General features: G+C 35.4%; 3 protein-coding genes across 4 annotated transcripts in view; 2 read left to right on the forward strand and 1 right to left on the reverse strand.

Annotated features, from left to right (window-relative positions):
* Positions 1 to 10,512: 10,512 nt before the first annotated feature.
* LOC131146560 (presenilin-like protein At2g29900) lies at positions 10,513 to 12,028 on the reverse strand. The gene has a single exon (XM_058096229.1). It carries the CDS (start codon positions 12,004 to 12,006, stop codon positions 10,555 to 10,557), a length of 1,452 nt encoding a protein of 483 aa, XP_057952212.1. The 5' UTR covers positions 12,007 to 12,028; the 3' UTR covers positions 10,513 to 10,554.
* Positions 12,029 to 17,892: 5,864 nt separating this feature from the next.
* LOC131145515 (glycine-rich RNA-binding protein 3, mitochondrial-like) lies at positions 17,893 to 21,795 on the forward strand. Of its 2 annotated transcripts, none has more exons than XM_058094651.1 (5): positions 17,893 to 18,007; positions 19,212 to 19,356; positions 19,453 to 19,521; positions 20,002 to 20,108; positions 20,907 to 21,795. In XM_058094651.1, the coding sequence occupies exons 2-5, from the start codon at positions 19,221 to 19,223 to the stop codon at positions 21,465 to 21,467; spliced, it is 873 nt and encodes a 290-aa protein (XP_057950634.1). In that variant the 5' UTR covers positions 17,893 to 18,007; positions 19,212 to 19,220; the 3' UTR covers positions 21,468 to 21,795. The 2 variants fall into 2 exon arrangements, with proteins under 2 accessions (XP_057950634.1, XP_057950633.1); XM_058094650.1 differs by lacking the exon at positions 17,893 to 18,007 and adding an exon at positions 18,209 to 18,352.
* A 47,918-nt stretch (positions 21,796 to 69,713) lies between these two features.
* Positions 69,714 to 72,089, forward strand: part of LOC131145516 (PHD finger protein ING2) — a 13,716-nt gene continuing 11,340 nt past the window's right edge. The window contains exons 1-3 of the mRNA XM_058094653.1: positions 69,714 to 69,916; positions 70,023 to 70,094; positions 70,266 to 70,456. Coding sequence (XP_057950636.1) covers positions 69,871 to 69,916; positions 70,023 to 70,094; positions 70,266 to 70,456 — 309 coding nt within the window. The 5' untranslated portion in view covers positions 69,714 to 69,870. The remainder of the gene's footprint in view (positions 69,917 to 70,022; positions 70,095 to 70,265; positions 70,457 to 72,089) is intronic.

Here is a 72,089-nt window from a genome sequence, read left to right on the forward strand (position 1 = left end):
AGGGACGCCCATTCTTGCAGGTGTTGGAGTAATTTATAATATATAAAAAAATGGTGAAAATTTTAAGGATGTTACATATAGTGTCTTATGAATTGCATGCTAATAGATTAACTCTTTTGGTCTCTACTTTAAAATTCTAAACTTCATTCAGGGCCCAATGATCAATCATCTTGTGTTAATTTAATATTGCATTATTAGATGATCATCCATGAACTAAGGGAAATTGCATGGCATAGGGAAAATACTTTATCTCGCACACACTCATTCGAGTTGTGTCATTCTATTGTGAAACCCTACTGCATAATTTTTGCATAATCTTTGAAAATTGCCTTGATTGATTATCGCATGCTGAATTGAAATGCACCTATGCGTGCTTGAGAATATACAGGAGTGTTGAGCTCCATCGTTAGGAAAAAGTGCTTTTATGTAACATTCTTGTGAATTCATGTGCATCGGATCATCATTTGTTTTTGGCCTAAGGCTCTTGTGAAAACCATGAGCATCATATCCCGTTTTGTTTGAAATATAAGATGATATGGATTATTCTTGGGATTTATGATCTTTGCATGCCTTACATTGTGGTTTTCTTATGCACATGAGTTCTACAGGAATAAACTTGCTAGATGAATAAAAATGGCTTAATCTTATATCCATTAAAAGCATTTAAGAATTTAAGATTGTTTGCTTATACTATTTTGCACTTATCATCCTTAATTGGTATAAGCAATTGTTTGCATCCAAGCTTGCTTTCAAATTGAAAAGGGGAGCAACTTAAATTAGAATACTACAACTCTGAATATTTAAAAATATCTCACATTAATCATTGCTATAATTTATACTTTGTGAGAATATTTTTTATTATTCATTGTGCGCTGCATGATCATATTATTTTTTTGGATTCTAAAAGAAATGTTTATTAATCCATACTAGACTGTTTGAGTTGAGAAAATTACCGTAAATCATTTGTTTAACTCAATTAGGTCATTTTTATACAGATTCTTCTTGGGAAATGCTCCATTTTCAAACGGCATTCTACCGAAATTTTTAAAAACTTTCCCAAACTAAATCTTGTATCTAAAAGACTACTACCTTTTGCTTGTATGTTAGTTTCAATGTCTTGGCCCTTTTTTCTATTGCCAAAAGGGGGAGAAGTAGTACGAAATTTGGTACTTGGGTAATTATTTATTTTATATGTTTGAAATTCCTTTATGCATAGTTTCAGTGGGAGCATTTCTTAGTTGTACGCACTTTTGCATAAAGTATCTGTCATCATAAAAAAGAGGGAGATTATTGACCTTATGGGTCATATCCCATTTTGATTATAACAAATACTTTGATATTTAATCTTTGTCGAGTTTGTGTGCATGATCATATTGGCAAAGTTATATGAAAGCAAGTGGTGACTCGAAGAAAATGAAGACCCAACATATTTATTTGTTGTAATTTATATTTCATTCAATTTGGGTCTGTAATATCAATTTAAGCCACGGTCTGTAATAATTGATGCATATCATGCATATATCATAAGCTCAAAAAGTCCTTAGAAAGACCCTAGGTCCTTGCACAAGCACTTAGGAAAGTCCCCTTTATCATATATGCTATCAAGGGAAATCAAATTTCAAAAATAGGATTTAGGAGTTAAAATATTAAGGATTCGGGCGACCGAACCTTGATGTTGAAATCACCTCGATTCAGTCGACCGAACTAAAAAGAACTTAGTGTTCTCAATCGACCGAGCATTTAATCCTGATTTTTCCAACAACTCGAGCGCTCGAACTTCACGGTCATTTTGACCTCGGGCAACCAAAAGTGCAAGTTCGGCAAACCGAACTTGAGATCAGGTGACCGAACCTTGAGCAGGTTGGAAAATCGCCTTGGCTAGCAGACCAAACATGTTTTCAGGCACCTGAATATGGAGAACTTACTTTTTCTCTTGTGTCTGTTCAGGTGACTGAACCTATGGCTCGGTCAACCGAAACTCTCGGGTTAGCCAAATTTTACCAAGGGTTAATTAGGGTAAAACAGGGTTATTTTTATTAAACTCATTTAAAATAATTTTAATAAGTCCCCTAATGTCCCCAACGGTGAAAATTTTTGGCTTATCTATATATAGGTCCTCATTTGCAAAGATTAAGCACAGATTAGCATTTTGATTAAGAGAAAAATCTTCTGAAATTTTCTAAGCTTATTCTTCCAAAAACAAAACTTATACACTCACTCATTGTTATTCCTTTGTTAAATCTAGTTTGGTGAGAGTGCCTTGAGTGATTCTACATTGATTCTGCTTACTTAAACTCTCAGTGGTTTAATTGATTGATTGATTGATTTTCTATTGAGAGTTTTAGTCAAAGTTTTTCCTCCCGGTTTATTTAATAACTTCATTGTGTGGGGGAAAACTTTGAAGCTTGTGAGTCTAGGGATTTGTATTGTAAGACTCCGAGGCTTGTATTTTGATTGTGCTAAAATTATTTTTGACAAGCTTATACTTCAAATATCTCTTGAGCTAATATTTTGAGATAATTATTTTTGAGATATTTTGAATACACTTGGTGGAACTCTTTGAAACCCTAGTTGTGGTTGATTAATATTGATACATAGTTTCAAAGATAGATTGATTATACACTCTTGGACTTGATTGCATATTGACATTAGATTGAGTGACAACACACATTGCACTGAGCTTATAGTTCATATCTTGTATTGATATTGGTACAAATCTGCTTGTTGGAGAAGCACTCATTTTGTACACACTTTGTATTTTGAATTGGTTGTATTCTAGACGTGGCCTGAGGGGGTGTTGATCTAACCCGTAAAGATCGGTAGGGCTTTCTCCGCCCCGCAATGAGAGTTTGTAAAGGTTGAGGTCAGTTCTGAAAATTTGACCTGATTGTAACCGGTGCTGCTCCACCCGTTAAGTGAGCAATAGTGGTAATCTTCAGGCTTGCAAGTTGAGGCGGGGACGTAGGCACGTTTGTCGAACCTCAATAACATATTCTGTCTCTCCTTTACTTTTATTGCTTTATATTTTGCTTATTACTTAATTTAATTTCTTTGCTGAATATATTGCATATCTAATTGACATGTAATTGCAATTAGTTGAGCGATCCTAAAACTATGTTGGATGTGCTGAGTATTGATTAATTTATCTTTTCTACAACATCATACATATTTAGACTGCCCCTAAGTTGAGATTGTTGGGCTTTTGTGGAGCCTAATTGTGTTTTAAGTTGGATGACGATCTGACATCTATTTAATTAGAGATTTCTATCCTAAGGCTTAGTCCATGGAGTGAAGGCTTGGGCCGTGTCGTCATCCAACTTAAAACACAACTAGCTTAAGCGGCATGAGCCGTACTCGTGCCCCCGAGAAATTTTTTGGAGCCCATTCGGAACGGAACCCTAGGCGCAACATATAAAAAGGATTGCTTTCGGGTGATTAGGGTTGGCGTGGTTGTACCTGGGAGAGAGAGAGAGGGAGAGTATTGTATCGCTGCACTCTCTGTGTTTTCTTCCTGATAATATTGAAATCTCTACAACTTCGTGGACGTAAGCAAAATTGTCGAACCACGTAAATATTGTCTTGTGTGTGTGATTGATTTTTTTCTTTGGCGTTATTTTTCTTTCTATTTTGTTTCTCACAGGTTTCAGGAATTTGTTCTTTATTCCCAACAACGATATACTGAACTGTTGATCATTCTACCTAGGAAATTTTTAAATCTCCAATTCACCCCCCCCCCTCTTGGGATTGCACCAAAGTCAACATCATTTACAAAATATTTTTACTATATTTCAATTGCCATATACAATAAGATTATTTTTGTAAAGTAAATATTGAAATACAATAATTAAGTAAACTAATTATATTTCTTTACTATAATAATTTTAATTTATATTACTTTGTACTTTTATTATTTTAATCATATTTTGTAGTTATTGAATTCAAGGACAAAAACAAGCATTTGTTTAATCAATTTTTTTCTTTATTTTAATTCTAAAATTATTAACCAAACATAATGCTTGTTTTTATTTTTAGTTTCTATTTATGACTTTTAGTTTTTGTTTTTTATTTTTGATTTCAAAATTTTCTATAGTAATATTAAACAGCCCTTAATGCTTTTTTCCAATTGAAAAGTGGTAACTTTCAAGACTCAAACCTTAACTTAAAATTAAGAAAAATATTAAAATTTTTATTTGAGAAAATACATTGATATTTAAGTAGAGAAGGATAGAGCACGAATGCATTATTAAAAACAAAATCTATATAGCCATCCAATAATTGGGGGGCTTGGTTGACCACTTTTCCCCTCTTCTCATATAATTCAAATTGTTTTTGTCCCCTAAACCTCACATTAAACAAAGGAAAAAAAGACCTTGACCTTCTCTGAGGTTTGACAAAAAGATTGAAACCCCTGCTAAGGTTTCAAAATCCTATTAATCTCTCCAAAGGTTTCAAAAATGTCACAGACCTTTCTAAGATTTACCAAGACACAAACCTCCCCTAAAAGAACTAGTCTTTTTACATAAGACAAGAAGAAATTTGTTTTTTTTTTTTTTTTCTCACAAATCTCAGGAGGTCTTCAAATTCTTAAACTTTGATGGGAGGCCTTTGGAAATTTTCAAATTTCATGTCAAACTTTCCATTTGAAAGCTTTTCTTGCAGAATTCTAGAGAATCCACATTTCTTACAAATGTCAGGAAGTCTCGGCATTAGCTAAAAAAATTAGCTGACCTTTTACACTTTTTTTTCTCAACAAATTGAAAGATTACACTTCGTATGTGAAAATTTGTGATTTTAAAAAAAAAAATATTCTTTAGTTTAAATTTTTGGTAATGAGGATTAAGGTTTTCCTTGAAAATATGTGGTAGAGATGATTTTTGTCCAAGAAGGAAGGGCATTTCAATTCAGGTGGCCATAAAGTATAATCTGTTTAAGCAGTGTGTGAATCTGAAATTTACAATCTTAAACAATGAAAATTTTCATCTCCATAATGTACCCTAAAGTTGCATTTTGAAGCATAAATTTCGAGCCTTGAATTTTAATTTGGATGGATTTGGAGAAATTTTAATATAATTTTATATTGTATCCTATCCATATCCAATAGAAATCTAAATCCAAAGTCTCCAAACATAGGATTCTTTGGCACCGATAAGCATTCAAAAATTCTTTCATTCTGCTTTCAGTGATTGAGTTGGGGAAAACCCATTTCATGCCAAATGTATTACAAACTTACAATATTCCCAATCCACTGTACAAAAAACAAACAAGTTAATAGTGCAAAGATAAGTTGGTTTCAAATGCAAAAGCTTTCTTTGAGCAATATGTGATTCATTCACTCATCAATGAGATATTTGTCCAAACACCAACGTCCATTAAGTAATGCAAATTTTCAAGACCATGTGTACTACAGAAAATTCTATAGCTTCACTTCACATCCATGAATTGAAAAATATCCATTTCATGCCAAATATATTACGAGACTTTATGTATGCTATACAACAAGAAGCAATTAGAAGGCAACAATGCAGACATAAATAAGATTAGACCAGACCCTAAATAGTCTGCAAGTGATCCATTTGAGTTAAGTTGAGCGTAAGTTCATCTCTAAGTTCTCATTGAAGACTTCTTCATTACCTTAAGAATATTAACATTTGGGCTTCTTATCACTGTGTTTGCAGTTTGCTTGTATTTCTTCTAAGTTTCTGGGCTACTAAGTATCTATAGTACAATTATTCTTCTGGGTCTGTTGCTAAAATGAACAGTGCAGTCCATTTGGTCCCTAAACAACTAAATTGTACTACTAAGACAATCCATTTTGAGATTATTAATGTTTAAACATTTTTTATGAGGAAATAATCAAGCTCACTTTGCTCTTGCATTTTTCTTGTCCATGGATTTCTACTTTGTGCTCAGCGCTAAGTCTCTCAGTTCTTTCTCAATCTCTCCTCTCAATCCCTCTCTATTATTTTTCATCCTAACTCTTGTGCCGTATTTCTCTCTCTCTCTCTTCACACAATACCACAACACAGATAGCTCAACACACTATCTCTAGCAATGATGACTTGAATATAGCAATTGTGACAATGCAACCATCCCCCTCCCCCTCTCTGTCTGTTTTTCACAGAGAATTAATTGAGGGGCAGAGAAGGGTGCCATCCACACTAGAGCCTGGAAAATGGGCGGCTACAAGATGAGATCTTCCCAAGTTCTCTTTTTTTTTGGCAGATATTTCTATATGCCTTTTTCCTTCTGTAAATCTCAAGAATTCCTCCATTGCACTTCTGGTTTCATGTTTACATCCACTCGTACTGATTACAACTATCCATTTTTGCATTGTATGTTCTTCCTCCAAAATGGATCTATAGTGACAAATTTTTCATGTCATCCTATAGAAAGTTATACTGAGAGAAAGCCAAGTTATGATATTTCAGAACTAAATAAGCCATGTAACTTTTTTGATAGCAAAAGAAGATGACTTTATTAGGAGGAGGAGAATGTACAAGGAGAACAAGAACTCCTCCAAAACAGACGAAAATAATTTTTTTTTTTAAAAGTGAAATTAAAAATAAAACAAAACGCAAATGACAAAGACAAGGAAAAGAATATTATAATGCAAGCCTCACCCACCCAAAAGCCTTCCCAAAAACGAATACGTGAACCATTACCCAAGACAAACTTAGTGTGAAAAACAAAGAGGGGGTAGACCTGAGAAGTACACCTCCATTGGCTTTTCAAAAAACATCTAATTCCTAAATTAGCTTCCCAACCCTTCACACGCACCAAATTTACTTTTAACGACTCTACGCCTGAGAGATGACTCCTCTAACGGAAACCGCCATAACCATTTAGCCAAAAGAGCAGAGATTTTAGACACCAACTTACCAACCCAAAGCCCCTTCCAACCTAGACCCACAAACAATGTCCCAACTAACAAGGTCATCTCTCTTTGACCAAAGGAAATCCCGCATGATCTCAATTGTACTGGTTATCCTCACCAGAATCCTTAAAACAGATAAATAGTAAAGAGGTATACTAGCAAGACAAGCCTAAATAAGAGTGTTGTGACTCCCTAAAGAAAATAGCGCACCTTTCCACCCATCCAAATGCTAAGACTCTCTTCACCACCGAATCCCAAAAAACAACAAACCTAGGATTACCTTCCCAATGGGACACCTAGACAAGACAAGGGAAAACCCAAGAGAGACCACAACCTGCTAACAAAGCCAACTCCCTAGACCTACTAGAGGTCAAATTGATAGCTGCTATACCACTCTACCCCAAATTCATTTTAAGCCCAGCAATCCTCTCAAAATGTATGAAGAGTCAAAATATTCAAAAAAAAATCTATATAATCATGAAGGAAAAACAAAGCATACTCAGCAAACTGAACATGGGACAAAAAATTTCCTCTCTACCCACTTTTAGACCTTTAACCACCCTTATCAAGCACCCTCTCCACCATTCTACTCAAAACATCAACAACCAAAACAAACAGAAAAGGAATGGATCCCCTTGTCTAACACCTCTTGATGCTTTAAATCAAGATTTAAAGGTTCTCCATTAACAATAACTGAGTAAAAAGCATTAGACAAGCAACCCCTCAGCAAACCCTATCGTAAGATTTTTCAAAATCCAATTTGAAAAGAATGCCCTTCTCCTTCTTCCTACAAACCTCCTCTACAACCACATTAGCAACCAAAATAGCATCAACAATCTGCCTACCCCCAACAAAAACACTTTGCGCCTTAGAATTATCATCTAATACCACACTCAACCTATTAGCTAGTAATTTAGCAACGATATTTTACACACTAGTCACTAAACTAGTAGGCCTAAAATCAGCAACCTCTATAGATTTATTCCTCTAGGCACTGAAGTGATTAAAGTGGAATTAATACTCTTGCTTAGAATCCCATTAAAATAAAATTCATTCAAGAGCATAAACAAATGCACCTTAAACACGTTCATCCCAACACTCTTGAAAAAAAGCCACATTGAACCCATCTGGACCCAGAGCTTTATCCCTTTCCATCCCAAACACTGTTGCCTTAACTTCCACATCCTCAAAAGGTCTTTCCAACCAACCTACATGATCAGTGGAAATGGGATTCCAATCGAAACCCTCAATCATAGGCCTACAAAAATCCTCCTCTGAATAAAGATTGGAAAAGAAATTAGTAATCTCATTTGCAATCAAATAAGAATAAAAAATAACCTCATCTCCTTCCAAATCCAACTCCCTAATCATGAAAAAGGACAAATTGAGCCCATCTGGACCTAGAGTTTTATCCCTTTCCATCCCAAACACAAGTTGCCTTAACTTCTCCTCCTCAAAAGGCCTTTCCAGCCAACTCACATAATCCCTGGAAATGGGATTCCAATCGAAACCCACAATCATGGGACTACAAAAATCCTCCTCTAAATAAAGATTAGAAAAGAAATTAGTAATCTCATTTGCAATCAAACAAGAATAAAAAATAACCTCATCCCCGCCCAAATCCAATTCCCTAATCATGTTTCTCCTCATCTTCCCATTAGCCAACCTATGAAAAAATTTTGTGTTACAATCACCTTCTTTTGCCCACTAAAATTTAGTCTTTTGCCTCCAATTCCTCACTTCTTTAAAAATCAAATCCTCCACCTCTTTCTTCAAGGAACCCCTTTCATATGCTCACTATCCAATAAATTAACACCTTCCTCTTTTCTATCTAAAAAATCCAACTCACCCAAAATGACAACCTTCTTCATCCTAATATCCCCAAAAACCTCCCTAATCCATATCTTCAAAGTCTCCTTAAGATGCTTAAGCTTCCTCATGAACGTAAAATTTTCCCAACCCCTCTCCAAATCATCACACCAAGAATCTCTCACCAAAGAAGGGAAAGAATCATGATCAAGCCACATATTCTCAACCGAAAGGGAAAGGGACCGCACTTCACCTTCGAAGATTCCAAAAGAAAAGGAAAACGGTCAGATGCAGTTCTAGACAAAGCAGTTTAAGATAGGCTAGATAGCAAACTCATCCTCCCAATCACCACAAAATAAAAACCCATCTAATCAACTAGCAACATCCCACTCCCCACCCACAAACCAAGGAAAAAAAGCAGTATCCAGGGGCAAATCCCTCAAACCAGAGTCTCCCCAATAAACCTATCAAAATTCTGCATATCAAAGAAAACCTGCCTCTTCCTTTTTCTTCCCAGGAAACCTAACAACATTAAAGTCACCACCTACAATCCGTCTAGGGGAACAAAAACCAAAGACTGCATACCACTCATCCCAAAAGAAAGACCGAAAATTGGGTCTTGAAGGACCATAAACAGATGTAACCCACCAATAAATAATAGAAGCTGCCTATTCAAAGAAATGCAAAAAAAAAAAATTCAATTGAGAATTAATTACAAGATATAATTATTACAGTACTATTTTTTTTCTTTTTTCATTTTTTAGTGATTGTTGACGAACGAAATGCTTATCCTTTCTTTCTTGTATTGCTTTGCGTCTCCTCCTTATCAAGTTTACATTTTGGACTATAACATATAATCTTTTGTGCTGCAACATTATTATAGAAAAATATTCAGAATTAAAAATGTTGAATGTGGACAAGAAAATTCAATCCAAGTTACAAGAATCTGTTGATTGTTTTGATTTCTGTCTACTACAATTAGTAAGCATTTCCTATCTCACCAAGCACAACACATATTATGCTCAAATTTCATTTGAGTATGACAGTGATAACTTCAGATATGCATATGAGGCGGACTTCTAAAGCAATAACCTACCTGAAAAAGAAAAATACGTGTTTTAGGACATCAAGACTACTGCATATAAGTGACACCCAAAGGACTAAAAGTCAATAAACAACCGTTTCTTGGCCCTTTAGCATAGCACTATTCTGCCTAAGATAGCACATTGCTCCATCTGCATTGCTAGTTCCAATCTTTCATGGTCCCACACCTCATTTACAACAAATTACTTCCATAGGAAATCAACTCCCAAATTTCCCACTTCTAGAACTTGTGAGCTCTCCTCCGATAAGCCCACTTCTAAATTCCCATGTTCCATAATTATTATGTGAAATCTTGAGTAACGTAATAACATTTCTAATATTATCTATTGATTTTGAGAGAGCTCTTGGTTATGTTCTTATAGTGTTTGTCCAAACAAATAAACAGCAAGTCTATCACTTGTCCATCGCTCATGTTTTGTCTTCAAAATTACAGCTTCTAAAATTGACAACACTCAAGATATAAATAACCTGTTCTTCCAAGAAGACAACTGATCCTTTTTCTTCTTATTTATAGTCCTTGGCTAAGTTCTTGGATTAGTTTCAATCTAGAGAACCCATGAGTTGAGTATAAAGCCTCCAAGAAAAGATTTAAAGGCTCAAGCAATAACTTGTCAACTGAACTTATCTTGACAACTATTACTGTTTGGATTGGTTGCAAGAGAAAACACAAAAATGAAGATGACAGAAGGAAAATTTGAAGCAAAAAGAGAACATACAATCATAGATTCTGTCACCAAGTATCAAACTCCAATAAAATTAGTCATGCTTTAGAACAACAATAGGTTCATAGAACACTGTACAACAAAAACTTCAAGTAAGATCCGAGTCAAGAAATAGAACAACACACCTAGCATAACAGACACAGGAAGTGCTGGCAAAGCTTTCTGATAAAAAGCAAGTAGCAGCAGAGTAATACCAAGACCAGCTATAATTGCAAGGTAGCATGCATAAACTGTCATAAGATCATACATTGCTGCTCTACCAACTAGCACGCTGTAGAAAATAAAGTCTCCCAGCCCCAGCTTGATGGCACCAGAAGACCCCAATCCAATTCCCTCAAGAACCAAATTTTCACCAGAGACAGGTTCTTCTTGTCCATGTTGCACAACAATCATTCTGGAGTCCATCAGTGGCGCAGAAAGCTCAGAATCCCTCCCCGTAACTCGCCCCTCTTCAGCAATCAGCAATCCAGTGTCATGTTGCTCACTTCCAACAGAAATGGTCCCTGCAGTTGAATTTGAGGCCAAAACAGATCTAGCACCAGATTCTGAGTCAAACCCAGAATTTGAATCTACATTCTCACCCAAACCAGATTCAATACCCCTTCTTCTCCAAACCCTCCTCTGAACTACACGACCATTTGGGCCCGAACTGTGAGAAGTAAGTGGCCTAGCCTCGTAAACTAATGCGGGAATATCTTCATCCCTTGATATTGCAAGCTCAACCAAGAGTCTTAAAGGCCCTCCGGGCAGCAAAACTGCTGCAAGATCATACAATGCCATGGCAACCAAAAGCATCCAAGTAGTCCATTCAGGTAAAAGAGTAAACCAATAAGCAACCAACATCCCAATAACAACCAAATACGCTTGCGTCACAAAAATTGCCATTTTTGACATGAACACAGCCGCAACACCGACAGCCGCAAAATTATACAAAACCACAAAAAATGTGATGCAATCAAGGGGAAAATTGAAATCTCCGATAAGAAACAGGGCAATTTCACCGCCCATAAAGCCCAACACAACAAATGCGGAGAAACCCATATACAGTTTAAGAAATCTGGTGCATCTCAGATAAAATAAGAGCACCAGGATGAAGGTAACGACAGTGACAACAGCCACGAACACCAGAGAATTCAAAAAGGCGCCTGTGAATTTGTCCCAGGACGAGTCTGAGCTAGTTTCGGCGTAAGCCATGGTAGCTATGGTGCTGACGTATGGCGATGATGAGGATGAGGAAGAGTTGAGAACGCTTACCAGAAGGACCACCATGAACATGCAGGCGGAAACTGGTGCTATGATTCTGATGATTTCTTCACCAAGAGAGTCCAGGACGCCTGCGGATCTCGGGTTTTGATCCATGGAGGAGAAGGAGCGGGGGAGCGGGGGTTTCCCGGATTGGATCGATTTGGGTTTCTGGTGGAGAATGGTTGAACAACGAGCGTTAGATTTGCGAGTGTTTTGAACGGCAGACTGGCAGAGCAGGAAATACAAGGCCATTCGAGCTTGACCACCAGCAAAGTTAGATGAACTAAAACGACGTCAGACAACGGTTTTATGTTTAAATGAAAATCATTTTACTTCACGTCTTTTTAATTGGTGCAATTAACCATTCCTTCACTAATTTCACACAATTATATTTTCAGTGAAATTAGCTCCATGCCCTTAATAAAATTCTCGGGTTGTATAAAAAATATTGTTTGGGAAAAGAAAATAAATAAAAAATAAGAAGGAAAAATTTTTTTTGTTGTATTCTCTCTCCATCTATCTTAAAATGAAAATTTATTCTAATGCGATTAGAAACTAAGAAAAATCAATACTAATAACATGTAAAATTAAATTTTTTGTTTATTACTTTGATATTTTTTTACTTTTTTTTTCTCACTTTTCTTACTAACCAAACATGAAATAGTAGAGGTCTGTCTAGTTTTAGAAAATATATCTAAAGATTGTAACACATTAACTTAAGAGATTTAAATGTTGTGAAATAAACTGGGAGCTCAATTAATATTTTGAGAATTGATAAGGGGCGCAAAGTATACTATTTATATTTTTTTTTAATGAAAAATAGTATAAACACCAATTGATAACTAGATAAACTTTACAACTCAATTGAGTGACAAAGAAGAAAAATAGGATAATAATAATAATAATAATAATAATAATAATAGATACTATTCAATCTATGATATACTCAAAAAAAAAATTGCTTAATGATTTTTAGGTGGAAGTTGATGCTTGTGTTGTTTATGTTTTAAACAAATGTTTGCTAGAAGCACTTATCTAAAGACACTACAAGAAGTCTGACAGACCAAAACCCAAATACTACATATCTTAGGGTGTTTGGATGCATTGTTTATATTTATGTATTTGATACAATATAGAAAAATTAAAGAATAAAATAGAAAAATGTATATTCGTTGGCTATAGGCGTAAAACTAAAGAACACAAACAACTCGATTTAGTTACTAGGAAAATGAAAATTTGCCAAGATATCAATTTCGATAAGTAATGTGCTTGGAATTAATCTACTAAAGAGCCAAAATCACCATCAAAGCCTTTCAAATTTTTTATGAAAAAAAATTAAAAGTTTGGAGAGTCTTAGTTGATGGCTCATTTTTACAATTTTGCCTATTATTGTAGAGTCATTTAGTTATTATTGGTCAACAATGCCAATACTGCAATTTGTTAGCGAAATTATGTTATTGATAATGATGATAATTTAACTAATGAAGATGTTGTGAATTTCTTTTATTTGCATGTTGTTGTCCATCATCTTACGGAGAAGCTATCAAAAGATCGATGGATTCCATTTATAAATGAAAACATTTGCATGATTGAGAAAAATAATACTTGTGAACCACTACTCTTCTTCATAAGAAATGGGTGTTAAATAAATGCATGGGACTAAGTACAAGCCCAATAGAGAGTGTGAAATGGGAGCAGCCTAAATTGTGAAAATGGGGTTATAGGAGAGCAATCCAAGCATCGTGCTGCTAGGTGAAGTGGTGGAGTGTTGCACCCTAAATGGCGAGAGGCCAATAGCTGAAAGCATCACTAGCTTGCATTGTGACCCATATAGCATGGGACACGTGGAATCCCATGTGAAGACATTGAACATTAAGTATCCTTGTATTCAAGACTTAGTGCGTGAGAAAGAAATTATAATTGAATTTTATTTGATTGAATATCATGTTAGAAATATTTTACAAAACCACTCAAAGTGATTACTTTCATGAAACTCAAAGAATTGATGGACATGATTAGTTTTGAGTAACTTGGTCTAGAAAGGAGGGCATATGTAGAAAATAAACTAAGTTTCTCTTTGAGTTCCCATATTTAGTTTTAATTGTGTAGGAAATTTTAACTATCTAAAAAGTATTTTTATTTATTTGTATATGTTTTCATATTTAGTTTTATATTTATATGAAACCACGGGCGTATAAGGAGTCTAAACTATTTATTATATGAGTTTCCAAAATTAGTTTTTGTGTTTATAAGAAACCCTAAGTATATGGTTAAGGAGTCTTATGTGTATATTTTCATATGATTGTTGGTCAACAATCCTTGTATTGTGTAAAGGAACAAACAACAATGATATTGTTTTCAATATATATATATAGTTTTTTTACTGTTTTTTCTCTGTCTTCTTTGAAACCAAAAGTAAGCTAGAACATCCGAACTTCAAAACAAAAATAATCTAACAAAATATAAGATTGAAATATGACGTTATAAATGCATTTTGCCTAATGATGGTGAATAAAAATATTTATAATAAGAAAACAAAGGGGCATCTTGAGATGTAGCTCAAGGTATTAAGGCTGGGGGGCTACTTAGGGATTGTAACTCTTGAGTAAACAGGAGAATAAAGAAGTACAACTCCTGTAACTCTCTTTAAATTAAAGGCACTCATCGAAAAGGTCTTTTACTACTATAAAAGGGGACTCCTGGTGAATGTAAGACATTTCATGAACACTTCTTGCATTGTTGTCATATTGTCTTTTACTTTTTTTGTCCTAACTTAAACATAGAAAATCTCTCTTAGGATACACCCTAGGTCTTCCAACCTTTTTCTATTATCTCTTTTCAAGAAATTAAGTTTGCAATCATTCAAGTAAATGTCATCGACAAGAATTTGATGCCTATCATGGGTCAGAAGAAGTATAACTGACATAAGATCATTGTGACCTTGTATAATTCCAATTGTTATTTAAAGGGGAACAAACAATTCTCCCTTGTCTATCCAACTACCACAACTTGTCATTTCAATGCAAATGGGAATAATTCGAATGAAGTAATTTTTAGCTTTTCAAATGGGGGTGGCGACTATGCATTGGGAGATTTCGCAATAGAAAAAGGATTCCTTGGACCACATCACGAAAAGGAAAAGAAATTCAGGCACCATAGAAAAAAAAAAACTCAAAAATCACTTCAGAGTAGGCGAAAATGATAGCAACCTCAGATACTAACAAAATATGGATATCAACAAATATTTTTTATTGGCGTAAAAAGAAAAGCTCAAGAAGATTGATGATTGACTTGAGCAAATGATGGAGATTCCTTTACTTTCAAAGTCAATATGTCGAATTTCAATAAGTATGATGATACCCTGGATTTAGTGGATCATCTAGATACATTCAAAATGCTAATATGTTGCCTAAGCGAACAATGGGTGTTGTTATGTATAAAGCCTATGCAACAATTTTGAATCGGCATGCTTGGTCTTCATATTGAGCATCAAAAACAAGGTTGTTAAGGACTTTTGTTGACATGGAGCAGTAATTCATAAAACATTTCTTCACTAGTTGAACGAGAGCCAAGACTTCAGATTGCCTCGTGAGATTGGTACAAAATGAGAATGAGTCATTAAAGGAGTTTTTGTGTCAATCACTAGCACTAATTTAAATGTCAGGAATCTAAACCATGGATTAGGAGGGACAAATTTAATGATATCACTTCGTTATAGGGAGTTCTTGGCATCACTAGGTAAGAAACCTCGAAACAAATATAAGTGAATCGATGACTCAAGCACGAAAAATATATATCAACCTAGATGATGATGAAGATCAAGAAAAAGATCATGAAGAACAACGGAGAGGGGTAAGTTAATGAAATGAAAGCATCTTAAACTAAGGATTTGCGTGGAAAAAAATGTTGTTAGGAGTTAAGTCATATTGCACTGAGGTAAGAAGTATTTCCAATTAACATCCATCATTTGAAACACAAGTGTCTAATGGTTAAACGGACTTAAAAAATAATAAAAATAAAAAGTTAAAGCATGGGTAACTTATCAGCCCCCAAATAGGAGTATCTTGGCTCCAATTAAGGAAGTCAGATAATCAAGGGACCTCAAGCATGTTTTATGTGAATTAGGCTTCTAGTTGATGATGACAATTATTTATTTTGAGTACTTTGAATCACTCAATGAGTTTGAGTTCCCTTCCTAATTTATTTACTAGTAGCAAAGCATTTTGTAATTTTTTTTAAAAAATTCTAAATGATTCAGTTATAAAAATAATACTTTTCATTTAAACATGACAAACAAATAGGATAGCTCTAGTAATATGGTTAGATATAGAGAATATAGAAAAACCATTAATAAAAGCACATGGGGTAATTTGATTATAATGTGACAGGGTGTTCTCTTTTTAGTGATATCTGAATTTAGGAAAATATATTATAAAAAAATAGCCTTAAAAGCTTGCAATACTAGTTTAATAGGCCAACTAGGTTCGCATGATAAAATCATCGAAGTAGAGATGAGTTTTGCTTATAAATGGATGAGCTTAACTTTGTTACAAATACCACAACAATTAATACAGAAATCACAACAATTAAGATTTACATCTACAACTATATCTTTCCCAAATTAATTTCTCACAACTCATGTCAACAATCCCCCTCAAGTTGATGCACACAAGTCTCTCATGCACAACTTGTTGAGTGAGTTGTGAAACTCTTTACTTGATTCCACCTTTGTGAGTATGCTTGCTAGTTGGTGTTCAGACTTCAAAAATGGAAATCGAATTATTTTTGTTTCCAAGTTTTTCTTAATAAAATGTCGATCCACTTTCACATGTTTTGTGTGGTCATTTTGGATTGGATCGTGAGATATTGCAATGGTAGTTTTGTTGTCACAAAAGAGATCCATTTCTGAAGTAGAGGTGAACCTAGTTCAGTAAGGAGTCTCTTGATCCAGAGTAGTTCACAAAACCCTTTTGCCATTCCACGGAATTCTACGAAAGTGCTACCACCTTTTGCTTCTTGCTTCTCTATGTAACAAGATTCCCACCAACAAACAAAAAATAACCTAAAGTAGATTTTCTGTCTAAGATATTTCCAGCCCAGTCTGTATCTATATAGCCATTAATTCTTAAATAACTATTCTTTGAAAACATAAGTCCCTTCCCAGCCGAGGACTTCAAGTATCTCAGTATTTAGGTTACATCATCCATATGATCTTCACTAGGATTATGCATGAATTGGCTAACTATGCTTTCAACATATGCAATGTTCGAACAAGTATGTGAGAGGCATATAAGTTTGCCAACTAAGTTTTGGTACCTCCCTTTAGCCAACTAAGTTTTGGTACCTCCCTTTATCTTTTGGTACTTGATTTAAGTATTATCCAAGTCCATGGTTTTGAACAATTGGAGTATCCACTAGTTTGCTTTTCAACATTCCTACCTTAGTTAATACATCCAACACATACTTCCTTTGGAAAAGAAATATTTCTTGTCTAGACCTAGCAACTTCAATTCCCAGAAAGTATTTGTGTTTTTCCAAGTTCTTTCATCTCAAATTTAGTGGCCAACTCCTTCTGTGATCTAGATATTTCTCCTTTATCGTCTCTTGTGATAGTTATGTTATCCACATGGACTATCAACATGGTTATCTTGTCCAATTTGTGCTTTAGGAACGGTGCATAGTCTGAGTTTACATTTTCTAAGAATACGTATTTATTTTAGTTATTTAAAATATTTTTATCATACGTTAGAGAGAAATTTTAGATTTGATTTGTATGAATTTGGATAGAATGTAATATAAAATTATGTTAAATTTGATACAAATCTATTTAAATTTAAATTTAAAATCTGAAACTGTGTCCCCAATATAAAATTTTTCACTAGAAATTATAATTTTATATATATATATTTTCTAATAACCTTTTTTTACATGAAATCAAACAACATTTTTAATCATTTCCTTTTTAACCTTTTCATTTTAATAATTTCTTTTCAAAATAAATCAAAAGATATTTATGACAGAGCAGTGGGCCTCCTCAAATAGGATCGGCACGTCACAGGCGCATGCATCCAACGGCTGCCCCCGTCCGGAAGCATATCCAACGGACCAAATTGATTTTCTCATTGCAAATAATATATATATACACACATATATTCTCCCAGATATATATCTCCTAAACCCTCTTCAATCAAAAGCTCTAGGGTTTAGTCTCGGAGCATAGCAGCGAAGCGAAGCGTGGGAGTCCACGCTGCAGGTATGTCTTCACCTTCCACAAACCCTAATTCGTAGATTTTGCTTCCGATTTTTTGTTTTGATTTGTTTATCATTTATCTATCTTCTGATTCTGATTCCATGAGCTAGTTTAATTCAGTACGCGGTACTCTCTCTCTCCGCGTGCGTGCGTGTGTGATCGGTTAACGTTAATGTTGATGATTAAAGCTTGTTTGCTATTGTCCATTTCGATGCGATCTTCTAACATTTCCTCTCTTTCACAAACATATGCGCGTGCTATTTGTCTTAACGATACTGTTCTGGAAATGAAGGGTTCTCTTTCGCTGTGCGCATAGTACCTTGCAGAAGATATCATAAGATGATCACTGTTTGTCTCTCAAACTTGACTGCTGCTAAATTTTAAATGTTTTATCCCCTCGGATAATCAGTCTGAAGACATACTTCCATTTGTGTGTGTGTGTGTGTGTGTGTGTGTGAGAGAGAGAGAGAGAGAGAGAGAGCTGTTTGTTAATGGTACTCTATTGGAATGTGGAGTTCTCTTTTGCTGTGAGCATAGTACTCTGTAATAATCAATATTTGACTCTTAATCTTGACTCCTGCTTATTATGAATGTGTTAGCCACGGATAACCAACCAATAGGATTTAGGAAGACATACTTCAGTTGAATAAGTTGAATCAGTTCTATTTTTTCTGATAAATACGCTTTAGCCACCTCAGATTTGGCCTGATTCCACTTTCTTCACCTGTAGTTTAAAAAATTGATATAGAAACAAGGTAGGTTAAGGTCTGGAATTCACAAATATTTAAGTAATTATGTGTAGGTAGGTTATTTTTTAAAGCAACAAGCAAATAACTAAACCATAGTGGGTATATTATAATCATAAATTTTGGGTTTTGTGCTCTTTTACTTCTGTATGTGCATAGCGGGGCTCAATTGGGAATTCTGTTAAATGGAATAAACACTAGTGAGTTGAGTATAACCTTTTTGCTTTGGAGGGTTAAGTGAAAATGAACTTTCTACTGATGAGTAAAATGTAAATGTAATCATCCCTTTCTTTCTAACACTAATTTTCTGTTACAAATAATTTTTGTTAAATGTTTTTTTTTTTTAAAAGCTTATGGATGGTTGATTATCGGTAGATATCCTAGATTTGTGAGTTTTTGACATCTTAACACAAATTATGTTTGCATGAAGTTACTTGCTAAATTTTCTATATTTTTTTTAGGTTGCACCAATGGCTTTCTTCAGTAAAGTTGGGAACATACTTAGGCAGACTGCGAGCAAGAAAATCACTTCGGAATTTTCTGGGTCCAACCCATCTATTTTCCAAGCCATAAGATGCATGTCATCTTCGAAACTGTTTGTCGGAGGTATTATTTACCTCTTAATTTTTTGAGTGGCTTTATTGATAATTTTTGTAGTAATATGTGAATTAGCTAAACTTGGTGCTAAATTTGGTATTGCAGGCCTGTCATATGGTACAGATGACATGAGCTTGAGAGAAGCTTTCGGTAAATATGGGGAGGTTATTGAGGGTATGTATCCTGTTTCTAGATTGAGTCATTTGGAATGGTGAATCAACCGTACTACAGTGCATGAAGATCTTTTTAGTTCCTAGTAAGCTAAAGAAATGGCACAATTTTAATAATTTACTTTGAAATCATTTATAGAATCCATCAAGGTTTTGACTTTTGAGCTAGAAACTTGAATTTCTTGATATATGGATGCATGTATCAATTGGTACCTGGGCTGATTTGATTCATCTTTGTGCATGTGTTGTGGGTTTGTCAGCTTGCATGAGTGGATGCATTTTTCTTCTATGTATTTTTTGAATGTTATTGCTATTTCATTTATTAGTAGTTCATGTTTCAAGTACAAACTATTTGAAACATTTTTTTAATATTTTATAATGGTATTGCTATTTCATTTATTAGTAGTTTGTGGATACTCTTTTTTTGTTTTTTTAAAATTTTAAAATAATATTGGTGCTGATCACAGCATGAATCTTTTTGCAGCGAGGGTCATCGTGGATCGAGAGACTGGGAGATCCAGAGGATTTGGATTTGTTACTTTCACTTCAACTGACGAGGCTTCCAGTGCCATTCAGGCAGTGGATGGACAGGTAGCATAAACAAATTATCTTTTACATGTCCTTGACTCCTTGCTGGAGAGCTGATATTTATGATAAAACTAATAAAATATGAATATTCTCAATTAAGCAAACTCGGTTAAAAAAGTCTTATGTTTGCTGAGTGAGGTCAGTAGTGGTAGGGAATCCTGTTAGGGTATATGCTTGGTTTGTGGAATGGAATTGGGTATGAGACGAATGGAATGAAAATTTGAATGGAGAAGGTGGCCAAGTCAAACAAAAATTAGGATTCCAATCCATTCCTGTATACCAGCTGTGCAGTTATTGCCTTTGTCCTAGTAGTTATGAGGATCTTTCAACTGTAGCAATTGTTTTCTATTGCGTCGAAGTGAATGTGTAATGAGTATCAGACTTTAAAATGTAAAAGCTGGCAAGTCAATTAGAAAAATGAGCTTGTCTTTTAATAAATAAAAGGCATTCTCGACCAGAGTCAGATTTTATTTGTTATATCGAAATGCTAAATTTGATTGCTCAGTTTGGCGTTGAAATTTGTTTAGTTATCTGGCTTTATAAAATTGTTAATCAACCAGCACTCTGCTTCACTCTCACTCATTCACTAGTAAAATTTGTTTGCATGTGTTTTACATGTGTTTTCTGTATACCTGCATTTTTATGATGAATATTAAGACGTGAAAAACCTTGCGTTTAATTGAAACACGGCCAAGAATAAAACACAATTGGTTTTAGAACACTGCAGGCAGCTTTACAAATTTGTATAAACTACCTGCGCTTTGGTTGATGCATGTTCTTTGTTTTATTGGTTTCTTGCAGGATCTTCATGGTCGTAGAGTAAGGGTAAATTATGCAATGGATAGGGCACGTGGTGGTGGGTTTGGAGGTGGTGGCTATGGTGGCGGCGGTGGCGGCTATGGTGGTGACGGTGGTGGTTATGGCAGCGGTGGCGGTTATGGTGGTGGTGGTGGTGGTTATGGTGGTGCTGGTGGTTATGGTGGCGGTTATAACAGTGGGAATTATGGGGGTGGTGGTGGTGGACAATTTGGAGGTGGAGGCGGTGATGGAAACTTCAGTGTTGCTGGTGGTGGTGGTGGCAATGATGCATATGCGGGTGGTGTTGGTGCTAATGATGCATACACCGGTGGTGTTGGTGCTAATGATGCATATGCTGGTGGTGCTGGGGATGGCAGCAGCAGCAGCTTTGGTAGCGGAGGATACAATATGGGATCAGGTTATAGTAGTGCTGAACAATTTGGTAACGGTGAAGGTGGCGATAGCACATCTGGTGATTTTGGAGGTGCTGGCCAAGAAGAACCGTCGGATGGGAATTTAAGGGATGATGATGAACCTGATGACTACGCCAACAGAAGGGCCTAATGAAGCAGTAAACACAGTTTAGCTTTCTCAACTATTTTTGTTGGCTTCTCATCTTTCCTCCCCTTGCTTTGCGTGGACAATTTATTTTTCCAATGTTGGTTTTGACTTTGTAACCGTTAATGCACTTCCAGTTTATTTTTATTATTTGGTGAATGACAAGATTCAGAGGTGCCGGGAAATAATGGCAGTTGGGCTGCATACGACTGCGTGAAGGAAGAATGTGTCTTCCCCAGCTTATCCCCCACCCCCTTCATTGGAAAACAGCCTTGTTTATCTTTGAGATTAGTTTTTATCTTTTAATTTTCCAAAATATACTTCGATTTTATAACTCCAGTAGTCAGTTTTGTACAATTCTTTTTAGCATTTAAGTTCCGATTCTTTGCCATTTAATGATTTACCACCGTATAAAACAATAAAACATTGATGGTTGAAAGGATAACCTGGAAAGTGACGAAAAAAAAAAAGAGAAGGAATTTCCAGAAGCAAAAGAGAACATCCAGGGAAAGAAAATTCTGTATTAGAGGAGGTGACATGCAAAATAAGTTCACTCTTAGCAGTTGGTAACATAATAGAAATAAGCAATGCCATGATTTTGTGTACTAGTAAGTTTTAGGTATGAAATCACATTCACCCTAGTACTTTAGTAGGTAAACTTGAAGATGAAAAGACAAAACATTTTGTGTTTATTCATTTGTTGCAAAAATACCCACGTTTATACCATAATTTGCCTTTGAATTCCATCATTCCATATACTCGGGAGCATATGATGGGAAAAGACTATGACTACTAAGAAGTTATTCTCCATTCTCCTAACAGGAATGAGTTGCCAAGTCATCTCTATCAATCAGTTTCACTTATTCCACCTCTCCTAGTGTGGTTCCTTGGGGACTCCAACAACATTACCACTTTCTTCCAACTCGAATAAGTTATTCGCAATGCCAATTTGTTATATTACATTGAGAATGATCTTACTTTAGATTGATACAATCTCATATCATTTGTTAATTTTGAAGAACATGTTGTTGTAATATATTACTTGTATGTTGAGTGCGATGAATGTACAAAGACAAAATATGGTAGAAAATAATAGATGATTTGCAAGAGCAAGCCGTCGATGATTTTGTCAAGTGTACAGAAACAATCGACTGTTTTAGGTACTATTACATTGACTGTTTGGTGCTACATTGTGAGATTGTTTGTTTCTGCTGCGCATTGATTTGTACAACAAATTGGTATCAGAGCATTCTTGTAATGACTTTTGGAATTTCTTCTGCAAAGTTTGATATTATTAAGTTCGACGGAACGAGAAACTTCGGACTATGACAGAAAAGGGTTAAAGATCTATTAGTGCAATAAGATATGGTGAAAGCATTATATAGAGGTTAATCAGAAGGCATGAATGAAACAAGTTGAAAGGAATTGGAAGCGGAGGCTGTAGTGACTATCAAACTTTGTTTGGCCGATGACATGATGTATTACGTTATGGATGAGGAATCTCCTGTGATTGTTTGACAGAAACTTGAAAAACGGTATATGTTTAAGTCTATAGCGAACAAATTGTATCTTAAGTAGAAGTTGTATTGGATTAAGATGGCGGAAGGTTCATATTTGAACCAACACATCAATGCATTCAATCATATTGTAAGTGATTTGATGCGGGTTGATGTGAATTTCAAGGAAGAAGACAAGACATTGATGCTATTGAATTACCTACCTGCATATCATACGTACGAAAATTTGGTTACAACTCTAGCATGGGGCAAAGAAACGCTCAATTTGGAAGAGGTAACAAGTGTTATGCTGGGTTTTCATCAAAGAAAAAAGGTTAACGATAAGATTTCACAAGGTGAAGGGCTTGTGGTAAAGGGTATCTAGGAACGTGAGAGAAGGAAGTTCCGGAGCGGATCGAGTAATAGTAAGTCTTGGTTGCAGTCCAAGAAGAAGAAGAACATTAGATGCTTTAAGTGCAGGAAAAAGGGGCACATAAAATCAAAGTGTCTGAAAATGAAGAAGGGAATTCTAAAAATCAAGAGGGTTCTTCAAAATCGACAAATGTAGTTGAAGAAGAAAACTCAGAGTAGTGATGGTGATATGCTTTCTATTTCATCGGGGTCAAATCGCCTCACAGATTCTTGAATCTTAGATTCGATGTGCTCTTATCACATAACACCAAATAAAGAATGGTTCAACACCTACATGTCAGTTAATTCTAGTTCTATTTTGATGGGAATAATGCTTCATGCAAATTAGTTAGAATAGGAAATGTCAGAATTAAAATGTATGATGGTGTTGTGAGAACATTATGTGATGTAAGGCACATACTAGATCTACGGAAGAATTTAATTTCATTAGGCACTTTGGATTGTAACAGATTTAGTTACAAGTCTGAAAGTGGGGTAAAGAAGGTGTGTAAAGGCGTTCTAATGGTGATGAAGGGACAGAAGTTAGCGGGAAATATTTATGCACTACTAGGTACTACAATTGTAGGTGGAGCTGCAGCCGTAAATTCTGAGTTAGATAATACTGTTTTGTGGGATATACGGTTAGGCCATATAGGTGAGCATGAGATGAAGGAACTTCATAAGAGGAATCTCTTGAAAGGTATCAAAACATGTAGACTAAATTTCTGTAAGTATTGTGTTCTTGGAGGACAGAACAGGGTGCAGTTTAAAACATCCACTAAAAACGGATGATATTCTTGACTACATTCATTCGGATGTTTGGGGGCCGGTGAAAGTAGTATCACTGGGTGGACATATGTACTTCGTGAGTTTTATCGATGATTACTCACGGAAGGTTTGCGCGTACTTCATGCGGCACAAGTCAGAGACGTTTTCTAGTTTTAAATTGTAGAAAACCGAGGTGGAAAACCAGACCAGGAGGAGGATTAAATGCCTCAGGTCAGACAATGGAACTGAGTATGCTAATTCGAGGTTCATGGAGTTTTGCGAGCAGCATGACATAAGGAGATATTTCACAGTTCGCCAGACACCACAACAAATGGTGTGGTAGAAAGGATGAGCCGAACTTTGGCTGAGAGAGTTCGGTGTCTCAGGTTGAATACAGGGCTAACATAGAACATTTAGGCCGAGATAGTGAGTATGGCGTGTTTCTTGGTTAACCGATAGCCAAAGGCATCACTAGAGGGGAAAGTTGCAGATGAGCTATGGACAGGTAATGCAGTAGACTACTCAGGTTTGAGAGTATATGGTTGTCTAGCCTATGTGCACATTTCTAGTGAGGAGAGATCAAAGTTTGATGCAAAGTCTAGATGTTGCATTTTTATAGGATATCATAAAGGTGTAAAAGGGTTCAAGTTATGGGATCCAACGACAAACAAGGTGGTGATCAGTATAGACGTAGTTTTCGATGAGAAAACCATGGTGAAGCATACTCAGGAAGAAGATGAAGAGAAACAAGTGCTAGAAAACTTGAGCAGAGATGAACATGTGGTGTAAAAAGAGTTAAGAGACTCAGGGCAGTAATGACAGTATTCAAAATGCAGGAAGTTCTAGCTTGGGAAACCAGCAGGTTAATAGTATCACTATACACAAGCCTAAACGCACTATCAAGCCACCGTCCAGGTATGGGTTTGATAATCTGGTGTCTTATGCTCTTATTACCAGTTGCAAGGATCCAACTACTTTTCAAGAGGCGGTACAGTTAGGAGAAAAGTAGATGGATGAGTGTTATGGTGGAGGAAATGGAATCATTGCATAAGAACCAGATGTGGGATTTAGTGGAGCTTCCAGAAGGGAAGAAGACGATAGGTTGCAAGTGGGTATATAGGAAGAAAGAAGCGGTATCATAAAAGGAAGGAGAGAAGTTCAAGGCATGGTTAGTAGCAAAGGGACACTCACAAAAGAAAGAGGGTGATTATGATGAAATCTTCTCCCATGTGGTCTGACACACTTCCATCAAGGTAGTGTTGGGATTGGTGGCACATTACGATATGCAATTGGAGTAAATGGACGTAAAAACAGTGTTTCTCCATGGATTGGAGGAGCAAATTTATATGGTACATCTAGAAAGGTTTAGTCAACCTAGATAGGAACATTTGGTTTGTAAACTGAAGAAGCTACTTTACGGGCTAAAGCAGTCTCCGAGGCAATGGTACAAACATGACTCATATATGATCTAGATAGACTATAGGAGGTGTGAGTATGATTGCTACATGTATGTGAAGTGTCTTGAGGACGGTTCTCTCATTTTTTTGTTACTTTATGTTGATAACATAATAATTGCTGCAAGGGATATGACTCAGGTAAACCAGTTAAAGATTTTATTGAATAAAGCGTTTCACATGAAAGATCTGAGTGCAACCAAGAAAATTCTTGGAATAGAGATTCGCAAGGACAAAACTGCACAGAAATTGTGGTTATCTTAGGGCGGTTATGTGGAGAAGGTGTTGAAGAGGTTTAACATGACTAATGCAAAATTGGTAAGTACATCGTTAGGGAATCATTTTAGATTGTCTACCACTCAGTGCCAAAGGACGGATGATGATATCCATGACATGTCAAAGGTCCCCTATGCTAGTGCAATGGGGTGTTTAATGTATGCTACGATATGTACAAGGATGGACTTGGCACAAGCTGTTAGTGTGGTAAGTAAGTTTCTTCAAAATCTGGGTAGACAACATTAGTATGCCGTCAAATGGATTTTTTGATACTTATGGTGTAACAACCTCAAAATTTATATCTTTTTTTTTTTCCTTCATATCATATATATATATATTAACTGTTCTGATACCCTCCGCTATGAAACTCAGGTCTGTTTACAATATTCATACCTACGCAGCGGAAACATAAACCATACACCCATACATACTATACAATACCAGAGTTCAATACATTCAGACCATAGTCATATAAAACAACTCTCTCTAGTAACACCAATCCCAAAAATACAAAACTCACCCTAAAACCAGAGCTATCAAGAAATCTCTCTAACTGCGAGCCTGATCTGCTCGCCTATTTGGATCACCTAAAAATTGTTAAAGTATTGGGATGAGCCAACGCTCAGTAAGACGAAATATGTTATTGCTAGTGTGTGCCAAATGAGTTACAATACTATGAAAATATATTACTATATAATCATGTATCAGAGAATCTGTAAATACAATACCAGTAATATAAACCATCACCTTTTCCCTGTTGCTTAACATATCTGTACTTTAGGTTTCTACTCAAAAAACTTCTAATATATTTATATATATTTTTTGTCTCTATAAATCTATATAAACATAATAATAACTGAAAACTTCCCTGTGGATAATTGTGTGTCATGATTTAACCCCTCATGACAGGGTTGTGCGGCACGTAGGCGGGATCTACCCTGGCTGGCCGACCTGGATAAACTACTATACTCTATTAGTCTGATCAGCCCTCCTCAACCCATATCTGATGGAGAGCCTGTCCACTCGTGGGCTCTATACGATCAACTGTTATACCATGTATTATCTGAATAGGTGGTTGCACTCTATATAGTATGTAGCTATGGTACCGTGCTTTGTAAACTGTAATGGTCCAATAGGGTTTGATACTATATAATATATTCCCGTATATAACTATTTGTTTTACCATGATTCTGTAATAACTATATAAACCATGATGTTGTAATAAACTGTATCTGTATCAACTGTATTTTCTAAAATAAACTGTAAAACTGTATGTCATGGTACTGTAAATTGTATCTGTATCAACTATATAATCATGGTATTCTGTAATTACTATAAAATATATTCACTGTCTGTAAACTCTGTAAAACATATCTCTAAAAAAATACTGTAAAACATGTCTTTGTACTATATCTATATTTTCAAGCTACATAGTAATTTAAAACATATTATACATAATGGATAAACTGTATAAATTTCTACTGTGAATAACAATCTGATATAAATATATATATCCTATACTAAAAATCATACTAAATTTGTCTAGCATACCATATTTTCTTTACCCGATTTCTGCTAAAATCCTCCTACTGTAGTGGGTCCTACACCTGCAAGGTTCTCTACTCAACACCCTGAAAATCATAAATTCTATAACAAAACGTCATTATTTTTACGTCAACTACATTTCCTACAACTGCTACTAAACCAAATTTTGCTTAAAAGACCTTACCTTGAATTTGGGATGAAATCCAATTTCGTCCCACTGACGATCCGCTCCAGTAGACTTGGAGAGAACTTCCCCAGGAGCATTGTGGTGGCATCAGATCGTCAACTAGGCGAATGACGGGGCCGAAATCAAAGAGAGATAGAGGTGGAGTCATGGGAGAGAGAGAAAGTGAGTGAATTCGGTGCATTTTTCTGCGAGAAAATTGAGTTAAACAATATTTATACTGCGGGATTTGTCGACGAGTTACGTCACCTCGTCGATGAGGCCTGTAGAAAGTTCATCGACGAACCTACACCCTCATCGACAAATTTCAAACTTCCAAAAATCCTCTCTCGGCATCTTCTAGTCGACAAGATCCTAAAGAACCCTCGTCGACGAAACCCCTGTGTTCGTCGACGAGACTTGGAAATTTTCTTGGGACTCTCACCTTCAAGATGCAACGTCGTCGACGAAGTTGGATGCCTCCTTCTGTTCCTGTTTTCATTTCTCTCCCTCTTTATTATTTAAATACCATTATTCTTCGGGTCACTATATATGGGATACTTCTCACTATGACATCATGTTTGGCATGCAACAAAGTAATCTGCCAATTATAGGATATATTGATGCAAATTATGCAGGGGATCTGGATGATAGGAGCTCTACAACAAGATATGTGTTCACCCTTGTGGGAGGACCTATTTTTTGGAGGTCTATGATACAATCTCTGGTTGCATTATCAACAACTGAGTCATAGTACATGGCAATCGCCGAAGCTGCCAAGGAAACATTGTGGCTTATTGGTTTAGTCAATGAGTTGGGTATACAACAAAGTGGAGTTCATCTGCATTGTGATAGTTCGAGTGCTATCTATTTGGCGAAAAACAAAGTGTATCATGCAAGAACCAAACATATAAATGTGAGATTCCACAAGATCTGGGAGTTGGTTTCTTTAGGTGAACTTGTGCTTGAGAAAGTTCACACTTCTAATAACGTAGTAGATATCTTGACAAAGTTGGTTACCATGGATAAGTTTAAGCATTGCTTGGACTTGCTGAATGTCTCCAGTTGCTAGAGAGAGGCGGTCCCAACCTATTGTCCATGTGGAGCAGCGAGTTTATGTTTTCAATTTTCTTCTAAGGGACGTATATTTGCCAAGGTGGGGATTGTTGTAATATGTGGCTCATATGTTGAGTGAGATGTATGTACAAATAGAAAATATGGTATCAAACAACAGATGCTGGTTTGCAGGAGCAAACCATCGACAATTTCCCTAAAATCGTCGACGGTTTTGCCAGGTGTAGAGAAACAATCGACTGTTTTTGGTGCTGTTACATCGACTATTTGGTCTTGGCTTCAAACCGTCAACGGTATGTCTGAAACTATCGACGATTTGGCTCGATTAATCAGCGTTGGTTTTCAAATTTTTAATTAGGAAGCTGGATAGGTTGAGTTTCGGAGGTAAAATCTTCTGGAAAGTTATATATACATGTTGTATGATGTAACTCAATGTCTTTTGGACACATAATAGTGAAAAATTCATTGTCGTTTGCTCCCGTGAATGTAGGTATTTCCGAACCACGTAATTCTTCATGTCATTGTTTTATTGCTTTCATTATAATCTGCGTGATTGTGTTTTCTGTATATTTCATTATTAAGTGCTGCATTTTGAGATTGTTTGTTTCCGCTGCGCATTGATTTGCACAACACATCTTGTAAGCGTTAATGGCTACATGATCATATTTGATGTGTTATGATGAAATTAACCTAATTATAGGTCCAAGTTTAACCTATCTTTACAGGTCAAGTTAGTAAAAGTGACAAATATGTGAAGGTACTAGATCAAATGCAAAGATCGGATCAAGTGAACATTCAAGTAGGAAAGATCAAGGTGGACACTCACTTAGAAGAACTCAAGCACATCCAACAAAGTCATAGTGTGATAGGGAGTGTTTGAGGTAGGAACTATTGTAACTCTTGTAGTTTTGTTTCACACATGTCTATTGAGTGAGAGTTAAGCAAATTGCATGTGCATACTTGTAATGCCCCGAACCCGGTGGGCCCTAGAGTGCTATTCCTCATAACATATGTCTCTGATACCATATATATAATGACCCAAACTCGAAGTCAGGTACTGAGTATACCTGTCCATAACTCCTAACCTAACATGCAGCGGAAAACATAAATACCATAATAACTATACCAAAGTTCTAATACCACCATAATTATACATATACCTCCAATATCCTGATTATTATATCCTAAACAATCAAAAGCATATCTACATACACATATCAGTGTCTCACCAGAACCTACCTACACAATACTAACTAATCCCGCGCCTGAGCTCTCTGGGCTTGGTTCCTTGTACTTCCTAAAATGTTGAAATTATTGGGGTGAGACACTTCTCAGTAAGACGGAATAGATTATCATTAGTGTGTGGCAAATGAGTTTTTGCATAAGCAAAACAAAACCATTAATTTAACTTTAACTGAAAAAGGCATTTACATACCATAACCCACACCTATACAATTTTAAATACATATTTTATACTCAAACATACTTTAACTAAATAGATAATCATGTTTTCATAAATCGGCGTATATATGCATAAAATAATTTTGATGGAACTATCATATAACATCATGTATAATCCCTTATGATTAGGTTGTGCGGCCTGAAGGCTGGACTTAGGCATGACTAGCCTACCAAGCTAAGTCAAAACTGTTATGTCTATAGTAAGATTGCCCACCCAACCTGGTCTGGACCCTGTAGGTAACCTGCTCCTGTAATACATCACTTTATGGGCCAATCGATTGCCATTTACCTATACTTTCCTGATAGTGTGGTTGCACTGCATGTAATACTAGTTACAGTACCATACTCTAAATCATAACTAGTCCCTCAGGGTTCTGCTACCATATAATACAATTCATATAATAAAATTATAACATGATCTCATTTTCATAAGTCTGTATAAAATCTAACATGTTCACAATTTTATATAAAATCTATCATATCATATTTATATATAAAACTGTCATTTCATAACTCGGCATATGCCGCCTGATCTCAGCATAAAGTCGTCTAAACTCAGCATAAAGCCATCTGAATTGTCATTTCATGACCATATAAAAACCATTATGTTTAATCATACAATAATAATTATTCTCATGCCACACGATTTGACTGATAAATCATAATATAATAACTGTTCGGGAAAAATATATTTTTCTGAAAATAAGGATATGATTAATTTCACCTATTTAATTTAATTCCATTATATTCCAAGAAAACCCAATGTTGACTTTGGTGTATTCCCAAAAGGGGGGTGAATTGGATATTTAAAATTTATTCTCAGGTTTAGCTAATTTAATAGTAGTATTTCACAACCTAGGGTTTTTCTATATACACATAAACCCGAATGTGTATATAATATGCGGAAATTAAATCATGCACAACATTCGCAATATATCGAATATAACATACACGTGTAGGAATATAAAGTATTAGAAATATAAAGTACACACAGAATATGTTATCGGGGTTCAGCCAATACTGCCTACGTCCCCTCCTCAAGCTCACAAGTAAGAGGATTCCACTATAAGCTCACTTCATGGGTAGAGTAGCACTGTTTACAACTAGGTCAATTAATGGGGCTGACCACAACCTATAACCACACCTTATCAGAATGGTGCACTTAGCTTTCCTAACTGGGTTAAAGTCAATCCGGAACTATTCACCAGGACTAGTCTCCCTCTTTAGGTCTACGCTTGGAATACAACCGAATTACAATACAAACTGTGTACAATACAATATTTCTACGATAAGCAGATGTGTACCAATACAAATCAGTAATCAATGCACCTCAACACAATATATAGAAATTATAAGCTCCATGCAATATGTGTCCAACTACACTCTTACAATCGTCAATATGCAATAACCACAAAGAGTATAAAATTAATCTATCTTTAAAACCCAATATCAATATTGATCAATCATAGCACAGATTTCAAAGATTTGCAACAAGAGTGTTCAAAATATCTCACAAATGATTTTCTCAAAGATATAGCTCAAAAGATATTTGAAAAGTATGCTTGCAAAAATGTATTTGCACAATCAAAATACAAGCTTAGTGAGTCTTGCAATGGTGATGCAAAGACTCACTAGCTACAAGGTTTTCCCACACAAAGAGTATAGATTATACCAAGGAAAAACCTTAACTAAAACTCTCCAACAAAATCAAACAATCAATCTCAAGTAAGGAGAGTTTTGAGCAAGTACTACTCAAGATCACTCAATAACACTCTCAATAAACTTGGTTTATCAAAGGAATCACAATAGAAAAGTGTATTGGGTTTGTATGTGAAAAATAGGCACTTAAAATTTCAGAGGATTTTCAAGATAATCTAAGTGATAATCATATCTTAATTTTACAAATGAGCTTGTATATATAGGCATAGGCAACATTATGACCATTGGGGACTCAATGGGTTTTATTAAAATTATTTCAACCCAGTTTAACTTAAATAACCCCGTGTTACCGCGGTTAAAAATATAACAACCCGAGAGGTTCGGTCGACCACTTTTGAGGTTCGGTCGACCAGGTAGCTTAGTTTGGTCGACTAGGGTAAATTTGAACTACAAGTACGATCGACCATACTTGAGGCAATTCTTGAACTCTGAGGTTCGGTCGACCAGATTGAGTTCGGTTGACTGAACTTTATGAACTTCAGTTGACCAAATCCTTTTGAACTTGGTGGTTCAGTTGACTAGGACGTTGGGACTTCCCATGTGTCCTTTCGGTCGACCAAGGTGTTGCTTTACATCTCTGGTCGGTCAACCGAAGGGTCAAACTGTTGACCCCAGGGAGGTTCGGTCGACCGAAGGGCCCTGAGTATTAGGGTTCGGTCGACTGAACATGCCAATTTGGGTATTTCGGTCCTTTTCTTCTTATAAGATTGTTCCTATTCAAATGATGATTAATTTTAAGATAATAAGACACATTTTTATGCAAAAATGAGGATCCTAAGGTCAATCTAAGTCCTTTGAGTATATACCATAAAAATCTGGTGTTGGTCAATCGCCCTAAGGTCCATCTATGGTCTTGAGCTTATAGTCCCTACCATACATGACATGCATTAATTATTACAGACCGATAGATAATTAATATTACATACCCGAAATAAAATATAATACAAATAAATTAAACACTTTGGGTCTTCTTTTCCCTTTAAGTCTCCATGTGATGCCATATGATTTTGCCAAAACGTGCAAGACTGATCCTGTACACAAATTCGGCAAAGATTAAATACTTTGTATTTGTCATTATTAAAACGAGATAGGAGTCAAAATGTCAACACCCGATATACTCAAATCCCTGTAGTTTAATTTAATTCCAAATTATTCCCAAAAATCTGATATAATCAAATCCCTACAATTTAACTAAATTCAAAAATATTTCCAAAAATCTGATATAACCAAATCCTTGCAGTTTAATTTAATTTCAAAATATTCCTAAAAATCTGATATAATCAAATTCTTGTAGTTTAATTTAATTTCAAAATATTCCCAAAAATCTAATATAACCAAATCCCTGCAGTTTAATTTAACTCGAGCATATTTTTAAAATAAAATATGAACATAGATATAATTAATTTCACATACTCAATTTAAATTAGACATATTTTAAATAATACAAATCTAATTAAATTCACGTACTCAAATTTAATTGAGAATATTTTTTTTTAATATAAAACCTGACATAATCTATTTCCCTTACCTTAGTCTTAGAGTAGTGCCTACGGTGTCCAAATGATGAATCTACTCCGGTTAAAGTGTTGAGGAGCGGAGTTAGGACCAGGATATGATGTTCATTCTTCAATTTGGCTGAAAAATGGAGAGAAATTTTAGAGAGAGAGTGAGAGAGAAAGTTTGATGGGGGGGGGGGGGGGGAGAGAGAGAGAGAGTTATACGACCACAAAAGGGGGGGCTTCATTCCAATTTCAATTTGATTCTCAGGAGACTTCCTGAGAACATATATATATATATATATCACTTGGACATTCTTTGATAGTGAAAATCAAGATCTTTCCTTTTCAAGAAGCAGCATCTCATTTCAAAATACTCTTGTTTAACTTCATTAGCATGAGTGTCTGGATCTCCAATAAATTATTGATAAAGTGTTCCCAAAGCATATGAGGGAGTCTAGGATTTAATGAACGTTACTTGTCTATATTCACCAAGACTTTGAAACCAGTCCCTTAAAGTTCTAGTAAATCTGGATGTGAATTCAATGAGAAGTGTTTCTAAAGTATTCCCAGACTTGGAAAGCTGAAGGTCAATCCATGCACCAAATTCACCAATTCGATCTCTCCATTTAATTGAAGGTAATTTATCAAAAGAGAACCAAGAACCATTGGTTGAATGATGAGGAACCGTATGAGGAGTAACTGAAGTAGCCTCACTAGGTTCTTCCACAATAGGGACCGTGGTGTCAGTTTCTTCATGAAATTCTTGTGTTCTGGATGATCCGGGATCAGTAGGAGATGTCATCAACATATTGATGAGATCAATAATCTCTTGATCTGAGGAGGACAATGTTTCAGTGGAAACATCACTGTTATCATCAGTGGGTAATTTAGGGACAAAGTCAGCAAGCAGAGATGGAGATTGATCAAGTGGTAAAAATGGGCTCTTGAGTTTATGATCAACAGGCTCAGATGGCAAAGGTTTTGTTGGGATCAGAGATCTTGGAGGAATAGGTGTTGGTGGAATAAGAGAATGTCTCTTAAAGATCTCAACGGTGGATTTGAAATGTTTGGAATAATCTAGTTGGTAGGATGGAGTTGGTGGTGACTGAGGAATCAAAGAGTAAGGTGGAGTATATGGAAAAGCATTAGGAATATAGGTAGCTGGGGAAATTGGATGATGATCTCATTCTATCTGAGTTAATTGGTCTTTAAGCCTTCTGATTTCTGCTTCTTTTTCATTAAAAATGGATCCAAAATATCCTGCAGAAATAAATTGCCTAAGCTCAAAATCAAGATTATCAATTCTTCTCTTGAGATCAGCATACAAAGCCTCGATTCTGGAATCAAGGTGGCCAAATCGTTGGTCCATCTGAGTGCCATGATGTATAAGTTTATCAACCTTGTGATCAATGGCAGATAAAGTTGTATTTTGGGATCTGGCATTCTGAGTTTGCCAATTCAGAAATTGTTCAGCCTGTGAGGGAAGTTTTCTGGAACCATTTGGTTGGACTTCAGAGGGTTGGATGAAAGGTCTGGTATGAAGGTTGGAGTCTGTATATGATTTTGGTTCCAAGGGAGGAAACTGTTTGTCATATGGAGAGGCCATGAAACAGGGAATTGGTTGTGAATGAGGCAGCTTAGATACTGGAGTTTGGTAAGGTTCTAGATCAGGTTCTTCTAGAGGAAGAAGTCCTTCTTCACGAAGAATCTCAAGGGCTCTGTCATAGATCCATAAGGGCTTAGGTTTTGGATCTGGATGCCGGATTCCTATCCATGGGCTGCTTAGGTCATTGGGTTTTCTCTGAGGAGAAAAACAAATAGTTTTATATAAATATCCTATACTCAGATGTGTTTTAATATGTGACAAGTTTCAAACAATCTTAGTTTGATAAACTTTCATGGACTTGGTCCCGATTGGGTTAAAATCTTATTTATACACCTTGAAGTCAAGATATTGAAGAAACAGGGCAAACCGTCGACGGTTTGCGCTAGGATTCTACACCCAACGACTATAAATGACTAGTTTTCAAAGTAAACAATTAATTTATTAGCCCAACAGCCATAAAACGGCTAGTAGCCAAATTTGCCTATAAATACAAGTCCAAAGACTTGTTTAAACATTAATTTTAGGAACTTACATTTTAGTCCTAAGCACACCACATTTTAGTCCATCATTCTGGTGCTCAAAATCTCTTTTGCTCATTAATCTAGTTGTGAATCATTACTTAGAGAGATTTGTGTGAGGATTTGATATCAAGTATCAGCTCATTCAAGGAGCATTTGGAGACAAATGATCATTTATTTTTCACTTGCCGTTTTACAAAAGAAGTGTGGAATCAGATCAGAGATTTGGGCATAATTAGAGAAATGTTCACTTTGAAATCTGCACTAAAATGGCTACATAAAGAAGCTAGAGGCACCGGAATCCAATCAATGGGGAAGAAAATATGTTTGGCGGTTACTGTTTATTTGATATGGAACTTCAGGAACATGAGGAAGTTCGAGGGCAAGATCATATCAACATAGGAGCTGACTGCAATTATTCAAAGGTACACATTTAGAGCAGTTTTTGATAAATTTAATATGTTCTTACCCTGTGAATGATTTCAAATTGTTGGTAAGATTAGGAACTTATGACGATAGTTTGATAGATTTTTGTCTTTTCTACCATGTTGTTTTCTATTATATTAACAATTTGGTTTCCTGGGTATGCCTAGTGTAGTTGTAAATATTCAATTTTGATTAATACATTTATCTTTACTGATAAAAAAAAGGAGATTTTGTATTTGTAAATTATTTTTCTTCCATTTGTTGTAAAAAGGGTTATTGGTGAACCGATTTGTAAGGATTCTTGGCGAACCTTGCTGAAAGGCTCTTGGTGAGCGAAAGGGATTTGTTCCCGTGGTGTAAAGGCTTCTTCGCCGATCAAGGAGGGTATTTAGTAGATTGTGGAAACCTTGAGTATGACTCATGACGTGGACGTAGGCAAGAAACCACGTTAAACATCGGTGTTAAGCTTTTCTTCCCTATACTATTTAATTTATGTCTTGTGCATGATTTATATTTTATATATTGTGATATAATTGGTTGTATCTTGCCAAGTCTTATTATTTTGTAGAGAAAAGCCAAAATACGCAAAAGAGACTATTCATCTCCCCATGTCTTGTGCATGATTTATATTTTATATATTGTGATATAATTGGTTGTATCTTGTCAAGTCTTATTATTATGTAGAGAAAAGCCAAAATACACAAAAGAGCCTATTCATCCCCCCTGTAGACTCGACTCTAGGGCTAGCAAGTGGTATCAAAGCAAGGCACTTAATTTTTCGGAGTAACTTATAGAGCGAAAAGATCAAATGGCGTATATAGTAGACACTTTCAGTTTCTTAAGGGCAATCCGTGAATAGACCACAGAAGTTCAACGACACCAATTATCCTTCATGGAAAAATAGTATGGCCATCTTCATTCAATCATGTGATCTGGATATGTGGGAGTTTTTTCTCAAATGGACTTCTCCTTCACCAAGAATAATGAAGATATTGCAAAATCAATAATGGAGCTAACAATTGTTGAAAATAGGTTAGTACAACTTAACTTCAAAACAAAATATTGTCTTTATTGTAGCTTATGCGATGAAGAGTACAATCGCATTTGTGGACGTGAAACCGCAAAAGAAATATGGGATAGGCTCAAAGACGCATACGAAGTTAAGAAGAACCGTGATGTAAATGCTACAACTTTGGACAAACTTGATGGACTTTCCACTGACAATGACGTAGAGGAGGAAGTGGAACATTCTTGTCTTATAGCTAATGATGAAGAAGAGGTAAGTTCCAATGATGATGATTATACTCCTACGTATGATGAATTGGTAAATACTTGCACCAAATTATTTGATGAATTTGTTTTAGTTAACAGTAGGAACAAGAATCTTGGGGAAAAATTTTCTAAATACAAACAAAAGGAACTTTGTCTTTGTTCCACCTTAAAAGAGGAAAATGTCTCCCTTAAAAAGGAAAATGAGGAGATTGTCTCAAATGCTTATAATGACCATGAAATTTTTCAAGAAGAAGTAGGAAATTTGAAAATTCAAATTGAAAATATTTTAAAAGAAATATTCTCTTTAAAAAGAAAGATGATGATCATAGTAAAACTATTGAAAAATTCATAAGAGGAAAAGAAAACCCCAATAAATTCTTAGGAGTAAAAAGAAATCGCCTTTACAAAAAGAATTTAAGTTATGGTTCCTCTTATAAATCATATGGCTATGCCTCATCAAGTAAAAATAGGGTTAATAAGACAAAACCTTCACATGCAAATAAAACTTGCTTGTATTGTGAAAGAAAAGGTCACATTCGTTATTTTTACCCTTTTAGAGATGCTAGAGGCAAAGAAAGGAAGTTAGAATGGGTAATTAAGAAAATCAACCCTTTGGGACCCAAGGAAGAATGAGTGCCTAAACAAATTACCTAATCTTGTTTAACTATTGCTTCCTTAGAACCTAGGATTAGTAAATAGGATTTAGGTAGATTTAATCATATCTAGGTAAATAAGGATTGTGATGACTAAGTGAATTTACATATAGTGAAAAATCAGAGACACTTACATCAATAGCACCTAAGGTATAAAATCTCAGTTTATACATAATAACTATTTGATTATGTTGTGATATGGATCGTATAATGAAATTGTATAGCGGAATAAACAACAAGAAATAAATAACACAACCAATAAGAACAACAACACAAAGATTTACATGGTTCGGCAAAGCCTACATTCACGGAAGCAAAAGGCACACAAATTTCACTATGGAAATCACAATGTACACAATACACTTCAATAATGCTCACTCTCAATTTCAAAATATGCCCAAATGACATATATAAAGTTTCCTCGAAGGTTTCCCCCCGTTTGCCCAACCACCCAACGTTCAAAATTCAAAAATTCAAACAAACTGCCGTAGCCCAGGGGCCCCTCTTCGACGAATACAAGAGCTTCGTCGATGAATACAAGGCTCTTATTGATGAAGCTAGAAGTTTGAAATTTCCTACTCTCAGTAATTATTCATCGACGAGCTTCAGAGCCTTTGTTGATGAATCTCTACTGTTCCCTCGTCGACGAGCATAGGCCCTTCGTCAACGAGTCCTGTTGTGCCGCCCCCTTCATGTTTTTCCTCCATCCTTCTTTGCTTATCAAAACTGAAGTATAAGAGCCATAAATAACAATCTCCACCTTGGTGTTTATACGCCCCTTAGGAGAATCTCAAAAACATGAACTGCTTTACTTTGAACTTAAAATGCTTGGTTGGGTATGTCTCCCTTCTATCACTCGGAGACATGAAGTAAGTCCAAGCAATGCTTGAACTTCTTTGAAGTAACTGATTTGGTCAGAATCTTTGCTGCATTATCATGTGTGAACTTTCTCTAATACAAGTTCACCCGAAGCAATCAATTCCTGAACCCTATGGAATCTCACATCAATGTGTTTGGTCCTAGCATGACATATCTAATTCTTCGCCAGTAAATGACACTCTGACTATCACAATGCAGTACCACACTATCCTGCTGTAACCCCAACTCTCTTACTAAACCAATAAGCCATAAGGCCTCCTTTGCAACTTCGACAACTGTCATATATTCCGCCTCAGTCATGGACGATGCTACCAGAGACTGTACCATGGATCTCCAACATACTGGTCCTCCTACAAAGGTAAACACATATCCTATTGTAGACCTTCTGTCATCCATATCTCTAGCATAATCTGCATAAAAAAACCCCATAACTGAAGGACAACTCTGTTGCTTAACGAACATAATGTCATATCCCAATGTACCCCGCAAGTTTCTGAGTATCCATTTTACAGCTTCCCAATGCTGCCTTCTTGGATTAGAAAGGAATTTGCTCACACGCTTACCACATGCTTCAAATCTGGCCTCGTACATACCATGACATACATTAAACTCCCCACAACACTAGTATAGGGGACCTTTGACATGTCCCAGATTTCCTTATCCGAACTTGGGTAATCTGTAGTAGACAATTTGAAATGATTCGCTAGAGGTGTACACACCGGTCTTGCATCAGTCATGCTAAACTTCTCTAACACCTTCTGAACATAAACGCCCTGAGATAACCATAATATCCCTGTAGTCCTGTCACGGCGAATCTCCATCCCAAGTATTTTCTTGATTAAACCAAGATCCTTCATGTCAAATTCCTTATGTAACAGGTCCTTTAACTGATTCACCTCAGTTAAATCCTTTGCAGCTATTAACATGTCATTGACATACAATAACAAGAAAACAAAAGAACCATCCTCAAGTTTATTCACATAAACGCAGCAATCATACTCACACCATTTGTAGTTAATCTTCATCATGTATGAATCAAACCGTTTATACCATTGCCTTGGAGATTGTTTCAGCTCATAAAGAGATTTCTTCAACCTGCAAATAAAATTTTCTTTTCCTAGTTCAATAAATCCCTCCGGCTGTACCATGTAGATTTGTTCCTCTAAGTCACCGTAAAGAAACGTCGTCTTCACTTCCATTTGTTTCAAATGAATATCGTAATAAGCTACCAACCCCAACACAATTCTGATAGAAGTATGTCAGACCACTAGAGAAAAGATCTCATCATAATCTATCCCCTTCTTTTGTGAGTATTATTTTGTCACCAACCGTACCTTGAATTTCTCTCATTCCTTTTCTGAAATTGTCTCCTTCTTCCTATACACCCATTTGCAACCTATCGGTCTCTTCCTATATGGAAGCTCCACTAACTCCCAAGTTTTGTTCTTATGCAGTGATTCCATTTCCTCAATCATTGCTCCCATCCACCTATCTGTCTCCTAGTCGTGCACTGCCTCTTGAAAACAAGTTGGATCATTGCAGCAAATAAGGAAAGCATAAGATACTAACTCATCAAAACCATACCTCGATGGAGGCCAAATAGTGCGTTCGGATCTTCATATAGAAATATCGTTGACTTGCTGGTTACTCGAGCTAAAGCTCCCTGCAACCACATGACCATGATCATTTTCGTTGCCCTAAGCTTCCAACTCCACCTGCATAACATATTCATCACTGCCCCAACTTTCTGGCTCCTGTTTCTGTTCATCAAACTCTTGAGTACGCTTCACCATAGCCTTCTCATCAAAGACTACATATCTACTGATAACCACCTTGTTTGCCACTAGGTCCCATAACTTATACCCCTTCACACCCTCTGGATATCCCAAGAAGATGCAACGATGAGACTTTGGGTCAAGCTTAGACCTCTCCTCACTAGATACTTAGACATAGGCTGGACACCTGAATACCTTCAATTCGGAGTAGTCTACTGCATTTCCCGTCCAAACCTCTTCTGCTACTTTACCTGCTAGTGATGCCCTTGGTGATCGGTTAATCAGAAAAAAAGCTATACTAACTGCCTCAGCCCAAAATTTTTTCGATAGCATTGCATTCAATCTGAGACACCAAGCCCTATCAACAAGAGTCCGGTTCATCTGTTCTGCCACACCATTTTGCTGAGGTGTCCGACAAACTGTAAAATGTCTCTTGATGCCTTGCTCCGTACAAAACTCCATAAATCGAGAATCAGCGTACTCAGTCATTATCCGACCTTAAGTATTTGATTCTCCTCCCTGTCAGGTTTTCTACTTCAGTCTTCCAAATCTTAAACTTGGAAAACACACTAGATTTATGACGCATGAAGTAAACCCAAACCTTCCGTGAGTAATCATTAATGAAACTCACATGTACACATGTCCACCTTTTGATGCAACTCTAACTGGGCCCCAAACATCTGAATGTACATAGTCAAGAATTCCTTTCGTCTTGTGAGTAGTTGATCTGAATTTTGTCCTATTCTTTTTTCCAATAATACAAAACCTACAAAATTTCAACTGACACGTTTTCAAACCTTTCAACAATTTCCTTTTGTGTAGTTCTTTCATGTCATGTTCTCCCATATGCCCAAGACACATATACCAGAAGACGGTCTCATCAAATTCAGCATCCACGGCTGCAACTCCACCTACAACGATAGTTCCCTGCAATGTTTAAATATTTCCATCCGGTTTCTGCCCTTTCATTACAGTCAGATTACCTTTCCATACCATCAAGACTCCACCTTTGGACTTGTAATTAAAGTCATTACAATCCAAAGTGCCAAGAGATATCAAACTCTTTCTCAACTAAGTTATATGTCTTACATTACACAATGTTGTTACAGCACTATCAAACATTTTTATCTTTACATTTCCTATGCCAATGATCTTGCAAGAAGCATCATTACCCATAAGAATTGATCCAGAATTTACTAACCTGTAAGTGCTGAACCACTCCTTGTTTAGAGTCATGTGATAAAAATATGTCGAGTCAAGTATCCAAGAGTTCGTTAGATTATCCAACTCCGCTGAAACTGATAGAACATCACCATTCTCTAAATCCTCTTCTTGAACAACATTCATAGATTTAGAAATCCCCTATTGCTTATTAACATTTCCCTTTTTCCAATCTGGACACTCCGGTTTCACATGCCCCTTTTTACCGCATTTATAACACTGGATTTCCTTCTTCTTCTTGGATTAATTTTGGGATTTTTGGTTAGGCCCATTTTTAAACTTTCCTTTGCGTCGCTCATTACAACTCTTTACCATAAGTCCTTCTCCTTCATCACGTTTTTTCAACATTTGATGAAACTTTAACAAAGCACTTATTACCTCTTCCAAATCAAGTGTTTCTTTTCCCCATGTAAGAGTGGTCACAAGATTTTCATAGGTATGAGTTGAGGGCAAATAATTTAACAACATCAAAGCCTTATCATCCTCATCAAACTTCACATCAACTCTCATAAGATCACTTATGATTTGATTAAACGCATTGATGTGTTGATCTAACTAGATCATTCTACCATCTTAAGTTAATATAAATGCCGCTTAAGAAAAAGTTTGTTATTTAGGGATTTAGACACGTACCGATTTTCTAACTTTCACCAGATAGCCGCTGGAGAATCTTTCTCCATCACCTGATAGAGAACTTTGTCGGCCAAACACAAGCATATTGTTGATGCTGCCTTTGCTTTCAAATCTAGCCATGTTGCCTCATCCATTCCTTCTGGTTGAGTATCAAGCAAAACCTTAGTCATTCCTTCTTGCACAAGAATTTATTTCACTCTCCGCTGCCATCAACCGAAGTTTCTAGTTCCATCGAATTTGACAATGTCAAATCTTGCAGAAGACGATCCCAATACCATAACAACAATCGCTCTGACACCAATTTGTTGTGATATGGATTGTATAATGAAATTGCACAACAGAATAAATAACAAGAAATAAATAACACAACCAATAAGAACAACAACACAAAGATTTATGTAGTTCGGCAAAGCCTACATCCACAGAAGCAAAAGGCACACAAATTTCACTATGGAAATCACAATGTACACAATACACTTCAATAATGATCACTCTCAATCTCAAAATATGCCCAGATGACATATATAAATTTTCCTTAGAGGTTTCTCCCTGTTTTCCCAACCACCCAACGTTCAAAATTCAAAAATTCAGACAAACTGCCGCAGCCCAGGCGCCCCTTGTCGATGAACACAGGAGTTTCGTCGACGAAACCAAGAAGAACCTTTGTCGACGAATACATGGCTCTTGTCGACGAAGCCAAAAGTATGAAATTTCCTACTCTCAGTAATTATTCATCGACGAACTTCAAAGCCTTCATCGACGAACCTCTGCTGTTCGCTTGTCGACAAGCATAGGCCCTTCATCGACAAGTCCTGCTGTGCTACCCCCTTTATGTTTTTCCTTCTTCCTTCTTTGCTTATCAAAACATAAGTATAAGAGCCACAAATAACATATTACTATGTTGGGTACTTTAGAAAATTAAGCCAATATGATGATTTCTAATGATAAAATCCAATATGATGTTTTAACTGTTTTTATCCTTGTTGATTGGTTAATTTCTATTTAAAGTATTGACGGTAGCTTATGGGATAAAAGTAGCTTGCACACCATCACAAGCTCTATACTTAGGCTTGTTCTTTAGGACTAGAAAAGAATGAAATAAGACATCAGTCTTCACAAGATATCATTCCTCCAAAATGTACAAGGTAAAGGGACTCAACTAGCCTATTTTTGGGTAAAAATAGAAACCTTGTATTTCTAATATGAATTACTTAAGTCTTGAATAAAGGTTCAAAAGCATGCTTTAGTACGTAAATTCATCTCTTACGAACAAGAGATGTCTTCCTTAGTTACATGATTTGTTTTTAATTATGTATGCTTAAATTTGGATACATAGTAAGGATATCTTAAGCATAACATAACTTATCTTATACATGAAGTTGAGTTTTAGGGGAATTAATCATAACAACATGGGCACTACGCACCATCCAATCCAAACTCATCTTTGAACATGGATGTTGAATGCTTGATCTGATTTCAAAGGCATTCTTAAGGCATGAAAATTCAATCATCACTTATGATCAATATACCCAACTTTAGTAGTGAAAACCTTCTCAAATTCTAGTTATGAGCACTAATAGAATCTAAAGTAGTTTTCTACTTATGAATACTCAGAAGCATACTTCCGTGCTAAATTTGAGGCATCTACTAAGGAATTCATGTTTTCATTGTCTCAAGATAGAGTATTCCTCACTCTATGCTTGACCTGCGAGAAAACCCATTAACTAGTAGCATTCCCTTCCATAGGAAAGTTTTACCAAATCATGATTAATTTAGTAAAGAATTTGTATTCTAGCTCAAATTTTGAGCATAATTTTAGTTTTAAGGGTACCGTCCCATTAGTGGCTAATTGGGAAAATGTGTCTCCTATTACCAAGAGCATTGTTCAATAAAGCTTCATATACTCCTAAATGCTCATTGCCAAGTAGTAAGGACATACTTATCATACTTCAATTACAAGCATGAAATCTTTATAGAAAATGTCCACTTATGATTACTTTGGAATCATGATTATACTAAATTAGCAAATAGCTCTCGGGTTACACTCAAATCGAAGAAGCATCCCCTGCTGAGGAATATATGACTCATCATTTGGATGCAAATCTGGAAATAATACCAAAGTAATTAAATGAGAGGTTATATTCACATAAAACTTATACACCTCTAATCTAAGCATCTAATGCTCAACAGAATGTTTAATATAATTTATTGTTGCTTTCTTATAAACATTTTAGAACTGCTATCTTGCCACATAATTAAACGTCCCTTTTCTTTAAAGGAAATTTGTCCTCTATAGTGGCAATGATGGAAGCCTCTGATTGCCAAGTGATGAACTAGTTGGATCTTATCCTTAACTCACTTGAATCAGATTAAATATCACTTTGAGAATCAAACTTGAAAATAAAATGTTTTAAAATTGAATCAATACCTCAAAGCAATATTGAGTTCTCCAAATGAACACTCATTCTTATCTAAAGAAACCACACTTAACCATGGGCATCAATATGTTGTGTAATGCAATTATTTGTCAAGCATTCACCAACTTATGGTTGATTCAAAAAGAAGAAAAATTTCTTATAAGTACTCTTATTTATTCATTGTTTAATTATTCTTTATATAAGAGTCTTCATCCATACTCTCTTATCAGCTCTCAACCCTTGATAAATCAAATGGAGCTTTGTTTTATTAGAAATTATCATTTAAACATTCATGAGTAAGTATGGATCATATCTAGGCAAACATGGTTTGGTTCTGCAGCAAACTGTCAACGATTTTAGACGAAACCATCAATGTTAATCAACCAAGGCAGGTTGACGTTTTGGTTTAGCACATAATCGCCTCACCAACATGGAAATCGGTATTAATAAGCTTTTAGGACATTTTAAGCTAAATGAATATTTCCTCTCTTTTTGACAATGATCAAAGGGGGAGAAGTAGGAAGTAGGTTGGTGGTGTTGTAGATTGGGCGTTGTAGGTTATTGTATTAAGAACAAATCTGTGCGGTGTTTCTTAAACGATTATAAATGGAAGTTCATATTTGTTGCTAAATGAATTGAGTGTTACAACTCCAAAGAATATGAAATATAGAGTTAAATGATTTAATTATTCCTTATATGCATATAGTAAGGGGGAGTAAAATTTTCATCTTATTCAACAATATGCATAAATTAAGGGGGAGCTTTAAAATTATATCCTGTAAGAACACCAATGATATGTCATCATAAAAAAGGAGGAGATTGTTAGCCTTGGTGGCTACATGATCCTAATTATCATATTTTGATGATAATAACCCATTAGTGGTTCTAAGTAAACTAATATTTGTATATCAAGTTATGACAGGTACAAACTCAAATGCAAAGATCAAGTATACACTCAATAGGTTAGACATCATCAAAAAGGGAGAGATTGTTAGCCTTAGTGGCTACATGATCATATTTGATGTGTTTTGATGATATTAACCTAATTATAGTTCCAAGTTTACCCTATCTTTGTAGATCAAGTTAGTACAAGTACAAGTGACAAATATGTAAAGTTACTGGATCAAATGCAAAGATTAGATCGAGTGAATATTCGAGTAGGAAAGATCAAGGTGGACACTCACTCAGAAGAACTCAAGCACATCCAACAAAGTCATAGTGTAATAGCGAGTGTTTAAGGTAGGAACTATTGTAACTTTTATAGTTTTGTTTCACGCATGTTTATTGATCAAGAGTTGAGCAAATTGCATGTGCATACTAGTTTGTAAGAGTACATAGGATATCACCAAGTCATAAGTTCAGTGCTTATGAGTTTACAAGTCAAAACAAAGAGTTTTATAAAAATATCTTATACTCAAATGTGTTTTAATATGTGACAAGTTTCAAACAATCTTAGTTTGATAAACTTTCATATATAGACTTGGTCTCGGTTGGGTCAAAACCTTATTCATGCACCTTAAAATCAAGATATTGAAGAAAAAGGGCAAACTGTCGACGGTTCGGCCAGGTGCATCAATGGTTTTAGGCTGAGAGCTAAATGGATTTTTTCCTAAGGAAATTGTCGACAATTTGGGGAAAACCGTCGACAGTTTGCATCGGGATATTACACCCAATGGCTATAAATGACTAGTTTTCAAAGTAAACAATTAATTTATTAGCCCAACAGCTATAAAACAGCTAATAGCCTAATTTTCCTATAAATACAAGTCCAAAGACTTGTTTAAACATTAATTTTAGGAACTTACATTTTATTCCCAAGCACATCACATTTTAGTCCATTATTCTTGTGCTTAAAATATCTCTTGCTCATTAATCTAGTTATGAATCATTACTTGGAGAGATTTGTGTGAGGATTTGATTGTATCAAGTATCAGCTCATTCAAAGAGCATTTCTATTTGTAAATCATTTTTCTTCCATTTGTTGTAGAAAAAGAGTTCTTGGTGAACAGATTTGCAAGGATTCTTGGTGAACCTTGCTGAAAGGCACTTGGTGAGCGAAAGAGATTTGTTCCCGTGGTGTAAAGGCTTCTCCACCCATAAAGGAGGGTATTTAGTGGATTGTGAAAACCTTGGGTGTGACTCAAGGCGTGGACGTAGGCAAGGGGTCGAACCAGGTTAAACATCAGTGTTAAACTTTTTTTCCCTATACTCTTTAATTTATGTCTTGTGCATGATTTAAATTTTATATATTATGATATAATTGCTTGTATCTTCTCAAGTCTTATTATTTTGTAGAGAAAAGAGAAAAAATGCAAAAGAACCTATTCACCTCCCCTCTAGACTTGACTCTAGGGCCAACACATCTTCCAAGGTGAAATGATTGCATTCTCTTTTTCCTATTGTTAAAGGTGTTGAAATTGACCTTAGGTGGATTTGAAGCACATATTTTTCCCACCTCCAATTAGTTACACTATATAGTGGCATACCATTTGTTAGACTTAAAAAAACATCTTCTTATAACTTAAATTATCATCACTAAAAACTATAATTAGTTAGAAATCAATCTTTAGATATTACATTTTTGAAACCCATTCAAAACCTTGAACACTGCATTTCAGGAAAAAAATTGACCATGTTGTCTCTTTTTTCCTAGATTGGAGGTGCTGAAAATGACTATTTGTGGTCATCCTTTGCAACAATCTTGGTGGTAGTAACTGGATGAGACTACATGGATTGCAAGATGAATGACTCAAATTTTATATGGATTCAAAAATTTGAAACACATGAATACAAAGTGTATGATAGGGAAAATACCATCACTTGAATTATTATTAGTAAGAACTATAATAAGTGAGAAATCAAACTTTACAAATTACATATTGAAGCCCATATAAAATGATTTTGATTCAATAAATTGAAATACAATCAAAATCAACATTCTTAGTCGAGTCCAAAATATGGTAGAAATCATAGAAAGGGGAAGATTCTTTGCTTTCTAATCTGGCTTGACTTACTCGATTGCTGCCACTAAGATTATTGCATGAACTCCCATGATTGGTAATTTTTCAGGTGGAAGAAACATAGGTTAACATAGGTTCCACCTCTTCAACTTGATGTAGTGAAAATGCTATTGGGGGGGTTTCCAAGGAACCGCACTAAGGAAGATGGAATAAGTAGAAACGCTAGTATGCCATTGTGTTAGCTTAACATAAGATCATCCTCTAAATTATACAACAACTTTCCATTAGGAATACTCTTGCTGCAAATCTAATTATGTCGAGAGAGGTTTTTTGTGGTCATTTGTGTTCAAACTTGATTTTGACAATTGGAAAGTAAGGAAATAATTGGAATAAGTTGGACTAATAAAGTGAAAATGCTATTGGGGTTCTCGAGGAATCACACCAAGGGAAAAGGAATAAGTAGGAGTGATAAATATAAATCACTTGGCAACTCTAAATTCTTTGCCTTCCAATTCATCTCAGCTTACTCAGTTGCTATTAGCGAGATTGTTGTAAGAACTCCTACAAATGGTCATCTTTAGCACCTCTAATCTCAAGAAAAAATAGAGAGAACACAATCATTCCACTTAGGAAGATGTTCTTCAAAACTAGCAAATTTGCGTCGGAGAAAACTCATTTTAGGTGGAAGAAATATAGGTTGCGCTTCAATTATTGATAAAGAGGAAATATTATTGGGGTCCCTAAGGAATCACACCAAGAAAGGTGGAACAAGTAGGACTAACAAATAAATTCTAATATTTTGTGAGCTAGACAGATTGAGGCTAGACAGATTGCTCTTAGCCAGCCACAAATTTCTTCAATGAATATGAAAGGCTGGCTACTACGGTCTATATTAAATCAAGCTTGTTAGACTTGACTGACACTTAATCATGACATTGATGGAGTGGTGGAGGTTTGAGACTGTGATGGCCCAAAAATTTCACTACTCTAATACCACCTATATTATATTTTCATACAGCAGAAGACCTCAAATACAAATTACCTGAGTACTAATTAACCCAATATGACAATATCATTTCCAATATCATAATTAACACCCCTAAAATCCTAAATACATCAAAAACATAATTTAATAAAAATCTATTCTAAATAAAACCTTCTATCCCACCCACGCTTCACTGCGCTACTCTGATCACTATTATACTTCATATGACATCTAAAAAATATTGAATAATCATGGGGTGAGACACCTCTCAATAAGAAGGAATAAATTATTATCAGTGTGTGACAACATGAGTTTTAATGTATATTAATACATTCATTTAATAATTAATTTAATTGAGAAATCATGAAAATTGTACTCATAACCATATATATATATTTTAAAAATGCTTGTGCTCAATAAGTTTCTCTGTGTACGAAACACAACATGTCTGCTAATGTTGAATCATCATGTCTGTAATGAGGAACCAACTTGAGTAGACATTCTTATATCACCGTCATGTAATAACCCCACATGATCGAGTTGTGCGGCCTGAAGGCGGGACTTAACCATGGCTGACCTACCAAGCTAAGTTAAATTGTACGCATCTATAGTACGATTGGCATACCGCAACCTAGTCCGAACCCAGGGGCAGTCAACATCTCTCCATAGGCCCAATCGACTTCGAATACCAACACTCTCCCCAAGTAGTGTGGTTGCACTAACTCATTCACTAGCAACGGTACTGTGCTTTCATGTATATCACTAGTCCATCAAGGTTCTCATTTCCACATCTCAATATAAAAACTAGCATTTCATTTCCCGGTATAATACCATCATCACATATCTCAATATAAAAATAAAAAAAATCATGTCTGTATTTCGGTATAAAATTGTTATCACATATTCTAATATAAAATCATATTTCATCATTTCATAATATCTGCCGTATTTTTAATATTTCCCATAAACCAGTATAAATCGCATTTTATCATAAAATATTCCCACATGTTTATTGTACAGTAATAAAACCATTTCTCATGCCACACAAATTTTAAGTAATATTTCATAATATAATAATTGCTTAGAAAAATATACGATAATTCTAAACCACTAATTTCATATGCCTAATAAGTCAGAAAACCATATACAATATTTTCATATTGTCATGCTTCAAATTAATCAGTTAATTTTCAAAATCTCTGACATAATTTATTCCCCTTACCTGTTTACTGAAGATATGCTTGCAGGGATCCTTAAACGATGTCTGCAGCGTTTGGAGCAAAAAGCCTTGTGTTGACTCTACGAGTCCAATCCGGTTTTGATAATGACAAATCACTTGGTATTTGATCTGTGCATTGAGTTTGTGAACAAGAACCATATTAAACATGCACAGAAGGATAACGAGTTATGGAAGCCTTAAAGTAAAGCACACATATCTTGGCAAGATCCATGGAACTCAAAGAGTACAAGAATCAAGATGCAAACGGCAAAATTCAAGCACATCTTGGGAATAGGTACTTAGACCTCATGTATTTATATTTTCGTATGATTTCATTTAAGGCTCAACATATACCTTAGAATAACTTTGGGACTCATGCATTTCATGAACATCATTTGGGGACATTCATGGACTTAGAATTAATGTCAAAACCCTGGAAAATATTTTTTATGGAAGAGCCAAGAAAGAAAACAAAACACATTTTTGAACTGGAAAGTAAATATGCAAAAATTAGGAACTTTAGATGACAGAACTTTAAGTTCAGTTGACTGAAGAATTTCCTCAGACGTCTGAAGAATAAGCTTGGTCATCTGAAGATTTATGGGTGAAAAATAGAAACTGGAAGAAGCACTTCAGATGACTGAACCTTGACCTCGGTCGTCTGAACTCGACACTTCGGTCGTCTGACCCTTGACCTCGGTCGTCTGACCCTGTGTCCAGGCTATTTTTTTGAAGGTTAAAATGACTTCAATCGTATGGGCCCTAGACCTCAGTCGTCTGAACTTGCGGGAAAGAATAAAAATGTAATTTTTATTGAGCAAACACGCGAGCTATCTTATGATCCAACGGTTGAGATCAATTCTAAGTGTAAGACACTATATATACTGAATATCTAAACCCTAGGATGTTAGCCACACGAGAAAAGAAAAACGTGAAAAGCTAAGACACACAAGAAGAGAAGAACACATCTTATTGAGAAACTTGTGTTGATTGCAATACGATTACCTACACTCTAGCTTCTACACATCATCTTTGGGCAAATCACCTCAGACAATCTAAAGGGATCTCGATTATACATCTTGTGCTTCAACTTGGATTGAGGTTTGGTTAATATATTTAGTTTTATTAGAGAATCTCATATCAACATCTGTTTTGATATCTTTAGAGAAGTTTGATATTGAGTTTTCACATTCATATACAGATCGTTTTTGAAAAACTCAATACTTGAGAAAGTTTATTTTTATTTGACCATTGATTAAAGATTTTTCATTCAAGTGTGTTCTAAATTTAAGGCTGATATTTTTGAATACATCTGAACTATTTGAATATATATATCCTTAGAAGTGCATAACTATCTATATATATATTGAAGGATATTTTTTGAAAAAACAAATATTAAGTTTGTTGATCTTTGGTTTTATCATCTTAGAGATACATACATATATATACATTAAGTCAATACTATCAAGATCACATTGAGTTTGAAATATTTAGAGAAATATTGTTTGTTTGACAAAGTGTGTTTAGCATCTTTGCAATCTACAAAGTTACTTTTATATTCAAAGATCTAACCTAAGTTTCTCCAAAGTATTGATTCATACAAACATTTTGGGAGATTTGATAAAAAGATAATTGTGTGTTGAAGCATGTCATACATAAACGATTGTATCGTTTCATACATTTTGAGCCTCAAGTTATATCATATGTTAATTGTATTAGGAATTTGAATTGTACTCACAAGCTTTTGTTTGGAAGCTTTGTTTGAGTGTTTTTTTTTTCCAGATTCTATTGTATACACAGTTCGGTGTGTGAATCGGTGTTTGAGGAGAGAGTTGTATCTCTTGTAAGCAGCAGAGTAGAAGGGAGTTGTACCTCTTGTAAGCAACGGATTGTACGGGAAGCTCCATCCCAATTTAAGGAGCAGGGATTTTAGTGGAATCCTTGAGTGGTTGCTCAAGGCGAGGATGTAGGCCGAGTTGGCTGAACCTCACAAAAACTGCGTTTGTCTTCTCTCTTCCCTTTACTTTTTTCTTTCAGCACTACAAAGGTGGCTTTCAAATTACTACACTTTAAAAGGTACCCACTTTTTTTTTTTGTTTAGTTGGAGCCCCGGTAATAGGTAGTCATTTCCAATACACAATTGTTCCCCTCTTTTTATTCCCTTTTTTTTTTTCTTCTTCTTTTTGCAACTGATCCCTAGCTTGTTTCTTATTTTCATTTTCTTCAAACTTTTTTTTTTAAGCCAATAGGATATGATTCATTAGAGGCCCAAATAATTGAAGTGTATATCAACCAGAAATGGTCTAAGGTAGTCTTCCTAAGTCTTCTAACTTGTGAAGTGTGTGTAGCAAGACTTTCAACACCATTCTCTTGGTTACAACTAAATGAAATGGATAAAACTCTATTTTGATTCAAACTTTGATTACACTACATCTTATATGTTTCATATCCTCAAAAAAAAAAAAAAAATTGGGCATGTAACGTTCACAAATAAGGATTTCAGCATGCTCTAAACTCAATAACAGTATTTCCCAAATGTGGACCTAACTAACATGCAAACATCACATACAATTTTCACATTAAAATTCTATCACATGGAAGCACACTATTGCATATGCAAATTCTCTCCCCCCAACTAAAATGAGACATTGTTCTCAATGTGAAAGCATAGGGGAAAATGGGAAAAGATATGTATAGGGGAAACAAACCAACTGAAAAAAAAAAACAATAGAGAGTCACAACCAACAAACACAATAGAAAAAGAAAAGAAAGATGCAAATAAGAACAAATAAAACGAAAAGAAAACGAAAAGAGTAAACGAGAAAGGTCAGAGGACTCCCCTGGGGTCTTGCAGAAGCAAGACCTCCTTATGTGGATCGAATGGAGTCATGAAAGGCTTGAGACGTTCGTCATTGATTATAAAGCTGTTGCATTCTTTGGATCTACAATTTCTATTGCGTCATGAGAATGAACTCTTTCAACGATGTATGGGCCACCCCATCGGGACTTCAGCTTCCCAGGAAACAAATGCAATCTGGAGTCATAAAGAAGCACTTGCTGAGTAGGGAAAAGTTGTTTGTATTTGATTTTCATGTCATGCAACAACTTCATTTGCTCCTTTGTTAAGCAGGCATTGTCGTAAGCTTCCCTCCTAGACTCTTCAAGCTTACATACCTGCAATTTCCTTAAACCCTTGGCATCATCAAGTGAAATGTTAATCTATTTTATAGTTCATAAAGCACGATGCTGAATCTCAACAAATAAATGACATGTCTTACCGTAGACTAACCTATAGGGAGACATCCCTAAATTCATCTTAAATGCAGTTCGGTAGGTCCAGAGTGCATCAATAAGTTTTTCTTACCAGTCTTTTCGATTAGGATGCACCGTTTTCTCAAGTATGATTTTGATCTCCCTATTGGCCAACTCCGCTTGACTATTAGTCTGAGGGTGATATGGAGCAGAGACCTTATGGTTCACTCCATACTTTTGCATGAGTTTTTCAAACGGTTTGTTACAAAAGTGCAACCCTCCATCACTAATAATTGCCTTGGGTATGCCAAAACGTGCAAATAACTCCTTGAGAAAACGAATAACAACTCTGTGGTCATTTGTTATACAAGGTACAACTTCCACCCATTTTGAGACATAATCCACTAAAATGTAAGAATGCCCAAAAGAGTTTGGGAATGGTCCAATAAAATCAATCCCCCAACAATCAAAAATTTCAAGAGTCAAAATGGGAGACATAGACATTTCATTCTTTGCTGTGATTTTCCCTAATTTCTGACAAGCCTCACAAGTTTTACAAAAATTTTCAACATCTTTGAACATAGTAGACTAGTAAAGTCCACTTTACAAAATTTTTTAAATAGTTTTCTTTGCAGCAAAGTGGCCTCCACACGCTCCACTATGACAAAAATGTATCACAGAAGTAAATTCATCATCGGGCACACATCTACGAACCAATTGATCAGAACAATATTTAAATAGATATGGATTGTCAAAATAGTAGTGTCATACCTCTACAAGGAACTTACGCTTGTCCTGAGTTACCCAATGGTCTGGCATTCAGTCGGTGACTAGGTAGTTTACAATATCAGCAAACCAAGGAGCGTGCGACACTGCATAGAGACGCTCACCAAGAAAATAATCATTTAAGGCAGAAAGAGATACAGATATATCAGGTAGCTGCAAACGAGAAAGATGGTCAGTTACAACATTTTCTACTCCCTTTTTTATCTCGAATGGTGATGTCAAACTCCAGAAGAAGTAGAATCCATCTGATCAACCTGGGCTTAGCATCTTTTTTTGCCAACAAATATTTCAACGCAAAATGATCAGTAAAAATAATAACAGGCGATCCAATAACATAAGAGCAAAATTTTTTCAAGGCAAACACAACAGCCAACAACTCCTTCTCAGTGGTGGTATAATTTTTATGATCATTCAAGGTATGACTTGCATAATAGATGACAGAAGGCTTGTTATCAACTCTTTGACCAAGAATGGCCCCAAGAGCAAAATCACTAGCATCGGTCATAATCTCAAATGGCAAGTCCCACCGAGGGGATTGCATAATGGGTGCCATGGTCAAATATTTTTTCAGTGTCTCAAAAGCCTGTTGGCATGAATCAGTCCATAAAAATTCAGTCTCAGTTTGCAATAAAGAACACAGTGGTTTAGCAATACTACTAAAATTCTGAACGAAACGCCTATAGAAGCCGTCATGGCTAAGGAAAGAACGAATATCCCTTACTGTCTTAGGCATAAGTAATTAGGAAATCAACTCTACCTTCGCTCTATCGACCTCTATACCACGCTCAGAAACTAAATGGCCAAGTACCAAACCACTACTTACCATAAACTGACACTTTTCCCAATTCAACAAGTTCTTTTCTTCACATCTTTTTAGGATAGCAGTCAAATGTTTCAAACAGGTGTCAAAAAACTTACCGAACATAGAAAAATCATCCATAAAATTTTCACACATCTCATCTAACATGTTAGAGAAAATACTCATTATGCAACGCTGCAAAGTAGCGGGTGCATTGCATAATTCGAATGACATCCTGCGAAAAGCGTAAGTACCAAAGGGGCACGTGAAGGTGGTCTTCCCTTGATCCTCTAGATCAGATACTCGAAAAAGTAATTGGTAATGCTTTCTATTCTTTTCCCTTGATCTAGGAAGGGTAACGGGAAGTGATCTTTTCGAAAAACTAAATTTAATTTACGATAATCAATGCACATTCTCCAACTCGTTACTTTCCTAGATGGGACCAACTCTCCACTAGCATTCTCAATGATAGTTAAACTAGACTTTTTTGGTACTACCTGTGTCGAGCTTACCCACTTGCTATCAGAGATAAGATAGATGATGTTAGAAGCTAATAGTTTCAGCACTTCTTTCTTTACCACTTCTTTCATGGTTGGATTCAATCTCTGTGCGCATCACGAACTGGCCTTGCATCTCCTTCTAGAAAGATGTTGTGAGTATAGATTGTAGGATCAATACCTTTGATGTCTGCAATAGTCCAGCCTATCGCTCTTTGATGCTGCCTCAATACCTGCAATAACTCAGTTTCCTACTTCAAAGTAAGATGAGAAGAAATTACCACAGGGAATGTGCCCTCACTTGGGCCTAGAAAAACATATTTCAAGTCCTCAGGTAGTGGCTCAACTCAAGTGTAGGGACTTCTTCTTTTGATGACTTCATGACTTCTGGTAAGTCAAGAGCTTCAAAAGTTGGCTTACGCTAACTACTCATTTAACCTACATCTAACAACTGAGGGGAACCATCTATCTCTGTGCACTGCCCCTCAAATTTTGTTAACTCTTTAGACAAAGGAACTATCTCATCAAAAACATCAGGCTGCTCGGGAGAGTCATTCTCAAATGCACTGTCAGAATCAAACACTGATAACAACTCTGAAATATCAAAATCATTTATCACATCAACTGCACGTACCTCAGAGTCATCATAACCACTAGGCATCTTGCAAGCATTGAACACAATCATCTTCAATGTCATATTTCCGAATGTGAGCTTCAGTAATCCACTTCGACAATTGATCAACGCATTAGAGGCAGCAAGGAATGGGCGTCCAAGTATGATAGGTGCCTGGGAAATGGTAAAGATAGGCTGCTGCATATCCAAAACCACAAAGTCCACCGGGTATTAGAATTTGTCGACTTGAACCAATACATCCTCAATAACACCTCGTGGTACCTTCACTAATTTGTCAACCAACTGTAGCATAATAGAGGTCTTCTTCAGCTCACCCAACCCCAGCTGCTCATATATCAAGAATTGTAGCAAGTTCACACTACTCCCCAAATCAAGTAGAGCTCTCCCAATGCGAGATTCACCGATCATAATGGAGATGGTGGGAGAACCAGGATCTCTGAGTTTCTGAGGAGTTTCACTCAATATCAATGCACTAACCTGCTCTATCAAGAAAGCCTTCTTCTTTACATTCAATTTCCTCTTCACTGTGCACAAGTCCTTCAAAAATTTTGCAAACGAAGGAACCTGCTGAATGGCCTCTAGAAGCGGAATATTAATCTTCACCTACTTGAAGATCTCCTGAATCTCACTATGGTATTTGTTCTTCTGATCATCTATCAACCTCTGAGGATAGGGTACCACAGGTCAGTTCTCCTTACTAGTCTCGGCCTCCATGTCGACTGATTTCTTCAATTTTGGACTTATTTCCTCTAATTTTTCTTTGGCCTCATTTGCCTCAACTGCAACTTCCGGTGTCGGGGCAATTGTTTGCCTCTCAGTAGATATCTCGGGTTGGGGGACTTCCTTCCCACTTCTCAAAGTAATGACGACCTTTGTCGTCTCAATGGAATCCCCTGAAACATTATGCATTGACTGCTATTGCTGCTGGTATACCTAAGGATTAGGCTGAGGCTGCGCTGGAAATTTCCCCTTCTATAAGGTATTCAACTGTGTACTGATCTTATTAATGGTGTCTTGCAGTTCATTGTTAGTTGTGGCCTGAATTTGCATGAACTGCTGAAGAATATCCTCAAGAGACCTTTTCGGTGGAATGAGTGCAACATTAGATGGAAACCCTGGAGGTGAGTAATGCTGAGAAATTGGATGTGGCTGATACGGATGCTGAGACTGTGGTGTAAAAGACTGGGGAGGCTGCTGAAACTGTGAAGAAGATTGACCAGCTTGATCATTCCTCCATGAAAAATTTGGGTGATTCCTCCATCCCGGATTGTAAGTGTTTGAGAAGGACTGATTGGGAGCTCTGTTAACTTAATATGCTAACTAAATCTGATCAAACCTACTCTCCTGTACTACTGTCATGATCGGACAATCCTAGGCCTTATGGCTAGAGTTGGCGCATAGAGAGCACACCTTAACTGATTTCTCCGCTTTCACCTTCTCTAACTCCATAACCTCTACCCTCCTAGCTAATGCAGCAATACGAGCCTGGATATAAGTTTCCTTCTTTACCTTATATCTACCTCCACCACCGATTGCCCTGAGAGGTTGCACTGTCATTGGTGCCCAATCAGATCGTGTATTCCACTGTTGCGCACTTTCAGCTAAGTAGTCAAAAAATGCTAGTGCCTCATCTGGTTCATTGCTGAAGAACTCCCTATTACACATTGTCTGAACAAACTGCTTACAATCAGGAGTGAGGGCAATATAGAAATAATTTACCAGCCTCCAAGACTCAAACCCATGATGCGGACAAATATTAATCAGCTCTTTGAACCTTTCCCAACAAGCCTGGAAAGTCTCATCACCTCTCTGCATAAAATGACTGATTTGCTCCTGTAGGAACTGGGTTCTCTGAAAAAGAAAAAAATTATGTAAGAACTCACGTTGTATGTCAGTCCAATCAGAAATAGAGTTAGGTCTTAGAGAATTAAACCAGATCTTCGCTTTATCCTTCAAGGAAAAAATAAAATAAACGAAGTTTAATGTATTCATCAGTTCCTGCTCTAGTAATGAAGGTAGTACATGCCAACTCAAAATCGATCAGATGCTAATAATGACTCTCAGAATTAATCACGTGGAACTAAGGTATTACTGACAACATACCATGCTTAATGGTGAAATTCGGTGCATTATTTGGCAAAGCAATACAGGATGGTGTAGTGGTGCGTGTAGGCTGCAAAAAGTCTTTCAAAGTGCGCGGTGCAGGTGGATGTTCAGCCATGGTTTCCTCAAAATTCTTTTCAAAAAGATCACTCAAATCAATTTCAGTGTCCTCACTTACAACAGAAACAGGAAACCCACTACCTATATTAGGTGATAGTTTGTATAGCTTATGTGAAATGTCTCTAACTCAAGGCATCAAACATCAACCCAAACAGCAGACAGTCACCAACATAGCAGCAGTCAAACATGATAAAAAAATTTTATTTTTTGTTTTTTTTTTGTTTTTCTTTTTTTTGAAAATATTATATTTTTTTTGCGTTTTAAAATTATGAGAAAAATCAAAATAAATGGAGAAACACTAGATTAAAACTAATTCTGGCACTCCCCGACAACGGCGCCAAAAACTTGACTCACTTCTAAAAATGAGTAGCACTAGGACTATCCCAAGTATAGGAGTTACGTCGTGTAATAATTAGCCCAAATAGGCCAGATCGTCTCCACGGGGAATGCAGATTAGTTCTAAACTAGTGCGAAATAGGAGAAGAAAATAAGAAAACAAATCTCACTGAACATGGTTCAGATTCGAAATCTTAGGATTTTTTTAAAGTTTGTGGCAAAATTAAAAGAGATTAAAACCTAAAATAAGAACATAACATAAACTACTAAGCTAACCTAGTGCAATCCATTCAACTATCCAAATAAACAATAACCAAATCAAACGAGCAAAATAACCAACTCCTCAAACATTAATCTCATAAAGGCATTCAACAATTAAATGAACCTAAACAAGGGCCTAAACAAAAGTGAATTAAACTTAAACAAATGCCTAACAAGGATAAACTAAACCTTAAAAAAAAATGAAAATGAATTCAACCTAAATAAAATCTTAAGCAAAAATGAACCACACTTAAACAAAATCTAACACTCACTCAAGTACTTAAACATATTAAATCTACATTAACTAAGCTTAAACAAAATGAAATTAACCCAACAATATTAAGTTCCATTAAATACTAAAATGACATTGAAGTCTAAGCAACTAATTAATTAACATAACAAGAGAACTAAAGATGGAGTGAAACAATAAAATAACTCAACTTAACAATGAAACCAAGATAAAAAAAAAATTATGGATTTGACAATAAAAATAAACTCAGCTGAATTTTTAAACTAAATTTAACAATAAGTTAACTCAAGATGAAATTGAAGTAAATTAATAAACAAGAAGTTCCAACAAAGTAATCTAAAATGACATTAAATCAAAATACTACAACTAGATGACAATAAGAAATTTAAAATAACATCAAAATAACATAATACAAGTAAATAAATATAAGGACAAGAGAGAGAATGAGAGAGGGAGAGAGAAGAGAGTTGGAATGGAGATGGAAGGCCGTGAGGAGCTTCAGCACAGCAGCTATGCTGCTGTGTTTCTTCTTTGCTGTGGTGCGCAGGCAAGAGAGCCCTCTACAAAAAAAACGTAGCCTCTATCCTCCTTTTTTCTTTATTCCCCCTTTTTGTTGGCTTTTCCCTTTTTCTTTTCTGCCACACTACCAGCCTTCACTCCCCTTCACATGCCCACTGCCAGCCCCTCCTTTCTAGTCTGCCAGCCAACAAAAACCCACACACATACATGGCTACACTTAGCCTTTGCATGACCTGCTCCACTCTTTGGTTCTTTTATTTTTTATTTTATCTTTCCATCTTTCCAGCCCTTCAGCCTTTCAGCCCTTTAGTCATGCTGGTCTTCAGCTCCAAAATAAAACAAAAGGGACCCGGGTCACTTCAAGTCTATTTTATTTTTTTTTATTTGTTTCTTTCATTTTAAGTTTCTGTCCTCCAGCGAACAAATCCGATTTCGACCATACTAAAGCCCGTATCTCTCAGAACTCAAAACACAAAAGTTGTAGATCTCTATCTCATCTTTCTCCAAAATTTTGAATCGTCTCAATCGGAGTTCAAAGGAAAAAGTTATGTGTGAATTACAAACTGATGCCGATTTTGGCTCTCGAAAATTTTTATGCAATAAAAAATTTTCAAAAATTCATAAATTGTTCAATGAAACTCAAAAATTATAAATAGGGTACTTTGTTAAAATATTGAGAGCATTTAGACATTTAATTTAAAATATAAGCCCTAATGCTCATATTAAAACGCCTAATTACGCAGTTTAAGCGCGTAATCAACCTAATTCAACATTTGGTATCAGAGCGGGTGTACATAGACTTAATAGTTATTGTGTAAAAAGATACATGACACACATCGGTGTAACTCCATTCAATGAAGGACACTTATCCACTAGACCACCCATTTTCTGTGGTGTAAATTACACATATTGGAAACGTAGGATAAGCATATATCTATTGAATGTAGATTGGAAGGTATGGAAAATAGTGACTAAGGATAATCATATTCCCATGAAAGTAATTGATAAGGTTAATGTACCTAAAACTGAAGATGAGTATACAGAACAAGACTGGAAATCAGTACAAATCAATGTTACTACCATGAACTTGTTTTTCTGTGCACTAGACGTAAATGAATTTAATAGGGTAATGGCATGTAACTTGGCTAAAGATATTTGGGAAAAATTAGAAGTTACATATGAAGGTACTAAGGAAGTCAAGGATAGTAGGATAGACATGCTCACCAGTGAATATGAAGCATTTAAAATGACAGTTGATGAATCTATACAATCCATGTACAAGAGATTCACACACATTATTAATTCCTTAAATACACTTGGAAATACTTACCCTACTTATGAGTTGATTAGGAAAATACTCAGGGGATTACCTCTAGTGTGGGAAGCAAAAGTTATGACAATAGCAGAAGGGAGAAATCTCAAGGAGATGTCGGTGGACGAACTCATTGGATCGCTCATCACTTATGAGCTGGCAATAAATGAGAGGAAGATTGAGCAAAGCAAAGCAAAGAAGGTCACTGCACTTAAGGCATCATCAAGCTACTCAAGTGAAGGAAGTGATTTCGAAACGGATGATGACATGACCTTGCTAACAAAGAAATTCGGGAAGTTCTTGAAGAAGAACAAGAAGTTCAACAGAAAATTTTGAAACTCTAAATCGGAAAGAGGAGAGTCTATCATGAAGAAAAAGAAAGAGGATCCACCAACATGCTACAACTGCCGAGAAGTTGGACACATCATGCCTGAGTGCCCCAAGCTCATGAAAGCCTCAAAGAAAAAGAAAAAGGCACTGAAAGTTGGTTGGGATACTCACAGCACTAGCGGTTCAGAATCTGAATCCAGCCACGACGAGATTGTCAATCTGTGTCTAATGGCACATGATGACCTTGAGGTACAATCATCATATCATCTTCGTATTATTCTAGTGAGTCTGAAAATGAAAATGACTCGATTTCATATGATGAACTGAAGCAAGAATACCTATACTCTATTAAAATGCTTGAGAAGAAAACAAAGAAAATTTCTGAGTTAAAAAGTAAAGTCAAAGAACTTTCAAGGTTAATTGAACGCCAAAATGAATCTCATACATCTTTTGTAAAAGATAAAGATTTGAAAATTAAGGAGTTAGAAAAGGATTTGAAAGATAAATCTGAAATTATTTGTAAATTTACTGAGGGACAAAATAATTTTGAAAAGCTCCTAAGATCTCAAAGAAATTCCCTAGAAAAGGAAGGGTTTGGCTTTAATGGAAAGGAAAATCTAAAGAATAGACACCTTTACATGGGTTATTTTAGAAGAGAGTCAAAGTCATATGTTCCAACTAAGAATTATTATAGAAACACTACATGCTTTAAATGTAGAAGGTTGGGTCACATACAATTCGACTGTCCTTTTAAAAATAAAGATGTAAAATTTAAAAAAGTATGGAAGGTCAAAAGTCAATCTAGCACTGACCCCCCTGGACCCAAGAAAATCTGGGTACCAAAGCTAGTTGCTTAATTGTGTCTTGTAGATATGCTTGAAATCAACATCCTCAAAAGATAAATGGTATATGGATAGCGGATGTTCACGTCACATAACCGGGGATAAAGCAAAGTTCACATCCATCACACCCAAGGATGAAGGGTTTGTCACTTTTGGAGATAATGCTAAGGGAATTTCACAGGTGTAGGTAAAGTTGGTAATAATTCTTCATTAATTATTGATAATGTTTTATTGGTTGAAGGTTTAAAGCACAATTTATTGAGCATAAGTCAACTATGTGATAAAGGTTACAAAGTTTCTTTTGAACATGACAAGTGCATAGTTGAACACAAAATTGATAATGAGATACTATTCATTGCTAAGCGACATGAAAACGTATATACCACAAGCTTTGATAACTTAACTTCACAGAGTGTGACATGCTTATCTGCTATGAATGAAATAAGTTGGATTTGGCATAGACTAGGACACGCAAACATGGATTTAATCTCAAAACTTGTTAAGAATGAATTAGTTAAAGAACTGCCTAAGACTAAATTTGTGAAAGATAAAATCTGTGATGCATGCCAACTGGGAAAGCAAGCAAGAACTATCTTTAAGAAGAAGAAAGAGATCTCCATTACTAGGTCACTCCAAATGCTACACTTAGACTTATTTGGTCCAAACCCAATTTAGAGCTTAAGAGGAAAATCATATGTCTTTGCCATTGTTGATGACTTTTCAAGATATACATGGGTACTATTCTTAGGCCACAAAGATGAAGCATGTGAAAAATTTATAAACCTATGCAAGAAAATCCAAAATGAAAAGGGATATACAATGACTAAAATTAGAAGTGATAGGGGTAGAGAATTCAAAAATTAGGGCATGGAAGACTATTGTAATTCATTAGGAATTGCACATAATTTCTCAGCTCATAGAACACCACAACAGAATGGTGTAGTTGAAAGGAAGAATAGGTATATACAAGAAATGGCCCGAACTATGCTTAATGAACATAAACTACCTAAGTACTTCTGGGCTGTGGTAGTAAATATCACCAGCTATGTGCTAAATAGAGTTCTGATTAGACCATCACTTAATAAGACTCCGTACGAGTTATGGAATGGCCATAGACCAAACATATCATATTTTCATGTCTTTGGCTGTAAATGTTTTGTGCTTAAAGATAGTGAGTATTTAGGAAAATTCGATGTAAAATCAGATGAAGGTATCTTTCTAGGGTATGCCTTAGATAGTAAAGCCTATAAAGTGTATAACAAACGAACATTAATGGTTATATAGTCTATTCATGTAGTGTTCGATGAGTCAAATCTCTTCTCCAAAAGAGCTGATGAAGATGAAATTGAGATAAACAAGAAACTTAAGAAACTATTCATTGAGAATGATTCAGAAAAGATAAATGAGCTTAAAGAACCATCTGTTGAAATTGATCAAACTGAAAATGAGGTTAATGAACCACCTAAAGAATGGAAATATATAAAGAATCATCTCATAGATCAAATAATAGGTGAACCGTTACGTGGAGTAGCCACTCGATCCTCTCTTAGGAATATGATTAGTCATTTTGCATTTCTATCTCAAGAAGAACCTAAGAATGTGAGTGAAACTATAGAGGATGAATCATGGGTGTTGTCCATGCAAGAAGAATTAAATCAATTTGAGAGAAACAAAGTATGAACATTAGTTCCCAGACCTAAGGATAAGTCAATCATAGGAACCAAATGGATATATAAGAATAAGAAAGATGAACATGGAGTAGTTGTGAGAAATAAGGCTATATTAGTAGCTCAGGGATATAATAAAGAAGAAGGTATAGATTTTGAAGAAACATTTGCACCTGTAGTTAGGATGGAAGCCATACGAATGCTTTTAGCATATGCAGCTTTTAAGGATTTCAAGTTATATCAAATGGACGTCAAAAGCACATTTTTAAATGACTACATAAATGAAGAAGTGTATGTAGAACAACCCCCAGACTTTGAAAACCATAAGAATCCAGATCACATGTATAGACTGGCAAAAGCCTTGTACGGTTTAAAGCAAGCTCCTAGAGCTTGGTATGAAAGGCTAAGCGGTTTTCTATTAAAAAATGGATTTATAAGAGGAAAGATATATACAACCCTATTCATTAAGTCTAAGAAAGATGATATTCTCCTAGTGCAAGTATATGTAGATGACATCATATTTGGCACTACAAATAAAGAATTGTGTGATGAATTTGCCAATACTATGCAAAATGAATTTGAGATGAGCATGATGGGTAAACTAAATTTCTTCCTAGGGCTTCAAATCAAATAAGAAAAACATGGAATATTCATAAATCAATCGAAGTATATCAAAGACCTACTCAAAAGGTTTAATATAAAAGATGGAAAAATACTAGGTACACCTATGAGCACTTCATTGAAATTAGACAAAGATGAACAAGGTATACCAATAGATGTCAAATTTTATAGTGGAATGATTGGTAGCTTATTATACATGACTGCCAGTAGACCTGATATAATGTTTAGTATATGTTTATGCGCAAGATATTAGGCGGCACCAAAGGAGTCACGTTTGTTAGCCGTTAAACGAATACTTAGATACCTAATAGGAACCGTGGAAATTGGATTATGGTATCCAAAGTACACATCGTTTGAGATTATTAGTTATTCAGATGCTGATTTTGCGGGTAGCAAAGTGGATAGGAAGAGCACTAGTGGTACTTGTCATTTCTTAGGACATTCCTTGGTCTCTTGGTTTTTCAAGAAACAAAATTCAGTTGCGCTTTCCACAGCTGAGGCTGAATACATAGCGGCAGGTAGTTGTTTTATTCAAATGCTTTACATGAAGCAACAACTGAAGGATTTTGGATTAAGTTATGAAACAATCCCTATTAGATGCGATAATACGAATGCGATAAATATTTCAAAGAATCCCATATTACATTCACGAACTATGCACATAGAAATAAGACATCACTTTCTTCGTGACCATGTACAAAAAGGGGATGTGACACTAGAGTTTGTATGCATGGATGAATAATGGACAGATATATTCATGAAACCACTTGCGGATGGTAGGTTTATCCAAATTAGGCGTAAATTAGGTCTCATGCATAGTTGAGAGGTTGCCTAAAATTATGTTAGATGATATAATTCAGGGGGAGCAACGTCACTTAAGATGTAATCACTTGGTATCATATTAATCAAATTTCGGTATTACATTAATCAACATTTGGTATCAACAATTGGTATCAAAAAAAAAAATCGACATAACATTTAATCAACAATTGGTATCCTCATGTAATCTTTGAAATTTATGCGTTAGTAAAGGGGATAGTTGATGTCAAAAAGCATGAGAAGAAATTTTTTTTAACTAATGGTTGAACACGTTTAAAACCTTAAGATTTCTAAGGGGAGAAGAATATCAGGGTATGTCTACTTCATGTTTTATTATTTTAAACCTTTTTGTTGATGTCAAAAGGGGGAGAAAATTGGGAGTAAAAATAATAGAAATCAGGAGAAAAAGCATAAATAAGAGAAATCGAGAAAAAGGAGCGAAAATTAAAACTTGTTGTTAGGGAGAAATATTAGGAACAAAAACTGTTGGCAAAACTAATTGTGCAAAAGGGGGAGAAGTATAATAACAAATATTGTTGAAACATCATAAGCATATTGTCATTCATTGAATATTTGATATATTAATTAAGGGGGAGCCTTGTTTGGCGTAACCCATTATATATATTTTTACTAGTGCATTTGTCATCATCAAAAAATGGGAGATTGTTGACTCTACGAGTCCAATCTAGGTTTGGTAATGACAAATCACTTGGTATTTGATCTGTGCATTGAATTTGTGAACAGGAACCATATTAAGCATGCACGGAAGGATAACGAGTCATGGAAGCCTTAAAGTAAAGCACACATATCTTGGCAAGATCCATGGAACTCAAAGAGTACAAGAATCAAGATGCAAATGGCAAAGTTCAAGCACATATTGGGAATGGGTACTTAGACCTCATGTATTTATATTTTCGTATGATTTAACTTGAGACTCAATATATACCTTAGAATAACTTTGGGACTCATGCATTTCATGAACATCATTAGGGGACATTCATGGACTTAGAATTAATGTCAAAACCCTGAAAAATATTTTTTATGGAAGAGTCAAGAAATAAAACAAAACACATATTTGAACTGGAAAGTAAATATGCAAAAATTAGGAACTTCAGATAACTGAACTTTAAGTTCAGTTGACTAAAGAATTTCCTCAGACGTCTGAAGAATAAGCTCGGTAGTCTGAAGATTTATGGGTGAAAAACAAAAACTGGCAGAAGCATTTCAGATAACTGAACCTTGACCTCGGTCGTTTGAACTCAACACTTCGGTCATCTAACCCTGTGTCCAGGCTATTTTTTCGAAGGGTAAAAATGACTTCAGTTGTATGGGCCCTAGACCTCAATTGTTTGAACTTGCGAGAAAGATTAAAAATGTAATTTTTATTGAACAAACACGCGAGCTATCTTATGATCCAACGGTTGAGATCAATTCTAAGGGTAAGACACTATATATACTGAATATCTAAACACTAGGATGTTAGCCACACGAGAAAAGAAAAACGTAAAAAGCTAAGACACACAAGAAGAAAAGAACACATCTTATTGAGAAACTTGTGTTGATTGCAATACGATTACCTACACTTTAGCGTCTACACATCATCTTTGGGCAAATCACCTCAGACAATCTAAAGGGATCTCGATTATACATCTTGTGCTTCAACTTGGATTGAGGTTTGGTTAATATATTTAGTTTTATCAAAGAATCTCATATCAACATTTTGTTTTGATATCTTTAGAGAAGTTTGATATTGAGTTTTCACATTCATATAAAGATCGTTTTTGAAAAACTCAATACTTGAGAAAGTTTATTTTTATTTGACCATTGATTAAAGATTTTTCATTCAAGTGTGTTCTAAATTTAAGGCTGATATTTTTTAATACATCTAAACTATTTGAATATATATATATATATATATATATATATTGAAGGATATTTTCTGAAAAACAAATATTAAGTTTGTTGATCTTTGGTATTATCATCTTAGAGATACATACATACATATATATATATAAATATACACACACATTAAGTCAATACTATCAAGATCACATTGAGTTTGAAATATTTAGAGAAATATTGTTTGTTTGACAAAGTGTGTTTAGCATCTTTGCAATCTACAAAATTACTTTTATATTCAAAGATCTAACCTAAGTTTCTCCGAAGTATTGATTCATACAAACATTTTGGGAGATTTGGTAAAAAGAGAATTGTGTGTTAAAGCATATCATACATAAACGATTGTATTGTTTCATACATTTTGAGTTTCAAGTTATATCATATGTTAAATGTATTAGGAATTTGAATTGTACTCACAAACTTTTGTTTGGAAGTATTGTTTGAGTGTTTTTTTTTTTTTTAGATTCTATTGTATACACGGTTCGGTGTGTGAACTGATGTTTGAAGAGAGAGTTGTATCTCTTGTAAGAAGCAGAGTAGGAGGGAGTTGTACCTCTTGTAAGCAGCGAATTGTACTGGAAGCTCCATCCCAATTTAAGGAGCAGAGATTTTAGTGAAATCTTTGAGTGGTTGCTCAAGGCGAGGACGTAAGCCGAGTTAGCTGAACCTCGTAAAAATCGCGTTTTTCTTCTCTCTTCCCTTTACTTTTTACTTTCAGCACTATATTTAAATTGTTCATATTATATGTGTAGGTTGAATAACATTACACACAATTAATTAGGTAAAAAAAACTTATTGATAAAATCAATTTAAGTAAGTTATAAATCCCAACAATTGATTTGGTAAATAAATAAATAGGAATTAAGTGGTAAATATGATCAAATATTTTTAAAATACCCAATTCACCCCCCTCTTGGGATTACACCTAATTCAACACCCTGCATTCATATACTTTAGTTTAATTGGTTAATCTTTAAAAACAATTGACGTAATTTATTCTCCTTACCTTAGTCCTGGAGTGGTGCCTACGGCGTCCCAATCATGAATCCACTCCAATTAAAATGTTCGTGGCAGAAATTAGAGCTCAGGGATATTTTCCGTTCTTCATTCGATGTAGGTTTTGCCAAGAAATTGAAGAGAGAGAAAGAGTTGAGGAGAGAGAGAGAGAGAGGAGATCCTTCAAGAAGATATATATATATTATAATATTATTATATAATATTATATTATTTAATTAATAATTATTATTAATTATTTATTTAATTTAATTTTTTTTTTGGATCACACTTACTCACATATTATTTTTGGGATCGTTAGAAAGACATGCACATTTCATATTCTATGTAGCATGGATTAGGATTAAGGTGAGTTGTATACCCACTTGGTTGGAGTTACTCCTCCTCGACAAAGAGATGCACTAGATGACTTGCATCTGACTAAAGTAACATTGGATTTCTATAAGTCAGTTTTAAAAAAGTAAAACAGGCTTATGGAAAGTCAATTTATGTATAAAATCGATAAAAAAGGATCAAGGTGGTTTCTTAATCATCTCTCTCTCTCTCTCATTTTAATTTATTATGGTTTCTTAATTTCTGACATTTCTTGTTCATCTATGTACTTTCCCATGTAGAGCTCATGATGTTTTACGACTTCATGGTTTTGATAAATTAAGGATTAAGGTGTGTGAAAGAGATGACTTTTCCAACAACATGCAATAATAACAAAAAATAAATGGAGTATATCCATTGTAAAACTGCTTTTTCTACTATCATAGAATGCTAAATATATACTTCTCTTTTGCAAAAAAACGTAATCATTAATAACTTAGATTATTCCCTAATCTTTTTATATATTTATCATGAACATTAATGACAGACTTGGATATTTTCTTAATGAACTCAAATGTGAGTGTGCCCGTACCTTTTAAGCCATTTGTAACTTGGAAGTCATGTCAATCATATCCAACATAAACTGGATTGTTAATATTTTTATGCCCAAATTTGTATTAGCCATGATCTACCCTTTTTGTAGGACTGCTAGATAAATCATAATCATTTATGCACATTTAAATGCCGACAATGCGTCTGGGGTTGAACAGTTTGCAGTGAGCTGATCATAGACTTCTCCATTGGACACGAAGGCCTGCCTTCTATGATCTATATCAGATTAGTTTTGTTAGACTTGACTAACACTTAATCACGACATTGATGGAACGGCGGAAGCCTGAGACACACATCTTCCATCTTTGATGCAGCACGGATCAAGATTGAGACGAGCACTATACTAGCTTACTTTGAGTTACTTTCCCTCCATGAAAAGATGCACTAGATAGCTATTACCTAGCCCCTAACTTTGCCATGGATAGACAATATGTTTCATTATCTACTCAAGGATATTAACATGGAGACAATGAAGTGGTCTCCTTTCATTAACTCATGTATATGTGTGTGTGCGCCTATATATATAAAAATTAAAACTTATGCACTAAAAAATTTTATATGCATGGAAAGTTTGTTAGTAAATCGCCATAAGTGTGTTAACTGCATGTATGCATAGGTAATGATTGAGCATAAAAATTTGTTAATAAACCAATTGATTTTTAAAAAATCAATTTTGAGCTGGCCAAATTATTTCAAATTTATCAAATTCACATTTTTGAAAAGTTAATTTTTCCTTTTTTAAAATAAATTATTTGTTGACATTGTAAATATTGAATGAACTCTCAAAACAAATGTGTGTTTTTGAATATAAAAAATATATTTTTGGGGGAAAAAAATAAATAAATAAACTCAGCTCGGCGGCACGATCATGCTGGCCACTATTGAAGCGACGTCGTTCTGGTCAGTTCCCGCTTGCCCTGTGAATTCCTTCTTTCTCGATGAAATGCGGGAACAAAGAACCTGACTGTAAACCCTAGAGCGCACAACCCTACCAATGGCAATTGCACGAACCGGGGTGTTCGTTGACGACTATTTGGAGTGTACAGCTCTCCTCTCTTTCTTCACTTTCTGTCCCTCTTAATTCCTGTAATTGTTTGAAAAATTACTTATAAGCTGATTTTTTTTTTCTTTTGAAATTCAAATAAGATTCAAACACTTTGCCAGCAGAGCTCCAGAGGCTTCTCAACACCATTAGAGAACTGGACGAACGATCACAAGGTGTGTACGGATTTTTTCAATGTCCCCCCAGCAAAATAAATATATGTTTTATTTACCTCTTTAGTTTTCCTTTTACTTTCATGCTTGATTCTTCGGTTTTTATTTGTTTATTTTTTTGATGCGTGATGTTGAAGTCTTTTTTTGTTTGTTTGTTTGATTATACAATGAAAGCCATGATAAATCAGACACGGCAGCAGATGAAATACTGCTTGGGATTTTCTTCTCAGAGTTCAAGGAAAGGGATTCCTGAAGATGACGATGAAGTATTTGAAAAAATGCGAAAGGATATAGAGGCAAACCAGGATAATGCTTTAAGCCTCTGCACTGAAAAAGTTCTACTGGCACGGCAAGCCTATGATCTCGTGAGCTTCTTCCTTCCTTCTTTTCATATCGATTCATTTATCAATTTTTGTATAACCTTATTAAGCATTTCCATTTGCCATTGTGGTTCATGAATTGATCAAAATGCTCCATTTACTAGATTACTTCTTCAATATTGGGTTTGTTAGAAGATAGTCTGATAACAGTATTAAGGTCAGTGTGGTTTCTGTTTTGGAGAGGCTTATGAGAGATTCTTTGTGGTCAGATACAAGGATAAGAAGAGGATTTGCCTTTGTTAGCTGGGGCAGAGTTAAGAGACTTAACAACTTTTTTTTTTTTTGGGGGGGGGGGGGGGGGGGTGTTATTAAAAGTATGGTATGCATTGGAATGGTTAGGATACTAGAGAAAGTGGTATTGGTTCTCAAAATTTATTTCTCAAGTTGCCCATTTTTCTATCCTTTTACCTAGTTCCTAGTTGGTAATGAGAACCTCATTCAGTTTGGGAGGATGTTTAGGTAGGTGGGGCTTTGTTGGAGTCGTTGATTCCTTGTCCTTTTAGATTGTCCTCAATGCATAATGCCTAATTCCTCTAATTTTCTGGACGGGGGCTCACTTTCTTCAAGTTTACATTTTTTCATAAATCTCAACGAAAGAGTGGCTGATGAGCTTATTATGTTGTCTAGAGCTTTAGATTCTTTAATTCCCCAAATAAAGAATGATTTGAGATTTGGGTTGGGATCCTAAGAATGCTTCTAGTTTTTTTATTTGAAACATTTTTCCCATCTTGTGTGTCAAGTGTAGTACATAGAATTAAAATAGGTTGGGTAAATTGGAGGAGTGCATCAGGTGTGTTGTGTGATCGTAGAATATCCTTAAAATTAAAAAGAAAATTTAATAAGACGGCTATAAGGCCAACTATGCTTTATGGTTCAGAATGTTGGACTACTAAGAAACAACATGTACAAAGAGTAAAAATTGCTGAAATGCAGGTGGATGAGTGGTATAATATTAAAAGATAAAGTAATAAACAAGCATACGCACAATAATTTAGGCACAACGCTGGTTGAAGACATGATAAAGGAGGGGCGGCTTAGATGGCTTGGGCATTTGAAACACAGGCTTTCTACAACACTTGTGAGGAGGAGTGAGTTAGTTATTGTTTCTAGTATAAAAAGGAGTTGGGGTAGGCCTAAAATAACTTGGAATGAGGTAGTGAGGAAGGATTTAATAGCCCTTAATCTAATAGAAGAAAATGGTCTCGATTGGGTGAATTGGCGGAAAAGGATTCATGTAGCCAACCCCACTTAGTGAAACTTAAGGCTTGTTGTTGTTGTTGCGTTTTCTATCATAAGTAGATATCTTCTAGTTCTCATTCTTTCCCTTTTGAACAATGCTATTTCAAAGGCTTAAGGATTGTATAGAACCACTCATAGAAAAGTACTTATATGAAAAGTACTTTTCTAATAGTATTATGGGAGTACTTGTTAAAAGTACCTTTTTAGATAAGTAATTTTTTTTTTTCAGAAAATACTGATTTTCTAAAAAATGGAGTTTGGAAAAATGAATTTTAAAATAAGTACTTAAGTACTTATTTAAGTGTAAACTAAACACTACTTATTGACACAAGTAGTTATTTAAGTCCCTTTCATAATAAGTACTTATTTTTAAGACGTT

Source organism: Malania oleifera, chromosome 13 (genome assembly GCF_029873635.1).
Source record: "Malania oleifera isolate guangnan ecotype guangnan chromosome 13, ASM2987363v1, whole genome shotgun sequence".
Taxonomy (NCBI): Eukaryota; Viridiplantae; Streptophyta; class Magnoliopsida; order Santalales; family Ximeniaceae; genus Malania; species Malania oleifera.

What these genes read in the sequence shown, in the direction of transcription:
- LOC131146560 (XM_058096229.1), bottom strand. Translation starts at nt 12,006, where the DNA reads ATGGCCTTGTATTTCCTGCTCTGCCAGTCTGCCGTTCAAAACACTCGC.
- LOC131145515 (XM_058094650.1), top strand. An exon ending in ATATGGGGAGGTTATTGAGG is followed by an intron (nt 19,522 to 20,001) that starts GTATGTATCCTG and finishes ATCTTTTTGCAG; the next exon opens with CGAGGGTCATCGTGGATCGA. An exon ending in TTCAGGCAGTGGATGGACAG is followed by an intron (nt 20,109 to 20,906) that starts GTAGCATAAACA and finishes GGTTTCTTGCAG; the next exon opens with GATCTTCATGGTCGTAGAGT.